The sequence below is a fragment of the Marmota monax genome, unplaced genomic scaffold (assembly GCF_021218885.2).
Source record: "Marmota monax isolate L192 unplaced genomic scaffold, Marmota_monax_Labrador192_F-V1.1 WCK01_AAM20220418_F8-fsc00807, whole genome shotgun sequence".
Lineage (NCBI taxonomy): Eukaryota > Metazoa > Chordata > Mammalia > Rodentia > Sciuridae > Marmota > Marmota monax.
Genome location: NW_026693318.1, coordinates 44470 through 116558, shown reverse-complemented (window position 1 = coordinate 116558; position 72089 = coordinate 44470). Strand labels below are relative to the sequence as shown.

At 43.9% G+C, this 72089-nt stretch overlaps 2 protein-coding genes and 2 pseudogenes across 2 annotated transcripts; 2 read left to right on the top strand and 2 right to left on the bottom strand.

The window, feature by feature from the left end:
- Positions 1-7626, top strand: part of LOC124100986 (rap guanine nucleotide exchange factor 2-like) — a 24407-nt pseudogene extending 16781 nt beyond the window's left edge.
- Positions 3258-5129, bottom strand: LOC124100987 (cAMP-responsive element modulator-like; annotated as a pseudogene).
- A 7058-nt stretch (positions 7627-14684) lies between the features above and the next one.
- On the bottom strand, positions 14685-15868 carry LOC124100988 (atypical chemokine receptor 3-like). The gene has a single exon (XM_046456653.2). The coding sequence runs from the start codon at positions 15866-15868 to the stop codon at positions 14780-14782; it is 1089 nt and encodes a 362-aa protein (XP_046312609.1). The 3' UTR covers positions 14685-14779.
- Positions 15869-28252: 12384 nt separating this feature from the next.
- On the top strand, positions 28253-56151 carry LOC124100985 (phosphatidylinositol 4,5-bisphosphate 3-kinase catalytic subunit delta isoform-like). Its single transcript, XM_046456652.1, is given in 10 exon segments — positions 28253-28335; positions 28710-28816; positions 52613-52670; positions 52769-52881; positions 53042-53120; positions 53592-53759; positions 54318-54441; positions 54613-54758; positions 55104-55236; positions 55852-56151. Coding segments are annotated over 10 exon segments (1149 nt in total). The 3' UTR covers positions 55990-56151.
- Positions 56152-72089: the final 15938 nt, after the last annotated feature.

Here is a 72089-nt window from a genome sequence, read left to right as displayed (position 1 = left end):
CTAATGCCTGAATGTTAAACAGCAAAAAACATTTCTAATTTTTCCCATTGAAAGTAACTCATCTAGGGCTGGGGTTGTGGCTCAGGGGTAGAACACTCTCCTAGCATGTGTGGGTGCTAGGTTCAATCCTGAGCACCACAAAAATAAAAAATAAAGATATTGTGTCTACCTATAACTAAAAAAAAAAATGTTAAAAAAGTAACTTATCTACTGGCTTAGGCACTTTATATGAATGTAAAACAAGTAAGTTTTATGAAATGGATTGGCTCTCTTTTTCTACATATATGTAGAAAGAAACAATGTTAATAAAACTAAAGAAATTTTAAAAGGGGGATGGATAGCAAAGAGTTTGTTTAGATAAAATTATTTGGCAGTAACGTAGTTCCTGCATGCTGTGAGTTGGACATTATTAATGTGTTGGAGCACTCACGGACTCTATCCTTGCCCTCTTCCTCTTGACCAGCAAGTGTCTTGTTGAGTTTTATGGGAATGTGAGAAAAGAACACTTTTACTTGACATCAGTCGTCTTTTAAATATTTTGTGTCATTCTTCCTATCTGAAAAAATCAAACTACACGTGTCTTGATTGCTGTTCCTCTCAACAGATATGTATTCCTAAATTCCCTGAAGGCTGACTTCTGTCTCCTGTGCTGACATTTTTATTTGGAAGATGATCAATCTTCCTTTTAGCTAAAAACAACTTTTTAGCCATATTTTATATAATGCATGTGTACCTACATATGAAGCTGTCTCCCACTTTCTATACAGAATATCTCAATATATTTTAGCTCATATTGGATTTATGAACTTAAATGTGCTTGAAATATTACTTGACATCTTATTATGTTTAGTATAATATATTTAAAGCAATGTTATATAAAATAGTAACTTAAAGGTACTAAGAGGGATTTTTCCCCATTCTAATTAATGAAATAATTTTATTTCAAAATAAAATTTGACTTCTTTATTTCTGAAAAATAATGTTGAGCCACTTTAAATACTCATGCTACTGGATCCTGCAGTGGCCCACCCCTCTGCTGAGGTCTTCTGTCATTGTCTCTCTGACACAGTGTTTTACATGGTGTCTCCTGCTCCTCTTTCATGTGCTTGTTTGAGTATCAGGGCACAGAATTCCTACAGCTCTTTCATTCATTCTTTGAGACAGTTCCTCTTAACCCTTGCCCCTTTGCTTTTCTCCATCATTCCCACTTCTCCACAGCTCACATTTCCAGCCACACCACAATGTGTTTCCATCCTAAAGCTGAAACAACTGGAGTTGAAATTGTCTGTGACATTGTCATCCTAAATTCAGATGTTTTATAATTGTATGTTTATTCTTCATTGTTGAATAAAAGTGACAACTTTCAGATTTGAAATACAAAGTAAAATACCAAAAACAATCTGTTTATAGTAGTCTTGTAGATATCAGTCAAAACTCAAACCCCAGGACTGGGGTTGTGGTTCAGAGGTAGAACACTCACCTGGTGTGCATGAGGCAATAGGTTCAATCCTCAGCACCACATGAAAATAAAATAAAGATATTGTGTACACATACAACTAAAAATACATGTTTATGAAAAAAATTCCAGGTACCTCATGCCTTGGTGATCTGTTTGTACCATGAGTAGTAACACAAAGAACATTTGGATTGTAGATAAGTTGAATCAGACTGTAAAAGTAAATCTTAATATGAAAATGTATTTAGTCATTACTATTTATTTTTGTCTTCAAAATGCATACCTAAGTTATTTTTTTTTTCTTTTATAGGCATCAGCTCTCCACAGGCTTTAAAGAAATTTCTTTCCCTGACTGAGGAAGGAACTTTGGAATGTCACAAGAATCCAGCTGATGATAAAATACCAAAGGCACCTTCGCAGCTGTCTCCTCCAACTTCCCCAGAGTTCTCCAAGGAAAGGTAGAACTAAATGAGTTGTTCTTTTCCTTTATCAAAATATATACTTTTCAGTTTTAGTAAATTTTAGAATTATTATATTGTATCATACTATAGAATTTTAACATTATAATAATTTTAATTATCTCTTTTATGATGCTCAATGGGTTTTTTGCCCTCTGTGAATAGACTTGGAATTTTTTTGTATTTCTTTTTATTGTTCTTATACTTAATAGAATTAAATTAATAAATATAAAATCATTCTAAAATTTAAGGTTTATATTGGCCCTGTGTATAAAAGATACTCTTTATGTGAAAGTTACTTATAACTAATATTGATCAAAAAACATTAATACAGAAAAAGAGCTCCTTGGAAACAAAAAAAATACTGATGTTCCTAATTTATATTTCCACTGTGTTAATATGGGTCTTGTGTTTTAAGAAATCTAAATATTCTCCTTATATGGATACTTTCTTATGTTAAAATAGATGATAATTCTCTTCCCCATAACTCTCCATGTTCCTGCCTCCTCCTGCACTTTAATTGAAAGGGTGGGTGTCAATCATTAGTAAAAGAGCTAAGAATTAGTTTTCTTTTGAGGAAGATCTAAAAGGTTAATCAATTATTAGATTTCACTCACTCAACAAATGACTGCTTTTCTTTGTATACATTTCAGGCATCTGTGCATTTTGTGTGGGTGTCAGTTCTAGGCCCTTGTTAAATGGTGGATACATCTCAATTCATTTCTCATCCAGTTGTTAGGTGGTAGTGGAAGTCAGCTAAGATGTTCTGGCTCTGGTATTAACCAGTACCTCCTCTTCTCTTGAGAGTGAAAACAGTAATTAGAAAACCAAGGCACCACTGACCCATAGGATGATTCCTTTCTTTCCCACCCCAGTTTTGCTTCATCTCAATAAATGAAGGAAATGGGAGTATTCCTCCAATGCCAGGTGCTCCATCTGAGTGATGATTTTTCTAAGCAGTGTTTTCTTTCTTTTTGTTTTTTTTTTTGTTTTGCTTTTGGTTTGGGTTTGGTTTTTTTTTTTTTACCAAAATTTCAGGGAGGGATTTAAATCTTTCTTATTAGAATTTGTAGGTTTTGTTTATAAAAAGATATTTCTTTTTTTTTTTTTTGCAACCAACATGGTTCTATTAAAACTCTCTTCAACTATAGCATTCAAGGACAGCTGTATAATATTTTCTTTACAAAGTGACTAATACAAAAATCTGCCAAAAATTCATTTCTAGGCTATTCTTCTCATATAGGCATGTCATTAGTTATACTTTCTTTCAATTCTTTCCTGAGGTATTTTTGTGGTTTAACTTTATTCTACTGCTGGATGCATTTGATCATCCTTTCCTAAAATGATTTTAAAGACCTGCAAAAAGTTTTATTACATAGGACACTATTCATGACACAGAGATTGGGAACTGCAAATATGTAGCATTGGAACAAGTCTTACAAATATTTCATTTTAAGAATTTGTTACATACATTTTTTACAGTTTGTCTCTTTTTAAAAAAATTGAAGTTATACCTAAGAGTTAACTACGTACAGGGAAGCATTTTAGGAATGTTAGAGATTAGAAAGTAAGATGAATGATACAAAGGAAAAAAGCCATAATTCTTGCCGGCTATATATTGTATTGCCTTCAAAAGCAACTGTACATGTTGTAATCAGTTCATAGTTAAATATTTCTACTAATCTGTTTTGGGAGAGCAAATGTCTTTCAAGGTTTCAAGTTCCTCTATAAGCTTCTTATTCTGCACTTCCAGCACTGCAACTCGACTCTCCAGACACTTTACATATTCTTTCTTTCGACGTCGACATTCTTTAGCAGCTTCCCTGGAAAAAGTAGAAGCAAAGGGCAAACAAAATATTTTTTGCATGCTATTGACAAACAGATTGAAGTAAGCTTGGTAAATGTGAACACAGTTGCACTCCAAATCCTGGAACAATATTCCCAATTCAATTTCAAACACTAAGCCAAACTGGATTCTTAGTTAAGGGTCACATATGTCCCTTCCACAAGTCCACATGGCAATTAGTAGAACTGGTGCAACGCCTGCCTTGATTAGAGTTTAGAGTAAACAAGGTCCAAGTCAAAGACAGTTACTCTGCTTTATGGCAATAAAGATCTTTGAGGGCCTTGAGTTCCTCAATGAGGGTCTTGTTTTGGTTTTCAAGCACAGCCACACGATTTTCAAGACATTTGACATATTCTTTCTTCTTCCTGCGACACTCCCGGGCAGCTTCCCTGTTTTTCATTAGCCTCAGCTCTCGTTACGTGTTGCTTCTTCTGCTAGTTGCTGGGGACTGTGCAAACTTCCTGGTGAGGCAGCCATCACTACGCCCTGTGGCAAAGCTGTAGTAGGAGCTCGGATCTGATAAGTGGGCATGTCACCTGTGGCAGCAGCCATGTGACTTGGGGCAAGTTCAGTTTCCTCATTGTATTGCCCCGTGCTAGTCTGATATATGCTAGTTGGTACTGCCATGGTAGCGATGTTAGGTGGCGTTCCTTCTTCCTCTGATTTTTCTTCTTCAATTTTGGGAACACCAGGCACATCAGAGGAAAGTTCATTCAGTATTTTTCTATAAGAGGGTCTTCGTGAAAGGATTTCTCTACGTTTATGAGAATCAATTACACCTTCTGTTTCTGCAGACTCATCTGTCTCTGCAATTGTTGCTACCTGAACAGTCTGTATTTGTGGTGAATGAATAACCGATGGTTGTGGTGTCTGAATTACTCCCTGGACATGTACAGTTTGGCCCGAAGGTAACTGCACTAGAGTTACAGCTGGGGAGCCTCTTCCAGTGCCTGATCCAGCTACAGAAACCTGAGCTAAAGTAGGAATTGAATTTTGGCCAGTCTGAGTATGCATATGAGCAGATTCTCTCTCTGCCACAGAATCAGTTATACTTCCATCCTGCCGAGATTCAATTGTTTCCATGGTCATTTGTCTTACATTTGTCTTAATATATTTTTTCCTGCCACATTTGCTCATTATTAAGACATTTGCAATCAATGCTTTGCTCCTTCTCCGTTTTCTTCTTTATTTATCCCGCCGCGATGGGGTTTACGTAGCGGACCTCGTCACTGATTACGGACGCGAGGAGGTGGAGACGCCGAGCCCGACCGCCGCTCAAGAGCGGCGCCGCCGCCCAGCAACCCGGCGCCGGCGCCGACCGCGGCCCCACGTCGCCCCCACGTCAGCTCTGATGAGGCAGCCGCGGCCTCCCAGCCGAGTCCGGACCAAAAGTAGCGCAGCAGCGGACGGAACCACGTCCACGAGCCCCGCCCTCCCCTCCCCCACTCTGCGACCGCCTCCCCCACTCTGCGACCGCCTCCCCGGGGACGCCCCGAGGGGGTAAAAAAAAATAAAATAAAATAAAAAATAAAAAGATATTTCATATAAGAATATCTTAAATCTTTTAAACCCAGGTGTAAACTCTAAATGAGTAAGTACCTATTTATTATATAGTTGGAAACATACTTCAGTTAGGAGCACTTACAATACATATATATATATATATATATATATATATATATATATATATTTATACATAAAAATATTATATTTAGGATATATATCTACTGTGGTGTCCTTAATACATTATAGAAAAGAAAAAAGTAAATCCTGAGAAAGTTTGCTTTTCTTTTCTATTAAACACATAAAGACAAGCCTCTTCCTTGAGATTTTCAGAATTATTTTAGTAACAAAGGAGATTTAAGGACATGGTGAACCTGGAGAATTATGTGGAAGAAAATTAACTATTTTAATATAAGAATGAATCCATAGAAGGAAAAGATTTTGATTGCCTAAAATGTAGTCTCTTTAAAAATAACAACAAAAAGATAATCAAGACTCATATTAACATAAAGAAAAAATAAATCTGGAGTATCAGTATGTTTATCATGTTTTATGTTTTCAAAGAGCTCTTCTGCATTAATGTTGTATGATCTGTTTAGGACAGGAAATGGAGATGTGTTGAGGCATTTTACAATGATGGTCTTGGGGAAAGTACACATTGTATCCTCAACAATTAGCTTTTCATGTGATTCAGCTAACACATTCTTCACTTATTTATGTATTTGTTTATTTAGTTGTGATTGGAAAGAATACATTTCTTTTATTTATTTATTTTTATTTGTGCTGAGGATTGAACCCAGGGACTCACACGTACTAGGTGAGCACTCTACCACTGAGCCACAACCCCATCCTGCTAATACATCCTTAATGTTGAAAAATGAGTAGCGAAATTCCAAAGAGACACTCTTCAGGTGTTATTTCTTATTGTTTTTGAAGACAATCTTCAGTTGAATTTTTCTTTGCTGTACTTATCACTCTAAAAATTAAAAACAAGATTAATGACTTTGAAGTTTGAAAAAAATCTCACTTTCAAGTCTACTCAGTTGTTTTTATTTTTTTCCCAATATTGGAATTCAAACCAGGCCATGGGTATATGCTAGGCAAGCACTACTGTGTTTTGTCTCCAGCCCAATTTCTATTTTTGGTAGGGAGGGTGATGTGGATTGAACTTAGGGGCTTTCAACCACTGAGTCACATCCACAGTACTATGTGGTATTTTATTTAGAGATTCACTGAGTGTCTTAGCACATCACTTTTACTGAGGCTGACTTTGAACTCATGATCCTCAAACCTCAGCCTTCAGAGCTGCTGGGATTGCAGGCGTGTGTCACTGCCCCCAGACAAAGTGTCCCTTTATGGGTTATAATAGTAGTGTAATTCAAAGCCAAGGGAGCTAAAAATACTCAAGTTATGCCATGGTTTCTGCATCACTTCATAGCTTTTATGACAGTATACATACACTTATGACAGTATACACACACACACACACACACATACAAACACAGATGTATGTGTCCCTTTTTAACATTTAATTACATGATTTAGCTCCATCAGATTAAACACTTACTTTAATGTTGTATTCACTTTGTTAATGAAACCCTACTTCAATGGTGATAATCCATGGCTACTTTCTTTGTTGCTTGTATTTGGTGGACTTCATTCTGATGTTGTGAACCCAGAATGTCTAACTTATGTCGTTTTATTTCTCATGCAGGTCATCCTTTGGCTCCCAGTGGTACTGTATATAATTTTTCAGATTCTGGTCACAGTGAAATTTCTTCATGATCCAGTCTTGTCAGCAATTCTTCTCTTGACTCTGTGCCCGTCTTGCTCCAGAGGCATCCTGTCAGCACTGTGGAAACAAACTTCGGTGTGGCAGGACAGAATGGTGGACCATGACTAAACCCCATCTACCTCTGGGGGTAGATGGATTTCCTTAGCATTCTTTCACATCCCTTCCTCCAAGATTCTGTTAAGAAGGAGTTGCATGTGGACTATTAAGTATCATTTTTTGTTGTTGTTGTTGTTAAGCCTACTGCTTGGAAGTTAAGCTTCTATACACTATGGTTTTGTTTTGGAAGCAGAGGATGACAGTATGCTAGACCTCTTCCTTGATATAAGCTGCTTTCCTTAAGTATTTTTGTATTTACATTTCATAAACAAAAGTTTAGACATTTGAGTTTTATGACATCTGCTGTCTTACCTGAAAATACCAAGACTGATTTAAATGGAAAAGAGTCCCTTTTTTCCCTGCAAATTGTTTTGCTTCAAGTTGTGATAACAATTTAAGGTTTTCAAAGTGTGCTCTTTTTTATATGAAAGATAAATGAATAATAAAACTGATTTTGGAATTGTTTTCAAAACTTCAAATTAGTGAAAATGACTACACTACTTCCCTAGAGTCTTGAAACTTTTACAAACACCCCTTCCCAAACACGCCTGAATGTGCACATATTCACACATAAACATTCACAGAATTTTTATCACTCTCAGTAAATACGTTTAATGTCTATTTGGGTAAATCTGAAAGAATTACATTAAAATATTGATTACAACTCTATTCACACTTGTACTGGAATTGAAATCTCCATTTGGGGTAATCTGAGAGGACTATGGAAGAGTGGAGAGTTGGGAATTCAAAGCAAAGTCCTCTCAGAAAACTTATGAATCTCCATTTTGCTCCTAACTGGACCCTTCCCATGCACATTTAAACATGCCCCAGAAGCTCCCATTAAGACACACCACCATGGATACCATGACTCCTCCTCGCATCTTTCCTAAATCATCTTCTTTCCAGAGCTACATATGCTGGCCCTCTCCTTTTATTCTCTCTCCCTCCCTTTTCAGGTATCTTTGAACTGGCTTCCACCCATCATTCCATCTGTAGTATTAATGTTTCAAGGCCTCTACTCCACTAGGTCCTTTGACTATTTTGGAATTCTTCCTTAATTAATTGAGCTGCATGTACAATGTTGAGTATTTCCTCCTTCTGAACACATTGTCTTCCACCACTGGTTTTTCTCCTGCTACTCTGGCCCCTCCTTCTCAGCCATATCTTCTGGCACAATCTCTAACACTTAGGCCTTGGTTTCTGGAGTTTTTGTCTTGACTTTGCTCCTTTTCACTATATACTCTTTTCCTAGGATATCACACCCAAGCCTTGTTATCATCATCATATAAAACTTAAAAATCACATCTCCACACCAGATACTATAAAGTATCAGTCAAGATATCCAGCTGCCTATTTAGCACCTATCTTAGCTTTTACCCCTGGTCCTTGTCCAACAGTCCCCACCTCAGTGAATGGTATCACAATCCTTCCAGTTGTCCACACCCAGAAGCCTTGAAATGATTCATATTATCTCTTACCTGCCACCCCATATTCACTTATAACCCAATCATGTCCATTTTGCCTACAAAACATTCCAAATAACCTTTATTTTTAACTCACCATTGCTCTCCAAACATGTGATACATTCCCAGATCCACAGTAATCTTTTCAAGGCAAAGATGACCAAGGTTGCTTAAACATTTCTGGCTTACAAGTCATGCAAATCTATCCTGTGCCTGCTTCTTATGTGTTCCATTACTTCCCCCTTCAGCTAGAAATATCCTGATCTTTATGTCCTTGGACTTTCTGTTCCCCTTCCCATAGGGCCTTTAGGTAATTTCTGACCCATAGCATATAAGCTTCACGGGGCAGGAGCCTTATGCTTTTTACTGGTCATTATAATGCCTAGCACAATGTCTGCTATTAAGTGCCTTAAAAATCTTTCCAATATATGAATATCTATGTTTGCTCTACTGGCTGAACACTTACTTGGAAATATATGCTAGGCAGTTGGAAATGCAAGACATAAAAGTTAGACATAGAAATGAGATTTGGGAACTGTCCTCATATAACTCATAATCTGAGGAATGGGAAAATGAACTTGAATCACCAGGGAAATTATGTAATATGAAAAGGAGAAATTAAAAAATGGACTCTGAGATTCTCTTTGAAAAGGTAGCTGGAAAGGCCAGAAAAGTAACTGTTATGTACTTAAAAGGCAAACTAAGGGTTGAGAATGAAATTTCTCATAAAGGAAAGTTTGACACTGGGTTACACACTATAATGAGACACAGAATATGAGCAATGCAGTATTGAACTTGGGAAGGAGACTATCATTTATTAAGGGGACTGTGGACTAAGTAAAGAATATCAATGAAAAGTACCCCATGGAAGTTCTGGTTAAAGGATATTAGAAGAATAAATAACTGATGTGTGTGTCACACAAACATGCACATATTCTGTTTAAAGTTATATGCCATCCTAGTTCTTTATTATACAGTTAAACTTCATTATTGCTCTCATTTTTTTCAGGAGAATGCTAATAAACACAACTTTCTTTTATGAATAGCATATGGAGTACATGTTTTAGGGTAAGAAGCAAGCTCTTATAGCAAGGAATCCAATAGTACAATAACTTAAAGAACAAATACATTCTTTGTATTATTGAATAATGGCCCAGTGTGATTAGGCCAGTTTGGGGTGATTCGTGGACATTCTTGGTTTTCTTTGTATTTTTTGTTCCCTAATCCCTTTGACCACTGTTGATATCTGCTCAGACAAAGCTGAATTAAGCTTCAGACTAGGTTCCAGAAAACAAGAAAGGAACCAGAAGATAAATGAGGTGCTGACCCAAAATGGTCCATGTTTCCTTGCAAGAATATTTACATGCTAAGGAAGGCTGGGGACGTGGTTCAACAGGCCAGCCATGAGCAACATCATACCTGTATTACCATCAGTCAAATATATAGAGCTAATCCTTGTCTCTGTGTTATGATCGAGCCTTTTGCACTTTCACCATTCCCTGCCTCTGGCTGATCCCATCACTCATCAAGTTTCTGTACATCCCTACGTCTAGAACAGTCACACTCCATGGCACCTGATACTGGATCAGACTCTTATCTCACACCCAATTTTGGGTGGAAATATATAAACTGTTGACAGCATTGTGATGGAAAAGCCAACCTCTGAAGTCTATACCCTAAGGGACTAGAGAGGGAAAGGCATAAGTTACAGGGAAAGAAGTTACTACCCAGTACAAAAGCAGATCAATATCTGAGGTAGCACGAGGGAAGCAAAGACAGTATATGTCAGGTATAATAGGCACAAGGAGGGAGGCTTCAAAAAACAGTGTGCATCCCAATACAAGAAATGAAGAGGAAGGAAAGTATAGGAGCATGGAGATCACTGGTAAAGGTATATGTGGGATTCCTTTTTTTTTTTTTGTATGTGTGTGTGTGAACACAAAAAATGATGTGCAGTGTTCCCTGGAAAATTACTATTACAAAATAACATAGTAAACTGTGTGAAGTTCCTTGTTTCCATTGTAATTTTAATATTCCCTTCAGCAGAAAAATTTCCATATGCATTTACCATGATAACATCTGGTGTCTGTGAAGTACTAGTTCAGTCCAATTACTCCCTAAATGACTCAATATGCCCTGGCTGAAGAGGGCCACATCTGTCTTTGCAGATCTTTGGGATGCAGAGGCAGGCTGATGTCATTTTGCCATGTAGCCAGGGAATATATAGACATCCTGTCTCCAAACATGAAAAGGCTTGGGATGTGACGTAAGTGCTGTTGTTCTTGCCAAGAACACACATGTCCCTGTGTACAACTACCAGGACCTCAAAACAATCAAAAAGTTTCAAACAACATAAATATTCACCTGCAATTAAACATAATTTAAAGGTTAATTTTGAAAATAAAATTCTATCCATAAACTCACACACACACACACACACACGTACACCTCAATAACTTTAATTGTGTATACATCTCTATATGCATTTATACATTCCAGATACAAATCCTTTATCAGGTATGACCTTTCTAAATATTTTTCCAATTCAGTTGCTCATCTTTTTTCCACTTAGCAGAGTCTTTTTCCCCAAAAATCTAATTAAATATACCATAGAACTAAATAATGCAATCAATAACTTAGAATTGAAAGATATTATATATATATATATATATATATATATATATATATAATATTTCATCCATCAATGAGCAAATATACTTTTTTTTCTCCACAGCAAGGCTCATTGTCTAAAATTGACCATATCTTACACAACAAAGGAAGTCCTAATAAATACAAAATAACAGATAATACTCTGCATTCTCTCAGATCACAATGGAATGACATTAGAAATCAATGATAAAGTAAAATATCTAACAAATTGAGACTAAATAATACACTATTGATTGATGAATGGACAGTTGAAGAAATCAAGGGTGAAATACAAAAAACTTCTTAGAGGTAAATGGGAACACTTATACAACATATCAAAATCTCTAACACTACACCTCAAAGCCCCAAAAAAGAGCAAATCAACACCCAAAGCAGTAAAGACAGGAAATAAATAAAATCAGAGCTGAAACCAATGAAATTCAAACAAAAGAAACAAGTGAAATAAATGACAAGACAAAAAGATGTTCTTTGAGAAATAAAATAGATAAACCTCTGCCCATGCTAATGAAGGGAAAATGAGAAAAAAGTCAGATTACTAAAACACATGATGAAGAAGGAAATATCACTGCCACAGTCCCAGGTGCCTCTCATGGTGTTCCAGTGACAAGTCTGCAGTGTCTTGTAAGCTCATGGTCCTGGTTTCCTGGATGAGGTTCTGATGTGCCCAGGAGTCCATGTGTATCTGATTTAATTTAGTGAATGCACGCGGAGTATTTTTTTACTAACCTGATTCACTTATGTATCCATTTGTGCCTTATGCTGCTGCTGCACAGCTGGGTCATTGCCTTCTTTCTTATTTCTTTGTGTGTGGTTCTGGGGATTGAACCTCGTAGCATGGCATGTTTCCACTGAGCTACCTGTCAGAGTTTTATTTTCTATGTTGAGACAGGAACTCACTAAGTTGCCTAGGCTGGCCTGAAACCAGTGATCCTCCTGCCTCAGCTTCCTGTGAGGCTAGGATTACAGACATGCACCATTGTGCCCAGTTGGGTTAATTCTTTCCAGTAAGTTCTGTATGCCCAGCATCTGGTGGTTATCCACTTGGTCTGTCAAGGCATGAGTCATTTTGCCTCATCACTTGCACTCAGAAGTGTGTAGCCCATGGAAATCTGCTGCTTTATAAAAGAGGGTAGCTCAGGTCTGTGCAGTGCTCTTTTGCATAGTGTGGAATGGCTTGGAGCCAGCACAGCCTGCTCTCCACAAACCTCCTAACTTCTCTGCACCTCAGAGTGGGTGTAAGCAACTGAGTGGTCACCTGGCTCTACAGAGTGGTAAGAAAGTGGTCCATGGTCCCACTCAGCAAGGGAAATAGAAGTCACTAAAGTTGGGTGGCACAGGAGACTTCTATGAATGGATAAGGAACTCCACCTGAACCCAGCACTATTCATCTACATGCCTGAACTCCTGGGCTAGGAGGGGTCCACAATGAGTGGGAGGGGCCTGAACATTCAACTTAAGTTCAGCTTTTTTGTTCTCCATTCTCCTCCTCAATTCATTGGTTGGGAGTTTTCTGTTTGAACTTGACCTCTAGAAGCCTCAGGGCAAACGTGGCCCCATTTTCATGGTAATAACTGTTTATCACATCATGATTTTCCCCAACTTTGTGTGCTCCTTATGTTATTTTTCCTTTCTCTTGCATTTTCACTTATTGATCTGCTATTATTACAGCATTCACGACAGTGTGCATGCACCTGTGGACATGTGTCAAGCGTATTGGAGTCAGCATGCCACACTGCCTGGCCTCGGAACTAAGTCTGTGCAGCTTTTTCAAGTGGTGCTATCTGTAGCCCCCAGGGACCCCCGGGCTGTGAGTCTGGGTGAGCCCACATGTTTAGGGACTTTACAAAAGGGCAGTAGCCCCTGGATCTCAAGAAGACCCACCTGTGGATGGCCTCACCTGGGCTAATGTGGGAAGGACACTTTCCGGAGCTCCCACCCAAAAGCCAGGTCTGTAGAAGTCTGTGGCTCCTGTGGCTCTGAGAGTGCTCCTCCAAAGAGTCCTCCCAATGAAGGTTCATGTGGAAATGCAGAAGCCAGAGTTTGGTTACTGTCTCAAGCACAGTCAATAGCCTTCCCTTAGTTATAGGCTTACTTTCTGCAGTTCAGTTACTTGCAGCCCAAAAAAATGCTAAATGGGATACTCTAGAAATACATAATTCCTAAGTTTTAAATAAATTTTATTACAGAAAATTATATAGTCATTTTAATTTTCATAATTGTTGATCTCTGTGTCTACTTTATAAATTAAACTGTACTATAGATGTGTATGTCTAGGAGAATGCGTAGTAAATACATAAAATATATATAATGAGTCAGGTACTTTTCAGGTTTCAGGGGATCTTGGGACAGATGACAGAGAACAAATGTAATTAGTTGGTCTATGGTAAATAGAAAATATGCATTTCCTGTGCAGCTTTTTCTTAGGTCTGCTAAGAATGTGAAAGCAGCACTGCCTTCAACCCTCAGCAGGGATTGCGTGAGGGGATGTCACACTGGTGCTGGGAGCAGAGGAGCACTGGCTGATGCAGGCTCACATTTCCTGCATTTCTGCCTCCAGACATCTCACGGCCCACCACTTCCCTCCCCAACACACCACCACGTGAAGAGCTTCTAAAACACACTCAGCACTTTGAATGCTGTGCCTTCCATGCCACTCACCCACACTAACCCTCCAGTTTGCTCTGTGGCAGTTCTCTCTTTATTCTTACTCAGCTTGACTGTGTGTGCCAGGTGTGTCCACATAGCTACATCATGAATGCTACCTCAATTCTGGGCACACTTCCACAATTTCAGGAATGAACTTTTAGGAAACAAAGTTCTTTATTAAAGAAATAACTTACAGATGAAGAGAACTCTGTTCATTGTATGCACAGGTTTGTATCCTGTAACAGTCTTCTTTTGTTTTAAATGTAACTCTGCAAAACTATTAATGTCCCAAAGAGCATTATGAAGCCATTTTTGTTCCATATCCTGTGCAAATACAACCCACCACAGAGATATAAAACTTTTATAAAGAAAACATTTCAGTTAAGAATGGTATACATTTATATACATGCATATACATGTATATAAATACATAATTTTAAATTAGTTAAAAATGACACCCTTAGTGAAAACTAAAGTCAAACTAACCTTAAAACTACGGCAATCTGAGTATGTCAGGATTATACCTCCCAATGCAATATTTAAAATACATTTAACTTTCCAATACTTTTTATGCAGTATGCCAATAGTGAGAAAATGAAGACTTAAATATACAATTCAACATATAAAAATTTCAGGAAAAACAGAAGGTTCTATTGTATAGATGTCCAGTCAATTGTTTCCTGAAGCTGACTTTGACACACAGAACTGGACAGAGAGGAAGATGCACAATGCCACGCCTTCTCCTCTTCATGTCACTTGGGCATCAAGACCCAAAGCTCCCTTGCTCTCTTATGAAGACCATAAGCCATGTTCACAAGCTCCATGACGTGGCCTCTGCACAGCAGGTCATTTGGAGTTTTGTTCCAGCACCAAGTACTCTGTCTCTGACACTCTGGTGGTGTTGGTGAGCTGGGTGAGGCCCGTTTGGGCAGAATACTGGAAGGTGAAGGCCTTCATCAGCTTGTACCTGTACTTGTGGTTGATGAAGCTGTAGAGCACAGTATTGATGCAGCAGTGCACCAGGGACAGGCACTGTGTGACATGTAGTGCTGTGAAGAGCGTGTTCTCCAGCTGGCAGGTGAAGGGGAGGTAGTGCAGGATGGAGAAGATGTCCAGCAGCACTGCCACGTGGTAGGGGAGCCAGCACACAAGGAAGACCACCACATAGGAAAAGATGATCTTCCGGATACTCTGATTCTCCTGATCACCAGAGGCTGAGATGGCCCTGGAGAGCAGGAAGTAGAAGACAGTGATGATGGAGAAGGGGACAATGAAGCCCAAGACAACAGAGACAAGCTCCATGCCAATCAGCCACTCCTTGATGCTGTGCTCAGGGTAGAATGACCAGCAGTAGGTCTCATTGTTGGAAGCAGACACCACAGTCTTCAGGTAGTAGGTGCTGGGCAGAGACATGCACAAGGCCAGCAGCCACACCAGAACGCACACGATGTGGCGCACCATCTTCTTCCTGTGGCTGGAGGTGCTGGTGAAGTAGGTGATGGAGAGGTAGCAGTCCATGCTCATGCATGTGAGGAAGAAGGTGCTGCCAAAGAGGTTGACAGAGAAGACGAGGTGCGTGACCCTGCAGGTAAGCTCGCCCATGTGCCACTGGTTGTCCTGCACCAGGCTGACCACCCAGACGGGGATGGTGATGACCACCCACAGGTCCGTGATGGCAAGGTTCAAGATGTAGCAGTGGGTGTCATAGCCTGTGGTCTTGGCCTGGATGTTCACCCAGACCACCACAGGGTTGGCAATCATGCCAATCATGAAGATGAAAATGTAAATGAAGGAAAGTGTGTAGAGCAGGATGCTTTTGTGGGGCATGGTGGGGCACTGCACTGTGTCGATCAGGATGCAGTAGCTGCTGTTGCATGGCCAGCTGATGTCAGAGAAGTTTCCTGGCTCTGTGTAGTCAAAGAGATGCAAATCCATAGTAGGGGGAGTGAGAAGGACCTACAGCAACCCTGAGAGATGGGAGAGAGAAATCACTCATCAGGGAACCTCGACTTCCAGTCAAAACACTTTTCTGGGGTCCTAATAAGGCCCAGCAGTTTTGCCCAAATTCTGAGGTGTCTCACAAAGAAAGGAGAAAAGAAATCAATCACACGAGAACTGTGTCACATAAACAAACAGCCAGAGTCTCGTTGACACAGTGTCCAAAGACAGACACAATGTTGGTTTTCTATCTGTCATTGGCTGTCTTCTCCAGACACCATCAGCCTGGCTGTGCCCAGAGTGTGAAATCAACATGGTACAGGGCCAAAGAAACATCAGGCTGCTGAGCCTGGCCACAGCAGTGCTGGAGGCCTGCTCCTTCTCAACAGGGAATCGTGATTCCCCCAAGAATGGCAGGTTGGTCTACCCCTGGAATGCTGAATTATAAGCATGCTACTTCAGTGTCTGGATGAGAGTATTTAAAATCCTCAACACAATTTGCATTTAAAACATGACTTAGCACTTATAACCTTTCTGGAAACCTCATGTGCAAACCTAGATCATTAGCAACTTCACTTAACCCATGAGGCCACTTGGAGCTTGGCCAGCATGTGTTCGATGCCCCATAGCCCAAATGCACTCCAAAACCACAGGCTGGGGGCTGGCTGTGCCATATCAGCTTGGGGCAACCAACCAGCTGCCTCAGGCCCTGGCCTTTGCATAGTTTTCCATTTCTTTCTTTATTCAACTGCTTCAGGAACAATGTGTGCCTAGACCCAAAGCACAGAGGTCACTGCCTACTGCCTTTCTGGAGGGATGATGGTCTGCCAGCTTCTACCTGCTAACCCTACCTTAGGCCAGCAAGCTCCATGGTCAGCTCCTCACAGCCAGCAAGCTCCAGGTCAGCTTCTCATAGCCAGTAAGGGTTCGGCCAAAGGTAGCCTCGCTTCTAGAGTGACTTTCCTCAGATTCTGTGAGAGCTGTCAGGAGCTGTCCTCGAGTGTCCTTGTGTACCTTGACAGCCCTAAAGTCCTTCCAGGATGTGGTACCCCCTCAAACCTCACTGCATGCTGTGGGGAGTGATAGACAGGGACACCAGTCTTGACTTGTCCCATCTATGTAGGTGGCAGTTCTGTCACTTGCCACAGGTGGTGACTAGCCAAGATTTAGGCTACCATGGGTTACTCAAAGTGACTCCATGTTACACATAGCAACTTCTGCAGGATCCAGGACAAGATTCAGTGTGTGCCAGGTGGCCTTGCCAACTGTTTCAGAAACCAAAGCAGGAACATTCCAAGGTTGGAATTATGGCTCCTCCACCCAATAGTGTCCAACATAAGATGTATTGGTTATCCTGACTGTGTCTGCTGCTCTAGGACCGCTTCACCCACCTCAGCATTACCATAGGGACAAAGGGCCTATCCCTAAATATGTAGGGGGATACATATTACTCAATGACCTGTCACCTGCAACTGTCCAGGAGAAGCAATCAGCTTCTCCTCTTTAGCAGAAATGCAAAACCTCATCTTGGCTCTTCTCCACTTGGGAAACTGGCTTTTACTGTTGCGAGGGCCCAGGAGCCCACAGAGGACATGCAGCTGAATCAGGCCCTCCTTAGGAAAGCATGGAACAGAGTCCCTAACTATGGAGGACCTCTGCTGCCTACCTCCACAGCCTCAAAACTTAATAGGTGGCCCACTCCTGAATCCCAACCAGGGAGATTATGGGAGGCCTGGCAGCTCCCTCTGTGGGAGGTAGGGGATGGAGGTGGTTGTAGGATCCCCTCCTGGTGGTCCAACCCAGGCTCCATGTGCAGATAGAAGGCCTGAGCATCCCAGGGTAGTATACCCTCTGCTCTGCAACCGCGTCACTGGCCCAGCAGCCAGGAAGTCCCCACAGCCCAATGAACCCCAGTGTTTGGAAGCTGACATTCAGGCACAGGAGGCCACTCACAGGGGGCAACACGGAATCAGGACAAACAAACCCTCATCAGCAGATGTCCTGTCCTAAGACAGCTTCAAGGATTCCAAAACAATATCTGCCTAACAAGGCTGTGGAGGGTGATGCCAGAAGATGGGCTCCTGGCCTCCCAGACTGGCCTCGGTTTATCCAGCCAGCCCCAAGCTGCCTTGAAGATACTCCTGCCACCTCCCCTAGGACACAAAGTGTCTGCACAGACCCTCACCCTGCACCTGTGAACCCAGATGGATGCTGCCCCTGCTCTTTCACAGGGCTCCAGTACAGAGGCCCCTGGCAGCAGCCCTGCTTCTTCCTTCCCATTTCCTTAAAATGAAACACATTTGCAGTTTGACTTAGTTTAAGGCACTATTTCTCCCCCAAATCTCATCTGCTCTCATAGTCACTGGAAGTAGAGGAGCCCCACAGGCATGGAAACCCAAGAATGCTGTTGGAGGTGGCTGTGGCATTTCTCTGCCCTACTGGCACAGCCTGGGTACTTGGCAGGGACAGCATTAAATCCTAGAGCCCAAAGAAACGAAGGACCCTGAGCCTTCGATAGCCTGCACTAGGATTTTAACCCATGTGCCACTCTCTCACACCTGGGATGCTTTTCTGGACTGCCCTACCTTTCCCTCCAGGGCATGCACACTGTGGCCCTGGTGCAGTCCAATGAGAATGGTCCCAGACAAGGGTAAGAGCACAGAATAAGAGAAATCTCCACCTGGGGCTGAGCAGTGTCCTGCTAGGCCCCTCCAGTCTCCCCCAAATCAATTCTGACACATCCCTTGCACCCGGCAGCGGCCAACCTCCAGTATCCTCCAGGCCAGAGTGGACTTGGACAATTGGAAGACTCAGGGACTCTGATCCAGCCCTGTTGCTTCTGCCTCTGCCCTCTGGGTCTGGAGTCTCACAGTATTTCTGGGACAGGTGTGCCACCCTGCAGTCACACCCTTTTCTCCCCTCAGGGGTTGGGAGTGGCACCACCATGGGAGGTGTGGAGCAGAGACATAGCTGTTACTACCCAAGGTTGAAGCAAGCAATGTGTGAGTATGTGTGTGCACAGGGAGAGAGAGAGTGGAGGAGAGAGCACGAGAGAGAGCAAGCACACATGCTATGTATGTCCTCATCAAATCTGAATGTAAAAGACTCTTATTTAATTTTTTTAAAGAGAGAGAGAGAAAGAGAAAGAGAAATTTTTAATATTTATCTTTTAGTTTTTGGTGTACACAACATCTTTGATTTATTTGTATGTGGTGCTGAGGATCGAACCCAGTGCCCCGTGCATGCCAGGCCAGCGTGCTACCGCTTGAGCCACATCCCCAGCCCTAAAAGACTCTTTATTCATGCTATATTGTAGCCGAAACCCCAGAATGTCAAAAATATTATTACAGAGGAAAAATGGGGAATTAAAAATTTATTTGATTAGCTTTTCTATTCCTTTACCTTCACCCCTCTCCTAGTTCTGAAGTGACTCTTTAGAATCTATGTTTTTTTTTTTTCCCCCGAGATGGTTAGGCAGGAAGAGTTTCCTCTTTTTTTATTTTATTTTATTTATTTTTTATTTTTTTATTGGTTGTTCAAAACATGACATAGCTCTTGACATATCATATTTCATACTTTAGATTCAAGTGGGTTATGAACTCCCATTTTTACCCCGTATACACATTGCAGAATCACATCGGTTACACATCCACATTTATACATAATGCCATATTAGTAACTGTTGTATTCTGCTACCTTTCCTATCCTCTACTATCCCCCCTCCCCTCCCCTCCCATCTTCTCTCTCTACCCCATCTGCTGTAATTTAATTCTCTCCCTTGTTTTTTTTTCCCTTTCCCCTCACAACCTCTTACATGTAATTTTGTATAACAATGAGGGTCTCCTTCCATTTCCATGCAATTTCCCTTTTCTCTCCTTTTCCCTCCCACCTCATGTCTCTGTTCAATGTTAATCTTTTCCTCCTGCTCTTCCTCCCTGCTCTGTTCTTAGTTGCTCTCATTTTATCAAAGAAGACATTTGGCATTAATCAGATTTTCTGAGAAAATCACCTTAAAAGGAGGAAAGATTTGTTTCAGCTTGGTTTCAGCCCATGGTGGCTTGGATCTGTTGTTTGGGGCTTGTGGCAAGACAGAATATCATGGCAAAGAGAATGTAGTAGAACAAAACTGCTCACTTCATGGCTTTCAGGAAAGAGAGAGAAAGGGAAGGGTTGGAGTTGGGTCCAAGTATAACCTTCAAGGGCACAAACCCAATGACTTCACTTCCTTCAACTAGGCCCTACCTACTACAGGGTCCACCTCCTGGAAGTAGTGCCATCAGCTGGGACCAAGCCTTCAGTATATGACACCTTTTAAGGACAATGGAGATCAAACCATAATAAAATCCTGTAAGGATTACAGCCTAAAAATCATTTGAAAACTCAATTCCACAATATTTTTATAGCATCCTACAATATGTTCATATTCTGCTTTAAATTATTATAGAGCAAGAAGGGGCTGGGCATATAGCTCTGTAATAGAGTACTTGCCTAGCATGCTCAAGGTCCTGGGTTCCATCCCTAGTGCTACAAAAAGAAACAAGGAAAGGTCAGTGCTTCATGAAGTAGTTGTCTAAAAATTAATGATCCTAATACTACCCAATGAAGTAAAGAGAACAAGAGTCTTTCATGTGGAAACCCTTCAAATGCTTGAAGTCAACTATGTTATCTCATTTCAGCCTTCTTGAAGTTGATATTTTAACTCATTCAAAAATCATTTTGGGACACCTACCATACACACTATGTAATATTAGTGTCTGATCTGATTTTTATAATGCAATCCTGGCAGGATTTATAATCACTGTAATATCTGTTTTGAAAAAAAAATGGATGGTTTCCTTCTTTTTAAATACTCTTTAAAAACTTAAAAATTACTGGAATTATCTGTTTCTTAAATACTTGTTAGGTTTCTTCATGAAACTATTTTTTTAAAATGCTATTAGACATTTTTCTACTCTTATTTTATGGAAAGTTGTACATTTAGATTATACACACATACTCACACATCATATAAGTCATAGAACCAACTGTATTCATGAAGAGGGTTCAGTCATAATCCTGCTAGTTTGTCTTTAATTTTCCTCTTCTGGCAATACCAGGAATCTCCTAATGGCCAAAAAGTTATGTTAATTCTTTGTGCATAATTCTCAGTACCTTCCAGTTTCATCTTTTAACACTGCCTATCTTAATCTCTGTACTGCAACAATCAACTGCCTATAATTCCTGTCACTCTTTGTCTCGTTTTATGCTTTTGTGCCTTTTATTCACATTGTTTTATTTGCCAGAATTGCCTTGTATCTATATATCATCACATTGTGCTATGTTGTCCTTTTTCAATATTAGGAGCATCTTTTCCAGAACACCTTATTTGATTTGGATTAGTTATCCCTCCTCTTCTCTTAGAATAATAATTTATAGCAAGTGACTTCTAATGCAGGGTCCTCAAAATCATGCCTTCCTGCTGACAAAAAAAAAATCATTCTCTCCAATTTCCTACTATCATGAAAGCTACAAACTGTTTTGGTTGATTTGAACTTTTATCCCTTTCAGTGCCTAGGGGACTGGATGAGGTATTCCTCATGTCTAGCACATTGTATTATTTATTTTCTTGGTTTTTGTTTCTTTGAACCACATCCCCATTTATTTTATGTTAGACTGGGTTACACTAAGTTGCTGGGGTTGGCCTTGAACTTGTCTCAGTCTCCAGAGAGTCTGGGATTGCAGGCATTCAGTACTTCACCCACTTTTTTATTATTTATTTGACGCTGAAACTTGGTTACCAAATCTGGCTAAGTTAAGGGGTAACCTTGATAAATTTTCCCTTCTTCATGCTCATTCAGAGGCATTGAATGTCACCTATTCCCAGGGAACAGAATCCCATCTTCCTCATGCTTCCCAAGTTGTTGCCTGTCCCCTAGCATGATGGAATGTCATATAACTAGTTACTTCATTTTGATTATTTTTATCATGTTTATCTTCATCACCAAAAATATATAAGCCACCAGTGTTTTCTATATGAACACAGCAGCAGTAGATCTATTTTATTAATATATTAGAACAGAATGGCAACCTTCCTTGCTGCAAACATAGCTGACAATCTATCACAACCATCTGCATGCCTCTATTTGAATTCATGGCATAGATCACAAAATAGGAACTCGTAAGGAAAATATTTTTCAGTTTGAGATTTCCGTGGATAAGAGCTTCACCGAGCATCCTTACATACCACACCGATGGCCAAGTTCTGATTCATCCTGCACAGCCTGGCTTCAAATGAACCATAAATATCTGCGTGTACTTACACACGAGATTAATCGGCGTCCACATTGTATGCCAGTGATATTATGCAACATCCAACAATAACAATCCACATAGGAATTCCAACATTCTATTCAAGCAAAATATTTGGCATTAAATTTAGAGCACTTTTACAGTTTCTAGATAACGATATGGCTCATATGTGTTTTACTCTGAGAATATAACATCCATGGCTTACAGTTTTCATTTCTCTTCACCTTTAATAGAAGAGTTTATCAATTTCACATTGAAAAGCAGTACGTTTTATTTATTTTGTGAAATTCTCCATACTTACCAAAGTGCTGCTTTGACAATTTCCAAAAGCCTACAGTGGTTTGGGACAAAGTCAGTGACCCAGAAATTCATGCTCATAAAGTTCAAGATGCCAGTTCTCTGCCCACAAGCGTGAGCTCAGAGTCCGCCCAGGCTGCACCCATCCTAGGCCACCTGGTGGGGACCCTGGTCTGTGCACACCTAAGCCCACCAAGGAGGCACTCCAGGCCTGCGCCCACCCGGCCCCCACAGTACCTGTGTCCATGCCCATGCCCATTCCCACATACTTTGCCTTGGAACAGGTACAGCTGGAACACCAGGAGCAGGGGTCCTGGGTGCCCACGTGGGCAGGGACCCAGCAGCTGCCCCTTGGTGGGAAAGATCTCAGCCAGGCAGTCACGCGGGTTGAGGTTCAGCGGCCTGGGCCTCAGAAAAGGCCTAGAGAAGTCGGGGAAAATGCCTAGCTCAGCCCATGCCACCTGCACTGGTAGCCGCTCTCACCCTAGGCTGAAAAGAAAGATCCTGCTCACAAGCCTGCCTTCAGGTGAAGCCTCCTCGCCCGCCTGAGGAGGATTAGCAGAGAGAAGCGGCTTAGCGCTGGACCCGCCCCCTCGTGCAAGGCTATTTTCAAACTCACCAGGCCCGCCCGCCTGCAATTTCGTGGTCTCCAGCGCTGGCTGCGACCCCTGTGGACCTGCGACGGATACTGCAGCCCGCTTGGTCTGGGTACTCGCTCTGTGGATAGGCTCCAGCGTGTTGAATCCCTGGTACAAAAACAAAACAAAACAAAAGGCTACCATGTGAAAGAGATAGCAGATGAGTCCCCCTTGTGATTTACTGTTACATTATAATTTTTTATTTTGTGATATGGCCTCACTATGCTGTTCACGTTGACTCTGAACCTAGCTCAGCCTTCTCAGTCACTGGGATTACAGATGTACGGCACCACGAAAAGGATGTAGGTTCAGTTCAGGATATGTTGGTTAATGTTAGACTCTGTAAAGTCAATTATGTGTGCTAAATATTTGAGAGTGACCACTCCAAGAACAGAAATATTTGCATACATTTAAACTTAGCCAAATGGCATTCCATTGTGTAGAATCTCAGGAATGAGAATATGCACTAGAATATACAAAACATGGAAGAGAAGGAGCAGCTCCAATGTCGGATAAGCTCTGAAACAGAGAAAGAAAAATGGGCTGAAAGAACATCAGGCTGTGGGAAAAACTATAGTTGTTTAAATGTTCATAATTGTTTAACTTGGTGTCATGTCATGCATGCCTACATGTATGAAATATCTGGTGCTTAGAAGTTTTTAAAAATAATTAATTTGAATAGTTTAAAATGTATGTGGTTATCAGAATGTGAACAAAGGATCCACAACCCAAGAAAGGACTAAAATTTACTAGGACAATTCCTGCAGCACTGACCCACAGGAAGCCTGGGGATTAAGGGCAAGGAGGACCTCATTTTGCCTGGGGTGGTAAGGACAGAGAATATACCCTGGAGGAATATGACCTGCACCAAGACTGGAAGATGTTTGATAGAAGTGCTCACCCTGTGCCTGGAGACAGGCAGTGACCTGCACATGCATTCTCTCTCTTATTTTCCCAGCAGTCCTTTGACATAGTCACTGTCACTCCTATCTCACAAGCAAGAACACTAAAGCTGTGAGAAAATGAGTGTTATAAGTCCCACAGCACCCAACAAACAATAACAGGCACAGATCTTATGTAGGAGTCTCAGAGAACACTACTTTCACAAACAGTAACCTGCAGGTGATGTGCAGAAATGAAACAGGAGAGCCACAGGCAGAGTTGTCACACACAAAGCCCTGTGCAAGCCTTATTGCTGAGTATTTCTGCAAGGAAAGGAAGGAGATACACTTCAAAATCAAGAGTAGCACAGAGGTTGCTGGACACCAGACCAAAAAGGGTGGATGTCTTTACTTTTTTCAAAGGCAATACTTGTTTTATATCACGTAAAGCTTAGAGGTAAGACTGGCAGAATTATAGGAAATATATGTAAATAAACTTGTCCTGATTAAAATTTCAACAGAAGAAACCTAGACTACTGACATAGCATTAAATGAGGTCCGTTATGGACTGTTTTACTTAACTATATAGCCCTCATAGCAATTAAACAAGTTAGTCTCAAAGTTCCTAGTTTGTTGTTCTCAAGTGATAATCCAACCAGGTGACAATTTTTTTAAAATATGAAGAGATGTGATATAAAGTATGCAATAAAAATGAGAAGAATCAGTATGAACAAGAGAATGTACTGCATTAAAAGACAGCTTTTCCAGGTGAGCATTAGCACATTTTTCACTTCATGGCAACATGTCTATTGCAATTAAGTTCTGCTGAGAAGAATCACAGATACATAACACATCCGAGGTTTGCAACAGGATCTCTGAACAGACAAATGTCACATATTACTCAATATTAGAATTTTCAATTAGCAAAACATATGAATTGTAAATGGGAAGAAAAGTCAAAGGATAAGTCCAGGCTCCAAATTTTATTACTAATTCAATTAAAAGTATTATGAGAAGTAAAGCATTTTAAGAAAGTTTCCAATTCCTTATAATTAAACTTAAACTGATTGCTTTTCACTCCAAAGGTAAATAAATTTCATCTTCTAAGACTAAAAAGTGATTTTGACTGCCTTCTAGGCCTCACACTCCTTGACCTCCATGCAGTACTTAACAGTGTGAACCAACATTTTGTTTTTGCAGTACTGGGGATTTAATTCAGGATTTTGCACATGCGAGGTAGGCACTTTATCACTCACACACATAACTAGACACAACAGATACTTTTAAAATCTCCTTTTTCCCTAAATTCAGAAATGACATAATTATTTATCTTGCCTTCTAGTTCAGACTTTATTTTGCCCTGTACTGATGCTGTACCTCTTCCTCTGTATCCTAAATGTTAAACCTCATTCTTATCTTCTGTAAAGATTCACTCTTATACTGATTGTCATTTGAAAGTCCTCCTTACATGTTTGGAAAGGGCATTGTCAATTTAATACTCAAAACACCCCTCTGCATGTCAGGTGTTTTGCCCTGTGTCTCCCCTCTCTAGTAGACAGTCTTCCCTCTATAGGACACATCCTCTGCTGAAGAGATTATTTTCACAAAGGGAGATTTTTTTCCACATTGAAACAATGGGGCCAGCAACGGATCAGACAAGTCTTTCAAAAGGGTCTGAGTAACATCACCTTAAAAGTAAGATAAAAATATAGATGAAAAACTCTTCAAACATTTATGTACTTACTCCAAAACCAAAAACTACTAGTCCAAGGCTAGGCACAGTGGCACACACCTGTAATTCCAGTAGCCTAGGAAGCTGAGTCAGGCAGATTGCAAGCTCAAAACGAGCCTCAGCAACTTAGTGAGACCCTGTCTCTGAAAAAAAAATGTAAAAAGGGCTGGTGAGGTGGTTCAGTGTATAATCAACTCTGGGTTCAATCCCTAGCACCAAAAAAAACAGTCACAAAAGCATTTCCCTAGGTCAGATGCAGATCTAGATAATGTAATGATAACTTTAGTTGTGGAGTATTGCATTTGAGTTATGGTAGGTTGAATCAGACCCAAGGTTAAATATGGGAATACTGGTGAATCCATTTGTTTAGTAATGATAGCGCCAAAGAACTGATGAAATTACAAGGTAGAAAAAAGGTCACAGGTGGAACCTGGAGAACATCTACACATATGTGGCAGAAAAGAAAAGGAAAAATCAAACTTGGCTAGATAATGTCATCTTACACATTAATTCGCTCGAAAAGCTCAGCTCTAACTGGTTGAGCATGCAATGTCCTGAAGTCTCTAAGAAAGACAATCTGTGGTATGAAGGAGTTTATTTATGTTTAACACTAGTCAGAAGCTTCCAAGTACGACAACAAAGATTTAGAAAAATGCTATAAGACATTAGAGGTTATTCTAGCTGGATGAAATAGTGAAAACTTGTGAAGGAGAAAACATCTTCTTGATCCTTCAAAGGGAGAAAAGTTGTAAACAAAGGAAAGATGATAACAGAATAAGAGTAAACAATAACCAGTAACAGTGTGATGGGGTTTTTAAATTATTTAAGCCAATCCTTGCAACTATACTCATTTAAAAAAAAAGGAAGGAAAGGGATAATTTAGAAGGCCATGTGCAGGTGTGCAGACCAGCAAGTGGTTGTGGAAGGCAGGAAGGCACTCTTCCTTAACCAGCTGCGGACCTCTTTTCCCTTATGTGAAAATCTAAACACATTGACTACTCACATAAATGTTAAGATTTTCAATTGAAGATAAAAGATCATTTGGAATGGGCACATACCTCTTGTATTTAGAGTTTCCCATTATGGAATTTAATTGTTAAATACAGTGTTAAACACTGTAAAATATTCAATTGCCAGTTATCAGGGACAGTAAATGTTCTGGGTGAGCATGAAGTCTGCACTCTATAGCAATTCTTACAAGAAGAATAAAGGTAAATTGTATTGGAAGTGGTAAAAGAAAAACCAAGGATAAATGATTTTGTCTCAGGGATTTCATATTGAAAAGACTGCAGACCTTTGCTGCAACAATTGTACTTCCAGAAAGGTGGACAAAAATGAAACTATCCCTATGTACAACTGTTCAAAGACAAGTGGAACAGCACAATACTGTGAACAACTTATCACTCAGGGATATCCACAGAATGAGGCACTGCAGAAAGGGCAAGAGAACTCTACCTGCTAATGCCTGGGGACCAGAATCTCATGCAATTAAAGCTCACCATGTGGGCCCTCCCTGCTCCGCAGAGTATCTGAGCCTGCACCCACCATAGGCCACCCCGGCAGCACCTGGACCTGCGACCACCCTAGGCCAGGCCAGCAGAACTCCAACCTGTGCCCACCGTAGGCCACCCAGGCAGCACCCTGACCAGTGCCCACCCTAGCCCACCCTGGCAGCACCCCTTCTGTGCCCATCCAAGCACAATGAGGAGGCGCCCCATGCCTGTTCCCAGCTGAGATCGCCCTATCTGGGCCCAGAGCAGGCCCGCACCCCCCCAGCGGTGCCATCTCCAAGGCCACCTACCTTGCCCTGGAAGAGGTGGTGCTGGAGTGCCAGCCTTGCCCAACATCTGCAGCCACCAACGAGGGTCTTGGCTGCCACACAGGGCCCCATGGGTCGGCACCAGGGTCGCAGCCAGCCCACCAGCTCAGGGGTCGCCACTCTGCCACTGACCACGGAGAGAAGAGCTCATCCCTAGTGGTCCTTTCATCCTGTCCACTGCATGTGAACATGATCCTTGCCGCCAATCCTGTGGAACATGCCAGCCACATGGCTGCCCAAGCACAGTTTCTTCACCCTAAGCAATGCTTTTTTGTTTACCTGTCAGGCCACAAGCTGCTCAGTCCTCAACCATTTGCAGGAATGTCACGGGAGGCATCTAAGTGGAAACACCACAGGTCTTAGGCAGATGTCCCTGTCCCACCTGGCTAGGAGCATAGCAGCACAGTTCCCATGCCCCATCACATGTGAGGAAATGATTGCCTGCCCACAGCCACAGTGACCCAGCAAGTTTCAGGCCACGCAAAGTTGTTCCTGGTGCTTTCTACTCTCTGTAGTTCAGGTGTATGTAGTATGCCAACCTAGGATAGCCAAGGACAGGTGGGAAGCCTCAATCTGGGTGACCTCTCTGCAGCCCTGTTTGTACTTTTTTCTCCCTTGACAGTCATCCTGAATCCTGCCACCATGGTGATTGTTGTTTGCATTTACTTCCTGGTGTTTATGATCATCCTGGGGGTGTTTCAGATCTGGGCTGCACATCAGTGAATCATGTGGGACCAGGACACGGGGAAGGAGAATGAGATGGATGGCAATGACTCTGCCTTGATCATCACCATGAACTCCAAAAGGAGGTAGGAGCAGACATGGCCCCAGGCTGCAGAGCACTGTAGGCCAGGCTCCTCCATGTCCATGTGCCTGCACCTTATAACCACACAACTTGGTGAGCTAGGAACTTCAAATCCAGGGTGGTGATTTGAGGCTCAGTGAGGCCTTACTGAAGTTCATACAACCTAGTAAGTGTAAGTGCAGAGATGAGCTGGCTTCAGGCTGGTGCTCCTCCCAATCTATGCAGAGACAATTCTCCAAGGAGGGAACTGATCATCCCCATCCAGGAGCTCTCTGCATGCCTGGAGTCCGTGGAGAGGCCACTCCCAGTGAGGCCTAGGCCCCTATCCTGGGCAGTCTCCCTCACTGGGGAGCATCTCCCTTCTGCTGCTGCTCCTAGGAGGTGGACACTGGATGACTTGGCCATGAGCTGGACTCGCACATCCCTCTCTTTGCAGACCTACCAGGACCAGCACAGTGGTAAGGAGGAGGAAGAGGAAGAACAGCGTGAGTTTTGAGAGGAGGAGGAGGAGGAAGACATCACTACTGACCATTGGGAGAGCTTCAAGGAGAAGGAGGTTGGCCCTGGGGACAGTCAGAACTCCAACCAGCATCAGCAGCTGAAGTGGGAAAACTCCACACTCAGCTACTGAGTGCAATCTGGACTCTTGCATCTCCACCTCAGAATGTCTGCTACCCATCTCCCAGCCAGTATGTCCTCCATGTAGAAAATATCTTCAACCAGCAGGTCTGTGGACTCCCATTGCTAATTATCCTCCCATGCCCAATGTGTGGGACTGTAGGCTCCCACCATTTGCCCACCCCTGCTGGATCTCTTTTCCCCAAAGCCAGGAGCTGGCTCATCCTCCCTGCCACCTCCTGCCAGCTCAGGGTCTGCATCACTCCAGGCTCCTGCCATCCAGTGAGTTGCCCACCTCTTGCACCTCCAGAAAAGTTGGAATGACTAGACTAGCTGACAAAGAGTAAAAATTGGTAATCATTTTTTCTTTCTTGAAGGTCTTCATTTTTTTTCCAAACTAGTGCTTTTATAAGTGGTTAGAAGGGGGTTAATATGTATATAATCAACTGACTTTTTACTACTTTTTAAATACATTGGAATTGTCTGTGTCCTTTGTGCTAGTGTACTCAGGACTAGGATGTGAAGTTCAGGGACAATGCTCCTGTTCCCTCCCCCTTGGGAAACCAGGAGGGGAGGACTTCCCACTCTGGTCCAGGCATGAGGCCATGTCACATTTGGTGTTCTTTTTGGGACCAGAACAGTGTTTTGTGTTTGAAGTCTGGAAATGGGTCTTGTCTTTGGGATTCTTCCCACTTCTAGCGTTGTGTTTGGCATGGGAGCTGTGGGGTCCCTGGCCTCTCAGGACCATCAGTTTCCTTTGATATCACCCAGGTCTTGTGTTCCTATACTGAGGCTTCATAAATGTACATGTTCCTGCTGGGGACATTCTCTGTGGATCATGGAAACCGACAGCTGTTGTGCACATCACTTGACCACTTTGTTTTGGAGATAACAGTGGTTTCCTAAAGGATCTGCACTCATAATGGAGAAAGACAGAGTGCTAGAATATTCCAAAACAGTCTGCATCTACCCCACCCCAGAACCTGTGGGATGTCTTGCAGGATGCTCCTGCATTGAGGTCAAATCCTCACTCCAGTAGCCAGGAGTCCTGCTGCTCTGATCCATGGGAAGGTGAAAGAGAAAAAGAAGTTGGGGCTAGAGCCACACAGAACTTTGCTCTTTATGTACATGTCAGATGCTAGACTGTAAACCTGGGGGTCATCCTGCACACTGCCCCTGTGACCTCACTGCTAGTATTAAGGATGGCTGTATGTTGTGTGGCTGCCCATCCACATGCAGTCTGTGTAGATGCTGTCTAGACAGTGGTAGAAGGTAACACAGTGAGGGTTACACTATTTACTGAATCCTTTATTATGCAAAATCCATTAAAAATTAATAGAGCAGGCCTTCCCATCAAGAAATTTGTAATCTAATAGAGTATTTGTAAATTAATATGCATATTAATTTTATATGGATATATATATAAACAGCACTATGATATATATATATATAAAACAGTGCTATGACAATGAAGCATAGAAGTATTTTTAGATAACTAGTTTTTTTATCTTGTAAAAGAAAAAAAAATTAAATTTAAAATGAACAGCATATATCCACAGATGTCCTCATATGGTCTGTAGTGCCTTGGTGTTCCTTCCCAGACCTCATATGGTCTGTAGTCTCTTAGTGTTCCCCTTCATGATGTACCACCCACCGCTCCTTGTTTGAACTCTACCCCATGAATAAAGCACCAGTTATTCTAAGATCTTCTCAGCTGTTTTCACTGATAGTGATTGTCTCAATAGTTCTGTAGCTTGTTTCACCCTAAGAGGAATTAATATACTATGTTACCTAGTTAGTTGTCATGATTGTTCTGACAGTCTAACCTGCAGTCTTGTGTGGGAGAGGGGCCATAGCCTACATTATTTTTTCCCCATTCCTGTGATCAAACCCAGAGTCTTGATGCATGCCAACCAAGCGATTTTATCAGTTAGAGTTAACAAGAGTTAAAAATAAGAATAATTTATTTTAAATTTAAAAATGCTTAGGGAGGACTGATGCCTTTCACAAAAGTTTTATTTACCTTTTCTTCACCAGTGAACTTTTTATAATTTTCCTGTTATTGATCTTTCTCTTGTTTCCTAAAATACAGACATCCTTGGAGATTGCTCTGTCATGGTTGGTCAGGAGTGAGCCCTCCAATATACCTGTATGAAAATCAATTAGAGTGCTTATTAAAGTGCATACTTTAATACTCTTTTACCTGAACTATTTACATTTTCCATTCATATCTTTTTGTTCCTTTTGTTCTTTTGTCACACTGCTGGTCCATTCTTTTACCAACTTTGAAACCCTTCCTATTTTCTCTTAATTTTTGCATACAATTCTTAATTCATCTTTATACCACCATTTATTATATCTCTGTTTGTATATAAGGTATGTTAACACCAAATTCACATCTTCATACAAGTATTTTGTATAATAATGAACCTCTCCTTCCTGTTTTCTAAAGCTATACTTAGTTGCAGATAGAGCAATTTTAGGGTGCTGGTTAGGAATATAGGCTGTGGATATATGCTGTTCATTTTAAAATTTTTTAAATGTTTTTTTTTTTCTTTTACAAGATAAAAAATCTAGTTACCTAAAAATACTTCTGTGCTTCATTGTCATAGTAATGTTATATATATATATATATATATATATATATATATATATAATATATATATATGTGTGTGTGTGTGTGTGTATGTATATATATCTCATAGTGCTGTTTTTATATATATCCATATAAAATTAATATGCATATTAATTTACAAATCCTCTATTAGATTAAAATTTCTTGAAGGGATGGCCTGATCTATTAATTTTTAATGGATTTTACATAATAAAGGGTTCGGTAAATAGTGTATCAAGTAATAGGATGGTGGCAAAATTCCGTGACCATTCTGTCCAAAGTAGCAGGTTTCGGCAAGGGGAAAAGGAGGATAAGAAAAATAAAAACTCACACACAGACTAATGTTTTTGAAGATAAAGCTGGGGTCAGGTGGAATGCTGCTCTCTGATGGAGAAGCAGGTCTAAAGAAATCTTCCAGCAATCTTTATTTATATATGCCTCATCAGCATCTTTCTTTGTACACATATATATTTATATGGCTATCAACATCATGCAACTATTCACAGTTGCATTCCACAATTGCAGTGTGCAATGTTAGGAGCTTTGTGTAGTTCTCAAGAAAGTCCATTGTCTGATGGTACTGTTAGGTGCACAGGTTCAGGTGCAGCAGACTGGTGGACAATTGTGGTTTTCTAGCAAGAGAGTTCCTCTGTTCCCAGTAGCTGTGTGTCTGAGATCAAGATTGAGGCTGGTAAGTCTCTAGGACAGAGTCTCCTCATGCAGTGTATAGCCACTGGGACTCTGGCACCTTTTCACAGAAACATTCCCAGGTAACAGGTATGCCACAGCCATGAGGTCATCAGAGACCCCAGTCTCAGACACAGCTCTCCCATTCTCTGTCACTGCTCTCCACAGCAACCTTCACTTTAAGATTGTTTTTCTGAGGCTATTTACTTAATGTAACTTTTAACAGAAGGTAATTTAACAGCCCTAATATCCAGAATATACAAAGAACTCAAAAAATTAAACAATAAGAAAACGAATAACCCAATCAACAAATGGGCCAAGGACCTGAACAGACACTTCTCGGAGGAGGACATACAATCAATCAACAAGTACATGAAAAAATGCTCACCATCTCTAGCAGTCAGAGAAATGCAAATTAAAACCACCCTAAGATACCATCCCACTCCAGTAAGATTGGCAGCCATTATGAAGTCAAACAACAACAAGTGCTGGCGAGGATGTGGGGAAAAGGGTACACTTGTACACTGCTGGTGGGACTGCAAATTGGTGAGGCCAATTTGGAAAGCCATATGGAGATTCCTGGGAAAGCTGGGAATGGAACCACCATTTGACCCAGCTATTGCCCTTCTCAGACTATTCCCTGAAGACCTTAAAAGAGCATACTACAGGGATACTGCCACATCGATGTTCATAGAAGCACAATTCACAATAGCTAGACTGTGGAATCAACCCAAATGCCCTTCAATAGATGAATGGATAAAAAAAATGTGGCATCTATACACAATGGAGTATTACACAGCACTAAAAAATGACAAAATCATAGAATTTGCAGGGAAATGGATGGCATTAGAACAGATTATGCTAAGCGAAGCTAGCCAATCTTTAAAAAACAAATCCCAAATGTCTCCTTTGATTTAAAGAGAGCAACTAAGAACAGAACAGGGAGGAAGAGCATGAGGAAAAGATTAACATTAAACAGAGACGAGTGGGGGGAGAGAAAGGTAGAGAGAAGGGAAAACATATGGAAATGGTAGGAGACCCTCAATGTAACACAAAATTACATATAAGATGTTGTGAGGGGAAAGGGGGGGAACAAGGGAGAGAATTGAACAACAGCAGATGAGGTAGAGAGGGAAGATGGGAGGGGAGGGGGGATAGTAGGGGATAGGAAAGGCAGCAGAATACAACAGTCACTAATATGGCATTATGTAAAAATTGTGAATGTGTAACTGATGTGATTCTGCAATTTGTATTTGGGGTAAAAATGGGAGTTCATAACTCACTTGAATCAAATGTATGATAGATGATATGTCATGAGCTTTGTAATGTTTTGAACAACCAATAAAAAATATTCTCTATTATATTTCAGAAATTCTAATATATCATTGATCAACCAGCACCATTTTACCAGTTGGAATGAGTTGTCAGAAATGGTAATAGTGCTTTTAGATCCAACATGTGACAGACAGGTGTTGTGTAAGGTGTCTGTTCATCTTTGAATTTGACTGCTAACAAATAATGTAAAAGTTTGTGGGTTTTTTCCAAGTTTAAGTCACCATGAGTTAGTAGTTTAGGGAAATAAAACACTCTAAAAAGAAAGAGCCCAAAGTACCTTCAGTCAAGGAAAGAGAAAAGGTGGCAAAGGCCTTTGGAGATATGGGGACAGAAAGCCATGAAAAAGAATCTAAAACCAAAGGGAAAGATGACAAAGACAGACAAAAAGTCTCCAGTGTTGCCCAACCAGGGATGGCTTTTTCAATTGACAATACGATCAAGTGGCCAAGTCCTGCACATGGGACTAGGAAAAAAATCCAGTAATGCAGAAGTGACTAAAGAGCAATATATGCCTGGAAGAGAATTCAGTGTGTTTGGACTTATCCAAGAGGTCTATGCACATATTGCCAGCATCAATCAAACACTTGACTCAATTAACAGAACTTTACATATACAGTAACAAACTGCAGTCCCTCCCAGCAGCAGTGGGCTGTCTAGTAAATCTCATGATACTGTCTCTAAGTGAAAATTAACTTACCAGTCTGCCTGACTCTCTTGATAACATGAAGAAGCTGCAGTTGCTTGATTTACAGCATAATAAACTGAGAGAAATTCCTTCAGTGGTGTATAGGTTAGATTCTCTCACCACTCTCTACCTTTGCTTTAATCATGTAACTAATGTAGACAAGGACATAAGAAACCTGTCAAGACTCAGAAAACTTAGCATTTGAGGGAACAAAATCAGACCTCTGAAATTGCTAAGAGTATTTGAATTATTGCTTTTGATTTTAGTATGTGTTATGATTAATAATTTTTGAGTGCTTTTCCATATCAGAAAATTCCTAATATGGGTTGGGGGTTACGGCTCAGTGATAGAATGCTTGCCTAGTATACATGAGGCCCTGGGTTCAAAACTCAGTGCCATATATAAATAAATTAATTAAAGTTATGGTGTAAAAAAAATCTTAAACAAAAATTCTTTATACTTTTTTATAAGTTCTATTTTCCCTGTGATTTACTTAATGCTACATTACTTGAGATTATTTTATAGGCTTAAAAATAAGATAGAAAGTAGATGTAATTAGACATTTATCACAAACTGAATCTGCTCTGATTTTCATTGGAGAAAATGAATTTGAAAATGTTTGACTAATTTTTAAGTTGTCATTTGTTTTTAAAGCATCTACCTATTTATACTAGATATATTACAGCTCTACTTGACCATTTTCTGACTTTCTTTTTTTATCTGAAGACTTTAAATTCATATCACTTTCTACTTAGTGTATCACTAAAGGTTGTCATATTAGAGCTTTGTGAAACAGCAATGCCATAGGAAAATACATATTTTTTTATTTTGAAAGTTCTTACATTTTCATGCAAAAGTCTAATATTAATATAGTACAGTGTATATCCACAATAATACAGTGTATATCCATATGTGTATCCACAAGACAGTGATTAAGAAAAATAAATGTAAGTAAGTAGCAGAAAAATCATTAAAGGAAAAGGAGCAGGAAGAGGAGAGGATGAGGGTAAGAATTTAGTACAGAACTGGAGCAAATCATACCCCATGCATTTGTAATCATGTCAAAAGGAATTCTAATGTATCACTAATATCTTTAATTGATTTTTCATTTTGAGTGAATTTTAGATTTACAGCAAAACTGTAAAACCAGTAGAAGGTTCTCATATATCTTGCACTGAACTTGCCCTAATATTAACAAATAATGGTAAAAATCAAGAAATTAATATTGTTACAATCATTTTAACTTAATGATTTGTTTTATTGCACTTGTTTTTTTTATCTAATGTCCAATTTATGTTTCAGAATTCCACATGACATTTAATAGTCATGTGTCTGTAGCCTCCTCCAATCTGTGAAAATTTGAAACAATGAAAGTCTTTTAGTTGAAGGACTAAAAGTCTTTCCTTTTTTTAAAAGATTTTTTAGTTGAAGATGGACACAATATTCTTATTTTGTTTGTTTATATTTTTTATGTGGTGCTAGGGATCAAACCCAGTGCCTCATGCATACTAGTCAAGCATTCTACAACTGAGCCACAACCACGGCTCCTTTCCTTTTCTTTTATGACCTTGCTATATTAAAAAGTCCTGCTCAGATATTTTGGACTGTGTCACTCATTTTTGATTTCAATGGTATTTTTGTGACTACTTTGAGTATATTTGTTTCTGCTGAAAATAACATAATAGTGATTATGGTGTCCTTCTCAATGAATTATATCAGAGGATATATAATGTTGATAAGTCATATACTGGTGATTTCTTTCTTTTGGGTACTGAGATTGAAATCAGGAGCACTTTACCACTGAGGTACATCCTCAGTCCTGTTTATTATTTGAGGCTGGGTCTTGCTTACTTGCTGAGATTCTCACTAATTTACTGAAGCTGGTCTCATACTTGTGATCCTCCTGATTCAAACTCTCAAGTTATAAGTGTGCACCACCATGCCTGGTTTATTGGTTATTCCTCTGATTCTCCACTTTAAAGTTAATAATTTTCTTTTTTTAATTAATAATTTTCTTGGTTGATGTTCATTTTAGTCCATGCAAATATATTTGTTTTCCTTAATCTTTTTTTTTGTAATTTTTATTGTTGGTTGTTCAAAACATTACATAGTTCTTGATATATCATATTTCACATTTTGATTCAAGTGGGTTATGAACTCCCATTTTTACCCTGTATACAGATTGCAGAATCACATCGGTTACACATCCATTGATTTACATATTGCAATACTAGTGTCTGTTGTGTTCTGCTGCCTTTCCTATCCTCTACTATCCTCCCTCCCCTCCCCTCCCCTCCCCTCGTCTCTCTCTACCCCCGCTACTGTCATTCATTTCTCCCCCTTGTATTATTTTTCCCTTTCCCCTCACTTCCTCTTGTATGTACTTTTGTATCACCCTGAGGGTCTCCTTCCATTTCCATGCAATTTCCCTTCTCTCTCCCTTTCCCTCCCACCTCTCATCCCTGTTTAATGTTAATCTTCTTCTCATGCTCTTCGTCCCTACTCTGTTCTTAGTTACTCTCCTTATATCAAAGAGGACATTTGACATTTGTTTTTTAGGGATTGGCTAGCTTCACTTAGCATAATCTGCTCTAATGCCACCATTTCCCAGCAAATTCTATGATTTTGTCATTTTTAATGCAGAGTAATACTCCATTGTGTATAAATGCCACATTTTTTTTAATCCATTCATCTTTGAAGGGCATCTAGGTTGGTTCCACAGTCTTGCTATTGTGCTGCTATGAATTGTGCTGCTATGAACATCGATGTAGCAGTGTCCCTGTAGTATGCTCTTTTTAGGTCTTTAGGGAATAGACCGAGAAGGGGAATAGCTGGGTCAAATTGTGGTTCCATTCCCAGCTTTCCAAGAAATCTCCATACTGCTTTCCAAATTGGCTGCACCAATTTGCAGTCCCACCAGCAATGTACAAGTGTACACTTTTCCCCACATCCTCACCAGCACTTGTTGTTGTTTGACTTCACAATGGCTGCCAATCTTACTGGAGTGAGATGGTATCTTATGGTGGTTTTGATTTGCATTTCTCTGACAGCTAGAGATGGTGAGCATTTTTTCATGTACTTGTTGATTGATTGTATGTCCTCCTCTGTGAAGTGTCTGTTCAGGTCCTTGGCCCAATTGTTGATTGGGTTATTTATTATCTTATTGTCTAATTTTTTGAGTTCTTTGTATACTTTGGATATTAGGGCTCTATCTGAAGTGTGAGGAGTAAAGATTTGTTCCCAGGATGTAGGCTCCCTATTTACCTCTCTTATTGTTTCTTTTGCTGAGAAAAAAAAAATTTAGTTTGAGTAAGTCCCATTTGTTGATTCTAGTTATTAACTTTTGTGCTATGGGTGTCCTATTGAGGAATTTGGAGCCCGACCCCACCGACTGTAGATCATAGCCAACTTTTTCTTCTATCAGACGCCGTGTCTCTGATTTAATATCAAGCTCCTTGATCCATTTTGAGTTAACTTTTGTGCATGGCGAGATAAAGGGATTCGGTTTCATTTTGTTGCATATGGATTTCCAGATTTCCCAGCACCATTTGTTGAAGATGCTATTCTTCCTCCATTGCACGCTTTTAGCCCCTTTATCAAATATAAGATAGTTGTAATTTTGTGGATTGGTTTCTGTGTCCTCTATTCTGTACCATTGGTCCACCCTCCTGTTTTGGTACCAGTACCATGCTGTTTTTGTTACTATTGCTCTGTAGTATAGTTTGAAGTCTGGTATCACTATACCGCCTGATTCACACTTCCTGCTTAGCATTGTTTTTGCTATTCTGGGTCTTTTATTTTTCCATATGAATTTCATGATTGCTTTATCTATTTCTACAAGAAATGCCGTTGGGATTTTGATTGGCATTGCATTAAACCTATAGAGAACTTTTGGTAATATCGCCATTTTGATGATGTTAGTTCTGCCTATCCATGAACAGGGTATATTTTTCCATCTTCTAAGATCTTCTTCTATTTCTCTCTTTAGGGTTCTGTAGTTTTCATTGTATAAATCTTTCACCTCTTTTGTTAGGTTGATTCCCAAGTATTTTTTTTTGAGGGTATTGTGAATGTAGTGATTGTCCTCATTTGCATTTCAGAGGATTTGTTGCTGATATACAGGAATGCCTTTGATTTATGTGTGTTGATTTTATATCCTGCCACTTTGCTGAATTCATTTATTAGCTCTAATAGTTTTTTGTAGACCCTTTTGGGTCTGCTAGGTATAGAATCATGTCACCAGCAAATAGTGATAATTTAAGTTTTCTTTTCCTATTTTTATGCCTTTAATTTCTTTCATCTGTCTAATTGCTCTGGCCAGTGTTTCGAGAACTATGTTGAACAGAAGTGGTGAGAGAGGGCATCCCTGTCTTGTTCCAGAATTTAGAGGGAATGCCTTCAATTTTTCTCCATTCAGAATGATGCTAGCCTGAGGCTTAGCATAGATTGCTTTTACAATATTGAGGTATGTTCCTGTTATCCCTAGTTTTTCTGGAGTTTTGAACATAAAGGGATGCTGTACTTTGTCGAATGCTTTTTCTGCATCTATGGAGATGATCATATGGTTCTTATCTTTAAGTCTACTGATGTGGTGAATAACATTTATTGATTTCCGTATATTGAACCAGCCTTGCATCCCAGGGATGAATCCTACTTGATCATGGTGCACAATTTTTTTTATATGTTTTTGTATCCAATTCGCCAGAATTTTATTGAGGATTTTTGCATCTAGATTCATTAGAGGTATTGGTCTGTAGTTTTCTTTCTTTGAAGTATCTTTGTCTGGTTTAGGAATAACGGTGATGTTGGCCTCGTAGAATGAAGTTGGAAGTTCTCCCTCTTTTTCTGTTTCCTGGAATAGCTTGAAAAATATTGGTATTAGTTCTTCTTTAAAGGTTTTGTAAAACTCTGCTGTATACCCATCCAGTCCTGGGCTTTTCTTAATTGGTAGTCTTTTGATGGCTTCTTCTTTTTCCTCAATTGATATTGGTCTGTTTAGGTTGTCTATATCGTCCTGACTCAATCTGGGTAGATAATATGACTTAAGAAATTTATCGATGCCTTCACTATCTTCTATTTTATTGGAGTATAAGGATTCAAAATAATTTCTAATTATCTTCTGTATTTCTGAAGTGTCTGTTGTGATACTGCTTTTTCATCCCGTATGCTAGTAATTTGAGTTCTCTCTCTTTTTCTCTTCGTTAGCATGGCTAAGGGTCTGTCGATTTTATTTATTTTTTCAAAGAACCTACTTTTAGTTTTGTCAATTTTTTAAATTGTTTCTTTTGTTTCAATTTCATTAATTTCAGCTCTGATCTTAATTATTTCTTGCCTTCTACTTCTTTTGCTGTCGTTTTGCTCTTCTTTTTCTAGGATTTTGAGATGAAGTGTGAGATCATTTATTTGTTGGTTTTTCCTTTTTTTAAGGAATGAACTCCAGGCAATGAATTTTCCTTTTAGTACTGCTTTCATTGTGTCCCGTAGATTCCGATACGTTGTGTCTGTGTTTTCATTTATCTCTAAGAATTTTTTAATTTCCTCCTGATGTCTTCTATAACCCATTGATCATTCAGTATCCTATTATTCATTCTCCAAGTGATGCATGATTTTTCTTTCCATCTTTTGTTGTTGATTTCCAGTTTCATTCCATTATGATCAGATAAGATGCATGGTATTATCTCTACTCCTTTATAATGTCTAAGAGTTGCCCTGTGACATAATATATGATCTATTTTTGAGAAGGATCCATGTGCTACTGAGAAAAAAGTGTAACCGATTGTTGTTGGGTGGTATATTCTATATATGTCAATTAAGTCTAGGTTATTAATTATATTATTGAGTTCTATAGTTTCTTTATTCAACTTTTGTTTGGAAGATCTGTCCAGTGGTGAGAGAGGTGTGTTGAAGTCTCCCATAATTATTGTATGGTGGTCTATTAGACTCTGGAACTTGAGAAGACTTTGTTTGATGAACATAGCTGCACCATTGTTTGGAGCATATATATTTATGATTGTTATGTCTTTTGGTGTATGGTTCCCTTGAGCGGTATGTAGTGTCCCTCTTTATCCCTTTTGATTAACTTTGGCTTGAAATCTATTTTATTTGATATGAGTATGGACACTCCTGCTTGTTTCCGAAGTCGATATGTGTGATATGATTTTTCCCAACCTTTCACCTTCAGTCTATGTATGTCTTTTCCTATCAAATGTGTCTCCTGTAGGCAGCATATTGTTGGATCTTTTTTTTTTTTTTTTGATCCACTCTACTAGCCTGTGTCTCTTAATTGGTGAGTTTAAGCCATTGACATTTAGGGTTATTATTGAGATAAGGATTGTTCTTCCAGCCGTATTTGTTTATTTCTGTTACTTAACATGGTTTGTTTTTCCTCTTTGATTATTTTTCCCCTTTACTGTCCTACCTCCCACTGTTGGTTTTCATTGCTATTTTCCATTTCCTCTTCCTGTAATGTTTTGCCGAGGATGTTTTGAAGAGATGGTTTTCTAGCTGCAAATTCTTTTAGCTTTTGTTTATCATGGAAGGTTTTAATATCATCTTCCATCATGAAGCTTAATTTTGCTGGAAACACAATTCTTGGTTGGAACCCATTTTCTTTCAGCATTTGAAATATGTTGTTCCAGGATCTTCTAGCTTTCAGAGTCCGTGTTGAATGATCAGCGGTTGGCCCATTTGTTGATTGGGTTGTTTGTTATCTTATTGTCTAATTTTTTTGAGTTTTTTGTATACTCTGGATATTAGGGCTCTATCTGTATTGTGAGGAGTAGGGATTTGTTCCCAGGATGTAGGCTCCCTATTTACCTCTCTTATTGTTTCTTTTGCTGAGAAAAAAAAAATTTAGTTTGAGTAAGTCCCATTTATTGATTCCAGTTATTAAGTTTTGTGCTATGGGTGTCCTATTGAGGAATTTGGAGCCCGACCCCACCGTATGTAGATCGTAGCCAACTTTTTCTTCTATTAGACGGCGTGTCTCTGATTTGATATCAAGCTCCTTGATCCATTTTGAATTAACTTTTGTGCATGGCAAGAGAAAGGGATTCAGTTTCATTTTGTTGCATATGGATTTCCAGTTTTCCCAGCACCATTTGTTGAAGATGCTATCCTTCCTTCATTGCATGCTTTTAGCCCCTTTATCAAATATAAGGTAGTTGTAGTTTTGTGGATTGGTTTCTGTGTCCTCTATTCTGTACCATTGGTCCACTCGCCTGTTTTGGTACCAGTACCATGCTGTTTTTGTTACTATTGCTCTGTAGTATAGTTTGAAGTCTGGTATCGCTATACCGCCTGATTCACACTTCCTGCTTAGCATTGTTTTTGCTATTCTGGGTCTTTTATTTTTCCATATGAATTTCATTATTGCTTTCTCTATTTCTACAAGAAATTCCGTTGGGATTTTGATTGGCATTGCATTAAACCTATAGAGAACTTTTGATAATATCGCCATTTTGATGATGTTAGTTCTGCCTATCCATGAACAGGGTATATTTTTTCCATCTTCTAAGATCTTATTCTATTTCTCTCTTTAGGGTTCTGTAGTTTTCATTGTATAAGTCTTTCACCTCTTTTGTTAGGTTGATTCCCAAGTATTTTTTTTAAGATATTGTGAATGGAGTGGTTGTCCTCATTTCCATTTCAGAGGATTTGTCGCTGATATACAGGAATGCCTTTGATTTATGTGTGTTGATTTTATATCCTGCCACTTTGCTGAATTCATTTATTAGCTCTAATAGTTTCTTTGTAGAGCCTTTTGGGTCTGCTAGGTATAGAATCATGTCACCTGCAAATAGTGATAATTTAAGTTCTTCTTTTCCTATTTTGATGCCTTTAATTTCTTTCGTCTGTCTAATTGCTCTGGCCAGTGTTTCGAGAACTATTTTGAACAGAAGTGGAGAGAGAGGGCATCCCTGTCTTGTTCCAGATTTTAGAGGGAATGCCTTCAATTTTTCTCCATTCAGTATGATGCTAGCCTGAGGCTAAGCATAGATTGCTTTTACAATATTGAGGTATGATCCTGTTATCCCTAGTTTTTCTGGAGTTTTGAACATAAAGGGATGCTCAGAGGAGGACATACAGTCAATCAACAAGTACATGAAAAAATACTCACCATCTCTAGCAGTCAGAGAAATGCAAATCAAAACCACCCTAAGAAACCATCTCACTCCAGTAAGATTGGCAGCCATTATGAAGTCAAACAACAACAAGTGCTGGAGAGGATGTGGGGAAAATGTACACTTTTACATTGCTCGTGGGACTGCAAATTGGTGCAGCCAATTTGGAAAGCAGTATGGAGATTTCATGGAAAGCTGGGAATGGAGCCACCATTTGACCCAGCTATTCCCCTTCTCATTCTATTCCCTAAAGACCTAAAAAGAGCATGCTACAGGGACACTGCTACATCGATGTTCATAGCAGCACAATTCACAATAGCAAGACTGTGGAACCAACCTAGATGCCCTTCAATAGATGAATGTATAAAAAATGTGGCATTTATACAATGGAGTATTACTCTGCATTAAAATATGACAAAATCATAGAATTTGCAGGGAAATGGATGGCATTAGAGCAGATTATGCTAAGTGAAGCTAGCCAATCCCTAAAAAACAAATGTCAAATGTCCTCTTTGATATAAGGAGAGTAACTAAGAACAGATTAGGGATGAAGAGCATGAGAAGAAGATTAACATTAAACAGGGATGAGAGGTGGGAGGGAAAGGGAGAGAGAAGGGAAATTGCATGGAAATGGAAGGAGACCCTCAGGGTGATACAAAAGTACATATAAGAGGAAGTGAGGGGAAAGGGAAAAATAATACAAGGGGGAGAAATGAATGACAGTAGCGGGGGTAGAGAGAGACAAGGGGAGGGAAGGGGAGGGGGGGAGGATAGTAGAGGATAGGAAAGGCAGCAGAACACAACAGACACTAGTATGGCAACATGTAAATCAATGGATGTGTAACTGATGTGATTCTCCAATCTGTATATGGGGTAAAAATGGGAGTTCATAACCCACTTGAATCAAAGTGTGAAATATGATATATCAAGAACTATGTAATATTTTGAACAATCAACAATAAAAAATTTAAAAAAAAGAAAGATCAGCTGTTATCCTGATTGGTTTACCCCTAAATGTAATCTGCTTCCTTTCTCTTGAAGCTTTTAAAATTCTCTCCTTATTCTGTATGTTGGGCATCTTCATTATAATGTGTCTAGGTGTGGATCTCTTATGATTTTGCATGTTCGGTGTCCTGTAGGTTTCTAGGATTTGGGATTCTGTCTCATTCTTCAAGTCTGGGAAGTTTTCTCGTATTATTTCATTGAACATTTTGCTCATTCCTTTGGTTTCGACCTCTATACCTTCCTGTATCCCAATGACTATTAAGTTTGGTATCTTTATGTTATCCCATATTTCTTGGATGTTCTGCTCATGGTTTCTTAAGAGTCTCGCTGAGCTGTCTATGTTTTTTTCAGGTTGAAATACTTTGTCTTCATTGTCTGATGTTCTATCTTCTAAGTGTTCTACTCTGCTGGTAGTATTCTCAATTGAGTTTTTAAGTTGGTTTATTGCTTCCTGCATTTCTAGGATTTCTGTTTGTTTGTTTGTTTTTTTATAACCTCTATCTCCCTGTATAGTTGATCCTTTGCTTCTTGGATTTGTTTATGTAATTCATTGTTGAAGTGATCTTTCATTGTCTGATTTTGCTGTCTAATGTCTTCCTTGAGACTCCAGATCATCTGAAGCATGTAAATCCTGAATTCTTTATCTGAAATTCCATCTGCTGCAACTATTACCTCTTCTAAAGTTGAGTTGACCTGCATTGCTTGTGGTCCTTTCTTTCCTTGTCTTTTCATACTTTTCGCGTTTCTTTCTGCTTGGTGCAACTGTTTTTTATTGAATTTTCCCCCTATATATTTATATTGCTCTTGTATAGTTGCAAAGTCTCCCTTGCAGGGGCGGGCAGCGGCTGTGCTCCTCCTCCAGTTGGGGTGATCTGTCTATCACGCCGGCAGACCGCTGGGCCCCTTCTCCAGGTTGCGTGGTCTGCCTACCTTGCGGGCAACGGCTAGGCCCCTCCTCCAATAGGGGTAATCTGTCTACCACACTGGTGGGCCACTGGGCCTGTTCTCCAGGTTGCATGTCTGCCTACCTTGCAGGCGCGGGTGGTGGGGTGGCAGCTCTGCTCTGCCCCTCCTCCAATTGTGGTGACGTGTCTACCATGCCAGTGGGCCGCTGGGCCTGTTCTGCCTGTTGGTGGCAGGTCTGCCTACCTTGCAGGCACGGGCAGCGGGGAGGCGGCTCTGCTCCACCCCTCCTCCAATTGGAGTGACTTGTCTACCACGCCAGCGGGCCGCTCTTTTCCTTAACCTTTTGTCCACTATTTTTAGTAACCATTGTGGTCATTTCCTGCAACAATTATTACAGTATTGTAATGGTGATTTTTTAAAGAATTGCCTTATTTCATTCATTAATGTGAATTCTGTAAGGAAGAACTCTCCTATAGCAGTTAATATATCAGTTTATACTCATTTTTTTCCATTCTGTGAATTATAATTCGCTATTTATATACATTTTATCATTCAAGCTATTCTGTCTTTTGTTACTGTAAACTCTTATGAGTCCATTCATGTGATTTTCGATGTATTATCATTTTTCAGTTGAGTTTTTTTTACTATTTGACTTACATTTATCTATTTCAATTTTAATGAGTTTTTTATTTATTTTAATTATATGTGACATTAGAATGCAGTTATGTACTTTGCTATGTCATACAGAGATGTGATATAATTTCTCACTTTTCTGAGTATACATGTTGCAGAGTTATATTGGTCATGTAATCACAGTAATAATGTCTGTTTCATTCTACTATCTTTCCTAGCCTCACATGCCCTCCCCTCCCCTCCTCTCCCATCACTTCCCTCTATCTAATCTAAGGTAATACAATTCTTCCCTAGTGCCACCACCTTATTGTGAAATAACATCCACATATTAGAGAAAACATTCAGCCTTTTGTTATGTGGGTTTGTCTTATTTCGCTTAGCATGATATTCTCCAACTCCAGTCATTACTACTAAATGCCATAATCTCACTCTTCTTTAAACCTAAGTAATATTCCATTGAAACACACACACACACACACACACACACACACACACACACATATATATATATATATATATATATATATATATATATATATATATATATATATATATTACATTTTATTTATCCATTCATCTATTCAGGAACTATAGTATGCTGATTTTAAGTTCTTTAGATATAAACTAAGGAGTGGGATGGCTGGGTCAAATGCTGTTTCCATTCCCAGTTTTCTGAGGACTCTCCATATTGCTTTACATAGTGGTTGCACCAATTTTCAGTTTCTCCAGCAATGTATGAGTGTGGCTTTTTCACCACATCCTCACAAACATTAATTGTTGCCTGTATTCTTGATGATTTCAATTCTGACAGGAGTGAGAGGAAATCTTAGAGTAGTTTTCATTTGTATTTCTCGAATTGCTAGAGGTGTTGAAACACTTTTTCATGTATTTGTTGATCAATTGTATTTCTTTTTCTATGAAGTATCTGTTCAGTTCCTTAGCCCATTTATTCGTTGGTTTATTTGTTTTTATGGTTCTAAGTTTATTGAGTTCTTAATGTATCTTAGAGATGAGGGCTTTATCAGAGGTGCATGTGGTAAAGATTTTCTCCCAGTCTGCAGGTGCTCTCCTCTCTTTACTGTTTCCTTTGCTGAGAAGAAGCTTTTTAATTGCAATCCATCCCATTTATTTATTCTTGATTTTACTTCTTACACTTTATGAGTCTTGTTAAGGGAGTCAGATCCTAGGCTGAAGTGGTGAAGATTTGGGCTTATTTTTTTTTCTATTAGGTGCAGGGTCTCTGTTCTAGTGCCTAAAACTTTGATCCTCTTTGATTTCGTTTTTGTGCAGGGTGAGAGATGGAGGTTTAATTTCATTTGGCTACATGTGGATTTCCAGTTTTGCCAGCACCATCTGTTGAAAGAATAGGCTATCTTTTTTTCCAGTGAATGTTTTGTCTAGTATGAGATAACCATATTTAAATTATGTGGGTTTGTCTCTGTGTCCTCTATTCTATACCATTGATCTACATGTCTATTTTGGTGCCAATACCATGCCATTTTTGTTACTATAGCTCTGTAGTATAGTTTAAGGTCTGGTATTATGATGCCTCCTGTTTCAGTCTTCTCGCTAAAGATTGCTTTTACTATTCTGGGTCTCTTATTTTACCAAAAAATATATCATAATTGCCTTTTCTATTTCTATGAAGACTGTCATAAGGATTTTAATAGAAATTGCATTATTTCTCTATGATGTTTTTGGTAGTATGGCCATTTAAACAATATTAATTCTGCCTATTGAGGAGCATCTTTCCATCTTCAGAGGTTTTCTTCAATATCTTTATTTAGGTTCTGTACTTTTTATTGTAGAGCTTTTCTACCTTTTTTGATAGATTTTTTCCAGATATTTAATTTTTGAGGCTATTGTGAATGGAATCGTTTACATAATTTCTTTTTTAGTGGATTCATCGCTGATATATAGGAATGCATTTGATTTATGGGTGTTGATTTTGTATCCTGATACTTTGTTGAATTCATTTATTAGTTCTAGAAGTTTTCTGGTGGAATTTTTTTCGGTCTTATGAATGTCATCAGCAAATAGTGATAGTTTGAATTCTTATTTTCCTATGTGTGTCCATTTAATTTCTTTTGCTTACCTGATTTCTCTGGCTACAATTTCAATGATTATGTTGAATAGAAGTGGTGAAAGAGGGCATTCCTGACTAGTTACAGTTTTTAGAGGAATGCTTCCAATTTTCTCCATTTATAGTGATGCTGGCATTGGGCTTAGTGTAGACAGCTTTTACAATGTTGAAGTATGATCCTAGTATTCCTAGTTTTTCTATTGTTTTGAAAATGAAATGATTCTATATTTTTCAGCATCTATAGAGAAAATTGTATGATTCTTGTCTTTAAGTCTATTGATGTGATGTATTAGATTTATTGATTTCCATATGTTGAACCAAACTTTCATCCCTGGGATGAACCCCACGTGGTCATGGTGCACTGTATTTTGGTGTGTTTTTTGTATACAATTTGTCAGGAATTTATTGAGAATTTTTGTGTCTATGTTCATCAGGGGTATTGGTCTTAAGTTTTTTCCTTGATGTGTCTTTGTCTGCAATTGGTGTCAGAGTGATAACAGCCTCATAGAATGAGTTCAGAAGGGTTCCCTCCTTTTCTATTTCATAGAATAATTTGAGGAATATTGGTATTAGTTCTTTTTGCAAGGTCTGGTGGAACTCAGATGAGAATCTATCTGCTTTTGGGCTTTTCTTGGTTGATAGGCTTTGGATGGCATCTTCTATTTCCTTGCCTAAAATTGATCTATTTAAAGGCTGAGGTTCAGTGGTACAGTGCTCACCTGCACGTGTGAGGCACTGGGTTTGATGCTTAGCATCACATAAGTAAATAAATAAAATAAAGGCATTGTGTCCATCTACAAAAAAATCTTAAAAATTGATATATTTTAATTGTATATGTCCACCTGATTCAGTTATGTTTGTAGAAATCATGGTTTGTAGAAATTTGTTGATGCTTGAATCAAATTTATGAAATATGATATGTCAAGAGCTTTGTAATGTTTTGAACAACTAATAATAAAAAAAATAAAAAAACAAAAAAAGTTTTTCTCTTTTATTTGAAACTAAAATATATATAAATATATAAAACATTGAATTATATTACATTGAATGATTACCAAATATTAAGCCATGTTGTGTATCTGGAATAAGTCTCACTTGATCAGGAGAGAGAGCTCTATAATTTCCATTTTGCTATTGCCTCTTTAATATCAAGGTAATAGTGCTCTCATGAGTTTGGAAATACCCTGGGTGTGCTGGGGAGCTCCCCCTGACACCCAGGTTAGAGACGCCACTTCCCTGGAGGGGGGAGTGCCCCTCTGCCCTGGGTGCACTGGGGAGCTCCCCCCAACACCCAGGTTAGAGGGGCCTCCCCCCTGGAGAAGGGAGTACCCCTCTTCGCTGGGTGTGCTGGGGAGCTCCCCCCATCACTCAGGTTAGAGGGGCCTCCCCCCTGGAGGGGGCAGTGCCCCTCTGCACTGGATGCCCTGGGGAGCTCCCCCGACACCCAGGTTGGAGGGGCCTCACCCCTGGAAGAGGGAGTGTCATCTATCCTGGGTGCGGAGAGGGGATCTCCCCCACACACACACACATTCAGGTTAGAGGGCCCTTGCCCCTGGAGGGGGGAGTGCCCTCTCCCCTGGGTGCGGAGGGATGAGATCCCCCCAAAACCAAGGTTAGAGGGGCCTCCCCCCTGGAGGGGGGAGAGCCCTGTACCCTGGGTGCAGAGGGGGGTTAGCTCCCCCCCCAACACCCAGGTTAGAGGGGCCTTCCCCTTGGAGTCAGGACAGCCCTCTCCAGTGGGTGCAGAGGGGGAGCTCCCACTCACACACCCAGGTTAGTGGGGCATCCCCTCCGGAGGCGGGAATGCCCTCTACTTGGGTGTGGAGGTGAAGCTCCCACCCCCAGGACACCCAGGTCAGAGGGGCCTCCCTCCCGGAAGGGGAAGTGCCCTCTACCCTAGGTGCTGGGTGGGTGGCGGGAGCTACCATCAACCTGGACACCCAGCTTGGAGGGGCCTCCCCCACAGGGGGGAGTGCCCTCTCCCCTGGGTGTGGAGGTGGGGATCTCCCCCCAACACCCAGGTTAGAGGGGCCTCGAATCTGGAAGGGGGCGTGCCCTCTCCACTGGGTGTGGAGGGGGGGAGCTCACCCCCCATACCCAGGTTAGAGGAGCCTACCCCCTGGAGGGGGGAGAGCCCTCTCCCCTGGGTGCAGAGGGGGAAAGCTCACCCCCACACACCCAGGTTAGAGGGGCCTCACCCCTTGAGTCCGGAGAGCCCTCTCCCCTGGGTGTGGGGGGAGCTCCCCCCCCAAACCGAGGTTAGAGGGGCCTCCGCCCAGGAGGGAATGACCTCTCTCCTGGGTGCTGAGGTGGAGCTCCCACTCCCCTCACACCCAGGTCCGAGGGGCCCTCCCCCCCTAGAGGGGAGTGCCCTCTCCCCTAGGTGCACAGTGGGGGCAGGAGCTCCCCCCCACCCCTACACCCAGGTTGGTGAAGCCTCCCCCGCGGAGGAGGTAGTGCCCTCTCCCCTGGGTGCAGGGTGGGGGGGGAGCTCACCCCCCAACTCTGACACCCAGGTTCCAGGGGCCTCCCCCCAGAGGGTAAAGGTTAGGGTTAGAGTGGGGAGTGCCCCTCTGCTCTCGGTGCACTGGGGAACTCCCCCGGCACCCAGGTTAGAGGGTCCTCTCCACTGGAGGTGGGTGTGCCCCTCACCCTTTGGTATGCTGGAGAGCTCTTCCTGACACCCAGGTTAGAGAGGCCGCATCCTTGGAGGGGGCAGTGCTCTCCATGCTGGGTGCGCTGGGGAGCTCCCCTGGACACCCAGGTTAGAGGGGCCTTGCCCCTGGAGGGGGGAGTGCCCTCTATCCTGGGTGCAGAGGGGGGATCTCTCCCCCACACCCAGGTTAGATGGGCCTTGCCCCTGGAGGGGAGAGTGCCCTCTCCCCTGGATGTGGAGGTGGGGATCTCCCCCCCAAACACCCAGGTTAGAGGGGCCTCGAATCTGGAGGGGGGAGTGCCCTCTCCCCTGGGTGCGGAGGGGTGGATCTCCCTCCCCCACGCCCAGGTTAGAGGGGCCTAGCCTCTGGAGGGTGGAATGCCCTCTCCCCTGGGTGCGGAGGGGGGAAATCCCCCCCACACACCCAGGTTAGAGGGGCCTCCCCCCCTGGAGTCCAGAGAGCCCTCTTCCCAGGGTGTGGAGGGGGAGCCCCTCCACACACACCCAGGTTAGTGGGGCATCCCCCTGAGGGGGGAATGCCCTCTCCCCTAGGTGCGGAGATGGAGCTCCCACCCACCCACACACCCAGGTCAGAGGGGCCTCCCCCCTAGAGGGGGGAGTGCCCTCTCCCCTAGGTGCGGGATGGGAGGGTGGGAGCTCCCCCCCCACCCTGACACCTAGGTTCCAGGGCGCCGCGGAGGAATTAGGTCCTGGAAGGCAGTCAACCACGACGGGCTGTCCTCTCAGGTACTGCGCTGTCCCTGGGCCTGAGGATGGCAGGCTGGGCGTGGCAGCAGGGAGTTTCAAGGGAGCCATAGTAGCCACAGCACAAAAGAGCCTGCAGGGCGCTGGGAGCCATCCTGGCCCCTGTTTCTCTGCTCCCGCGGGAGGGAAGGGAAGGCGCTGGGTTGTTGCTGGTCCGAGCCTCCAATGCCCACTGGGCTTTCCTGTTCCTCCTGCAGGCAGTGCTGCAGGCTGAGGCTCCTTGCTGGGAAGCTGCGCCCTTCATGCTTGGTATCCAGAATCTTGGCAACTCAGGCCGGGCCTGTGGGACGGGCCCTGAGCTGAGAGGGAGGCCCCTCCTCAGCCTTGTTCTGAAGTCCTGAGACAGACACTGGGGCAGATCTCCAGCTCCTCCCAACAGTTGGAGGTGGCCCCGGAGGAAACATCTAAAGGTGAGGCTTTTGGCCCTATGTGGGCTGCAGAGTCCATGGATGTGAGGAATCCACTCTGCTGGACAGACACAGGTTCCAGAGGGCAGGAAACTTTTCTTCCCCCTTTAGTTTCTAAAGATGTGTTTGTTGAAATATCGTTGACGTATAATAGACCTCACATATTTAGGAGTGTGCAGTTTGGTAAATTTGATATATGTATATACCCAGATTTATTTTGCCACAATCATAGTGAACCCCTCTCTTATTATTCCAAACATTTCTCCAGACCTTTCCTAATGCCTTGCTAACCCCCCACTCCCCTGCCACCCACCCCAAAGCAACAACTGGTCCCTTCTCTGTTGCCATACATTATTTTGTATTTTCTAGTGCTTTACCTAAATAAAAGCCTACAGCATGCAGACATTGTGTGTAACTTCTGTAACTTCACATGATAATTATGATATTTTTCCAAGTTGGCCAGCACCACACTCCACATGGTGTGTGGGGTGGAGCTCTGCTGATAGCTGTGTTTCGAGGAGGGGCCACAATCTTCTGTCCCAAGGTAGTGAGAACCTGTGTGGCCCCCCTCCACCATCATTTGCACCTGTGAGTTCCCAGGTGGTTTTCAGAGCCCTGATAGCCTCATTCTAGGTGGCAGGTGTTTTAATAAGGGGCCCTGCATTGCAGTCCCCCTAGTCCAAAGCTACATCATGGTTTTGTAGCTGGAAGAACTCAGGATCAACCTGAGTGGAATCCACTGCTTTGCCTGAACTGCTTCTAAATTTCAGAGCTCTTAGGGTTTTCCTGTTCCCTGAGCTTGGAATCATCAGCACAATCACATGAGAAGTGTAGCTCCTGGGGGATGAATCTGAAGACCCCAGGGTAATAGCCGCTCTGCTTGGGGAGGCCTCCTTCCCTTACCAGACACTCCTTACTGCTGCTGATGTACCCACCTTCTTTCCCTCTGAGGTTTTGGGAGATCCTGTTCCTGAGAGGGCTTCTTACTTGCCTGGTGTCATCATGCTCTTTGGAAACCAATTCAGGGTCTTTCCACCTTTCCCTGACTGATCTGTGGCTCTGCCCAGGGATGCTGGGGAGCTCCCCTGACACCTAGGTAATGGGGCCTCGCCCCTGGAGAGGGGAATGCCCTCTCCACTGGATGCAGGGTGGGGGTGGAAGCTGCCCCCTACCCGGAAACCCAGGTCCAAGGGGCCTCCCCTGGAGGGGGGAGTGCCCTCTCCCCTTGGTGCGAGGGTAGGGGTGAGCTCTTCTTCCCCCCACACATCCAGGTTTGAGGGGCCTCCCCCCACAGGGAGAAGTGCCCTCTCCCCTGGGTGCGGGGGGTGGTGGAGCTCGCCCCCCCACCAAAACCCAGGTCCGAGGGGCCTCCACTATGGAGAGGTGAGTGCCCTCTACGATGGGTGCACCAGGGAGCTCCCCCCGACACCCATGTAAGAGGGGCCTCCTCTCTGGATGGGGTAGTGTCCCTCTGCCCTGGGTGCGGTAGGGAGCTCGCACAGACACCCAGGTTAGAGGGCCCTCCCCCCTGGAGGCAGGAGCCCCTCTGCCGTGTGTGCTGGGGAGCTCCCCCCCTACACCCAGGTTAGAGGGGACTCCCCCCTGGAGAGGGGAGTGTCCCTCTGCCCTGGGTGCGCTGGGGAGCTCCTCTGACACCCAGGTTAGAGGGGCCTCCACTCTGGAGGGGGGAGTGGCCCTCTTCCCTGGGTGTGCTGGGGAGCTCCTCAGGACACCCAGGTTAGAGGGGCCTCCCTACCAACCTAGAGTCCCTTTCACACTTGCAGTCTCCATTGGACCCCAGCAGGATGCTTGCAGAAGTCCGGTGAGCCCCATCCTAGCCCCGTGTGGAGCCAGGCCCTAAGCCCCCTCCCCCACCCTAAGCCCCCAACTGCCCAGGCCAACACTGCCCTCTGCCTGCAGTGTGGAAAGGTGCACCTTCATGGACTCCAAGATGAAACCCCTGTGGATCATGTACAGCAGTAAGGAGGCAGGCAGTGCTGACAGTGTTGGCATCATCTTTAAGATTGAGGATGGTGAGCCATGCTGGGCACGGACATGCTGAGGCCTTGGCCTTCTCACCTAGGCCCATACTGCTCTATTGTAGAGCCCCAGGGAGTTCCCTGAGAAGACAGAGCTCAGATACTCTGAGCCTTGCATGGGTGTATAACCCAATAGAAACTCCTGCCCTTCCAGATCTCCACCAGGACATGCTGACTCTGCAGATGATCCAGCTCATGGACGCCCTGTGGAAGCAGGAGGGCCTGGACCTAAGGTGGGGCCTCTGTCCATCACCTGTTTGTTTGGATCTGTAACAGGCCTCAGAGCCTGAGCCTCTGGAGGAGTTCCTGGTCTAAACTGACACCTCCATGTTGGCTGTGAGAGGGGCTCTTCTTAAAAGAGGGGTAGGGCAGCTGGAGGGGTTTGGATAAGGCCATTCCTGGTGCTTAGCTCCTATTTCCTGGCTTCCTATCCCTTGGGGAGCTGTGCCACCTTCTTCCAAGCCCGCTGACTCATTCTCTTCAGAGCAAACATGAGCCCTGCCAAGGTGTGCTCTGCAACTTGGGTGCCAGTTGTGTGTCTCTGAGGCACCTTCCCCAGGGCACCACACCCCCTCTCGCATCCTCAGGAACTTGAGCAGTGTCCCCTCTGGTTTTGTTGGGCGCCTCAATTTCTTGGGGGTTCCAGTAGCCCCAGAGAATGTCCTTAACCACAGTGTCTGCCTGTGCCTCCTCTCATGTGCTAGGATGACCCCCTATGGCTGCCTTCCCACTGGTGACTGCATGGGCCTCATTGAGGTGGTGCAGCACTCGGACACCATTGCCAACATCCAGCTGAACCAGAGCAACCTGGCTGCCATAGCTGCCTTCAACAAGGATGCCCTGCTCAACTGGCTCAAGTCCAAGAACCCTGGGTAGGCTTTCTTATTCCTGGGAGAGGCTTGATAGAGTGAAAGGTGAGGGAAGGCCTGTGACAGTTTCCATGGCTGCTTGGCTCAGCTGAGCACTGGCCCACATCTGATTTGGGGCAGGACAGAGAAGGTCACTGTTCCGTGTGTCCATTTTTCATGACTGTGTTATGCTACTCAACTCTTTGGGCGTTAAAACCACCACCGTGTTTAGTCACAAATATGTAGCTTGAGTGGGTTCTGCTGAGTGTTTCTGCTGTGGTTTGAAATAGCTGGTGCTATGGCTAGCATCTGTGATATTGCCTGAGCCCAGAGCATCTACCAAGGGCTCAGTCACACACCTAGGGACTTGGCTGTCAGTTGTGCCTCTTTATGCAGCCTCTCTTCATCTAACACATAGACCTTGGCTTCTCTGCATGGTATTGTGTGGAAGAAGCGGGCAATTTCAAGGTGGGCATGGTGACCTATGCTCCAGAATAATGCCCTCCTTGTTGATTAACACATGGCCAGATTCAAGAGGAGGGAAAATATAAGGAGCCCTGGTTTTCAATCTTCCCCACCCAGAGAAGCCCTGGATCGAGCCATTGAAGACTTCACCCTCTCTTGTGCAGGCTACTGTGTGGCCACATATGTGCTGGGCATCGGTGACCGGCACAGTGACAACATCATGATCCGTGAGAATGGGCAGGTAAGGGGCACTGTGTTCAGCTGCCCAGTGAGCTTGTCCTACATGCCTGGCCCAGGGGCCTCTCTGCCCTGCCCACAGCTCCCAGAAGAGTGCCCCAAGTCCTGCTGACTTCCTCTAAACAGAATCTCTCTTTGTGAAGCCTGTTCAGTAGCTGCCCTTCATTCCCCTCAGCTATTTCATATTGACTTTGGCCACTTTCTGGGGAATTTCAAGACCAAGTTTGGAATCAACCGTGAGCGAGTCCCATTCATCCTCACCCATGACTTTGTCCACGTGATTCAGCAGGGCAAGACTAGTAATAATGAGAAGTTTGAAAGGTGAGGTTGCCCAGGGCCCCGGTGAGGGGACAGTGTCCAGCCAGGGGCAGGGATGGGGACATAGCCCTCAGACTAACTCCTGCCTCCATCCTGGGGGTGCTGCCTTCTCTGCAGGTGCACCCCAATCCCAGAGTACCCTGTTGGGCAGTGCAAACAGGAGGTCCATGGGAGGTGTAGGAGGCAGGCCCAGGCAGGGGCATTGGTTAGAGGATCTGGGTACACCCATAACCCAACCAGGGGCTGACACTCAGGAGCAGGTGCTGGCTGCATGCAGAACCCTTGCTTGTTTGGGGCTGGGGTGGCAGGGAGGACCCAGGGCTTTATCTATGTCCTCCACCTCTGCAGGTTTTGAGGCTACTGTGAACAGGCCTACTGCATTCTGCGGCGCCATGGGCTCCTCTTCCTCCAACTCTTTGGTCTGATGCGGGCAGCAGGCCTGCCTGAGCTCAGCTCCTCCAAAGACATCCAGTACTTGAAGGTATGCCAGCACAGGGCCACACCAGACTGGAGGACAGGGTCCACCACAAACTTCCCAAGGCCTGCCTGAACCTCTACAGCTGTGGAGGAGCCTGCCTCCCCTATGTATAGTATAAAAAATGAGCTTGGCAGAGCTCATCTTGGTCAGAGTGCATCTTGCCTGAACAGCTCAGGGACCTAGGAGATTCACCTCACAGATGGGGGCCCTCATGCCGTCCCAGGCCCAGCAGTGCAGTATGGTGGGAAGTGGCCAGAATGGTGTGCTCCCTGGGCCTAGTCCTGCCCAGTTGAAGGTGAACTGTGATCTTGTTTGGTCATCCCATGTGTCCTCAGTGTCTTTAATGCATGAGATATAGTGTCTTGTAGGTTTGCAAGACACTTTCCATTCCTGTCTTTTCAGTTGGTGAGAGGCAGAGTGGGAGGGGGTGCATTCCCTAAATCTTCTCCTGCCCTTCTCTCAGCTAAGGTGAGGCCACCTGACCATCTGCTTGCAGTTCTTTTAGGAAGGAATGTCAACAACCTGAGGGGGCAGGAGTACAGGGAGGCAGAAGGGATTGCAGATGCAGCAGGGTCAGGACCCCTGAATGTTGACGCAGTTGTGATGATTCTGTCCCAGGACACTCTGGCACTGGGGAAGACGGAGGAGGAGGGGCTGAAGCACTTCCAGCTTAAGTTCAATGAAGCCCTGAGGGAGAGCTGGAAGACCAAAGTGAACTGGCTGGCCCACAACCTGACCAAAGACAACCGGCAATAGTGGCCACCTCTGAGCCACCACAGGCTGGCAAACCTGTTCTGAGGACAGCTACCCTTGGTTGTCCTAGATGGGGCCTCACACCTGAACTGCACCTCATGGTAAAGAACAACACAATTGCCTTTTGTTTACACTAGTTATTTAGACAGACAGGAAATGTTTAAAGATGATGGGGGAACGTGATGGACATTATTATCCAAAGTAGATGTACAAAGACACAAATTGGTGTAAATATATTTTGTATACAACAAGAGATATGAAAAATTGTGCTCTATTTGTGTAATAAGAATTGTAATATATTCTGCTGTCATATAAAAAAAAAAAACTATAATAAAGAACCAAACAGCCAGGGATGGGGTTGTAAGCTCAGTAGTAGAGTGCTTGCCTCGCACGTGTGAGGCGCTGGTTTCAATCTTCAGCACCACATAAAAATAGATTAAAAATAAAGGTATTTGTCCATCTACAAGTGAAAAATAACAAAAGAACAAAACACCATAAATGCAAATGCACCCTGGTGCAGAGGAGGGGTGCTGCACTGTGTCCAAGCACTGTGAGTTGGGCACCTTGAGGTTGTACCTTGCTCTTGTCTTAGGATGGGCATTCCAGGTCTTCCAGTTGGTGGATCTTGCCCAGCAAAGACTGACCTCCTCTTGGGGAAGCCTTGTTTCCCAGGCTCCCCACCTAGCAGTTACTTGGCCTACTGTCCACTTAGGACACCTCAATTCCCAGATCACCTTCTGCCACCTGTGTGGCCCGCACTTCATGTTCTCCATTGACCAAGTCCTGGGCAGCTCCCAGAGAAGCCAGGGTACCCTCTAGACACAGGGATGCTTTCTCTTCACTGCTAAAGTGACTCTGAGGTAGAGGATGCCCTCTCCTTTTTCACCTTCAGGTAAGAAAATAATACCACTCTATTTACTGAACCTCTACAGCTGCAGAGGAGCCTGTCTCCCCTATGTATAGTATAAAAAATGAGCTTGGCAGAGCTCCTCCTGGTCAGGGTGAAAGGTCAGAGGGGGTCTGTGTGGTGATGTGTGAATAGGCTGCCTGCTCTGGCAGGTTTAAGGGAGGGATGGGGCTTGATGTCCCCCCAGGGCTCACCTTTGAGGAACCATCTGGGAATAATCTTGGGCCATGTGAGGCTGGGTCTTTCTCTCTGAGGGCACTTACTCTGAGATAGTCCAAGCTTAGCCTCAGTAATCCCAAAGGACTAGACAAGAGAAACGGTCCCTACTGCAGGTTCCTGTGCCTCTTTCAGCTTTCTGAAGCCCGAAGTAGTGAAGCATCCAGGACTTGGGCTTTTAGAATCCCACAGTGGGCTGGGGCCAGAGCCCAGTCTTAGACCATGTGCTGAGTAGGCATGAGGCCCTGGGTTTGATCTCTAGCAGTGTAAACAAAAAATATGAAGAAGCCCCTGGTAATCCTGATGCACAGTTAGCTCACTCAGGACCTTCTGGGCTAACTGATGATCTCTCAGGTGACTCCCAAGACTTGGCAGAGCCAGCAGACTCTGGCCCTTAGCAGCAGAGGTGCACAGCTTAAAAGGTATTCCAGATGCCAGCTCTCTGCATTTTCAATAGCTGTTGTGTCACCAGATCACCTGTCTCATCTGCGGTAGCCAGAGATGACACTTTTGTTCCCAAATAAATGCTGAATTTAATCAGGCCACCTGCCTCCTTTATAATAGGAAAAACCACACACATGTCTATGTATTACGCTTCAAGGCATGGGCTATAGACCTTGCACAACCTCAGCGATTTCTGGGTGTATGGTCTGTTGCCCAGAGAGAACAGCTTCTATTTGTTTTCAATCATTTCATGTTGCAAGTTAAATATCACTGATGTGGGTTGAGTCTGCAGTCTTTTGTCACAAGGCAGAAAGGCAAGTGGAAATAAATTAAAGCCTTTCTATGGTCTTATGTTCTTGGCTCAAAAGTGAATCAAGGGAAAACAAAGTTTAAAGAAGGCAGTAAACAGGCATCACTCCAGCTGGAGTTAGAACCAGAACTTTACTCTAGTGTACACACTTTCCCACCTAGCATCAATACATGCATTTGGGCAGGAACACCAAGGCACTACAAACCATATGAGGACATCCCTCTCTGTTAGCTTCTACCACTGTCTAGAAGGCATCTACACAGACTGCATGTGGATGGGCAGCCACACAACAGCACAGCCATCCTTAAGACTGGCAGTGATGACACAGGGGCAGTGTGCAGGATGACCCCCAGCTTCACAGTCTAGCATCTGACATGTACATGAAGAGCAAAGTTCTTTGTGGCTCTAGCTCCAAATTCTTTCGCTCCTTGACCTTCCCATGGATCAGAGCAGCAGGACTCCTGGCTACTGGAGTGAGCATCGGACCCCAATGCAGGGGCATTCTGCAGGAGCAACCCACAGGGGCTGGGGTGGGGTAGATGCAGACTGTTTTGGAACATTGTAGCACTCTGCCTTCCTCCATTATGAGTGCAGATCCCTCAGGAAACCACTGCTATCTCCAAAACCAAGTGGTCAAGGGATCTGCACCACAGCTTTCAATTTCAATGAACTGTAGAGAACTTCACCAGCAGGAAAATGGACATTTATGAAGCCTCAGTACAGGAACACAAAGCCTGGGTGACAGAAAAGGAAACTTCTGGTCCTGAGAGGAGTGCATGAGAAGCCAGGGACCCCACAGCTCCCATCCCAGACATGACGCTAGAAGTGTGCAGAACCCCAAAGACGAAGACCCATTTCCAGACTTCAAACACAAACCACTACTCTGGTCCCAAACAGCACACCAAATCCCACATAGCCTCATGCCTAGACCAGAGTGAGTAGGCCTCCCCTCCTAGTTTCCCGAGGGAGAGGGAACAGAAGCAGAGTCACTGCACTTGGCATCCTAGTCCTGAGTACACCTGCACAAAGGACACAGAGAATTACAATGTATTTACAAAGCATTAAAAAGTCAGTTGATCATCTACATATTAACCCCATTCTTCCACTTGTAAAAGCACTAGTTTGGAAAAAATAAATAAAGACCTTCAAAAAGAAAAAGAAAAAATGTTTACCAAGTTTTACTCTTTGTCAGCTAGTCTAGTCACTGCAACTTTTCTGGAGGTGCAAGAGGTGGGCAACTCACTGGATGGCAGGAGCCTGGAGTGCTGCAGCTCCTGAGCTGGCAGGATGTGGCAGGGAGGAAGAGTCAGCTTCTGGCTTTTGGGAAAAAGAGATCCAGCAGGGGTGGGCAGATGGTGGGAGCCTACAGTCTCACACATTGGGCATGGGAGGATAATCAGCAATGGGGGTCTTCAGACCTGCTGGCTGAAGAGATTTTGTACATGGAGGACCCGCTGGCTGGGAGATGGGTAGCAAACATTCTGAGGTGGGGATGCACGAGTCCAGATTGCACTTAGTAGCTGAGTGTGGAGCTTTCCCACTCCAGCTGCTGATGCTGGTTGAAATTCTGGCTCTCCCCAGGGCCACCCTCCTTCTCCTCACAACTCTCCCACTGGTCGATAGTGATGTCTTCCTCCTCCTCCTCTCCAGCCTCACACTGCTCTTCCTCTTCCTCCTCCTCCTCCTCCTTACCACTGTGCTGGTCCTGGTAGATCTGCAAAGAGATGGAGGAGAGAGTCCAGGTCATGGCCAAGTCACCCTGTGTCCACCATCCAGGAGCAGCAGGAGAAGGGAGATGTCTACCTATGAGGGAGACTGTCCAGGGACAGTGGCCTAGGCCTCGCTGGAAGTGGCCTCTTCATGGAGTCCAAGCATGCAGAGAGCTCCTGGATGGGGATGCTCAGTTCCCTCCTTGGAGCACTGTCACTGCATAGAGTGGGAGGAGCACCAGCCTGAAGCCAGCTCATCTCTGCACTTACACTCACTAGGTTGTATGAACTTCAGTAAGGCCTCACTGAGCCTCAGATTACCCCCTTGGATTTGGGGATCCTAGCTCACCAAGTTGTGTGGTTATAAGGTGCAGGCACATGGACATGGAGGAGCCTGGCCTACAGTACTCTGCAGCCTGGGGCCTTGTCTGCTCCTACCTCCTTTTGGAGTTCATGGTGATGATCAAGGCAGAGTCATTGCCATCCACCTCATTCTCCATCCCCATGTCCTGGTCCCATGAGGTTCACTGATGTGCAGCCCAGATATGAAACACCCCCAGGATGATCATAAACACCAGGAAGTAGATGCAAACAACAATCACCATGGTGGCAGGATTCAGGATGACTGTCAAGGGAGAAAAAAGTACAAACAGGGCTGCAGAGAGGTCACCCAGATTGAGGCATCCCACCTGTCATTGGCTATCCTTGGTTGGCACACTCCACCTGAACCTCAGAGACTAGAAAGCGCCAGGAAGAGCTTTGCGTGGTCACAAATTGCTCCGTCACTGTGGCTGTGGGCAGGCAATCATTTCCTTGTGTGTGATGGGGAGTGGGAACGGTGCTTCCGTGCTCCCAGCCAGGTGCGGCAGGGATATCTGCCTAAGCTCTGTGTGATGCTTAGTGTTTGCACCTAGGTGCCTCCCAAGTCCTTCCTGTAAATGATTGAGGACTGAGCAGCTTGTGGCCTGACAGGTAAACAAAAAAGCATTGCTTAGGGTGAAGAAACTGTGCTTGGGCAGCCATGTGGCTGGCATGTTCCACAGGATTGGCAGCATGGATCATGTTCACCTGCAGTGGACAGGATGAAAGGATCACTAGGGATAAGCATCCTGACTGTTTCCAAGAGGAGAAATGGGCAGCAGCAGCTGTGAACAATGCTAGTCTGAGTAGCCCCTGGACCCTGCTGTAAGAAAATGGTGCATGTGTCAGTGACCAGAGAAAAACAAACAAACAAAAACAAAACAAAAAAACACTTGTAAGAAGTTAGAAACCATTGTAAATCTGATGTTGTTCCATGTCCAAGAAACAGCACTTTTCTATATTTTTATTTTTTATATTTTTAAAGAGAGAGAGAGAGAGAGAGAGAGAGAGAGAGAGAGAGAGAGAATTTTTTTAATATTTACTTTTTAGTTCTCAGCGGACACAACATCATTGTTTGTATGTAGTGCTGAGGATCGAACCCGGGCCGCACGCATGCCAGGCGAGCACGCTACCACTTGAGCCACATCCCCAGTTCAGCACTTTTCTAATAACAACAAACAAACAAACAAAAACAAAACAAATAAAACCACTTGTAAGCACTTAGAAACCACTGTAAATCTGATGTTGTTCCATGTCCAAGAAATAGCACTTTTCTCATAATTCCTTTATAATTAATTTTATAAAATAATCTATCCATGAGAGCAGAGTGGCAAAGCAACCTTAGGTCCTAGTCACTTGGGAAGTGGATGGTTTAGACGTTTCCCCTTCCTTACCGCAAAACCTAGAAACTGGAAAGATTACACAATTCAAAATCTTTTATTTCCTTTTATTGTACAGATGGTCAGTTGCTAATAACAACCCTGGATCCAATTCCCCAGACCACAGAGCCCTTGAGCAATGACAAAGCCACAGAAGATGCTGATGAAGGCTTCAGAGCAGGGTGCTGCTCTCTCTACTGTGGTCTGACAGTGACCACTGCCAGCTGGGGCAGTGTTAGCCCTGTGTGCGGTGGGTCAATGAATCAGTCCAAGGACCCAACTTCACTGCCAACAGAGCCAGTGACCTGACACCACTACAAGGATCCTTTAGTTAACCAGCTGCTGTTCTTTATAGAAGAGCGTCCTTGTGTCTCATGTGTGAAAACTTTAGTAACAACCTTGTCCCTTCCTGTGGCATTCCCTGACACTTGTTCTCTATCACCTCCCTCCAGGGTTCCTCAGGCTCTCACTCAGAACGCAGCAGATGGTGGAATGGAGCAGCAGCCCAACCTGTCAGTACAGACTGCACAGGTCTAACCAGAGCAGGCCAGGCTGAAGAAGGCCACCACTCCTGGGGTAAGCCTCATTTGCCATGATGAGTGTGCTAATGTGTGTCTACAAACATCAGGGCCAAGAGACAGGGCCCTCTGTCACCACCACAGCTGGCTCTTCTGGGTAGGAGCCCTATGCACACCTCCTCCTTAAGTTCATTGCTGAGGTAGCAGCCATTTAGCTCAGAACAGATGAGAATGAACTACCAGTTGGTCAGTTGAACTACCAGTTGGTCAATGAACTGCCAGGTATGTCAGTTCCAGTAGCACAGGAGTTACAAAAGCTTTTGGTAGCTGGCCATGGTGCCACACCTGGAGGGTTAAGAAGAGTACCAGGTGGCTCAAGTTAGGAAGCTGGGTGGGGCCAGAGCCAGGGCCCCAGTGGCTAAAGATAGGCACCTGGGTTGCTGAGCCAGCAGGCCAAATGCATGTGGTTTTCCAATTGAGGAAACAGCATGCTTGGTGTTGTAGGGGCATATGCTAGTCCTTTGTAAGTTAGTGCCACATGTCCTCTTCTTGTTCAGAAGGGGGACATTGTGCAACAATGCTGACTCTCCACAAGTTTGCAGATGTTGGGAGCCACGTGGCCTCCAGCTGGCTCTGGCCTCTCACCTGTGAAAAACATGCTCAGGTCAGAGGGGTTCACTTCAATGTCCATCTGCTGCAGGTGAGCTGTGTCCACCTCCAGGTTCTCCTACTCTGGGTTTGGTTCCTCTCACTCCTCCATATGCAACCGCCTCAGATAGCAGGGACTCTTGAACTGCAGAAATGGCCCAACCAGATGTCACTGAGCCTGTGGGGCCCACCAAAGCTGGTCATACCTAATGGACACCCAACTGAGGCTCAGGCTCACAAACCCCTTTTCAGGAAAGCAAGAGAGTTAAGGGAGAGTCAAATTCAAGAACTGGGTGCTACTGAGAGTGTGGCTCAGTGGTAGAGCATGTCCTTAGCACACACACGGCCCTGGGTTTGATCCCAGTGTGAAATATACAAAGCAAACAAACAAATGAGAGCACTGCACAAATCCTGGGCAACAACAGCAGGAACACTGTCCCCCTATGGAGTGAGCCGAAAGACATATCTCAGAGCCACAGATCAGTCAGGGAAAGATGGAAAGACCCTGAATTGGTTTCCAATGATCATGATGACACCAGGCAAGTAAGAAGCCCTCTCAGGAACAGGATCTCCCAAAACGTCAGAGGGAAAGAAGGTGGGTACATCAGCGGCAGTAAGGAGTGTCCAGGAAGGGAAGGAGGCCTCCCCAAGCAGAGCGGCTGTTACCCTGAGGTCTTCAGATTCATCCCCCAGGAGCTACACTTCTCATGTGATTGTGCTGATGATTCCAAGCTCAGGGAACAGGAAAACCCCTAAGAGCTCTGAAATTTAGAAGCAGTTCAGGCAAAGCAGTGGACTCCACTCAGGTTGATCCTGGGCTTTTCCAGCTACAAAACCATGATGTAGCTTTCGACTAGGGGGACTGCAATGCAGGGCACCTTATTAAAACACCTGCCACCAAGAATGAGGCTATCAGGGCTCTGAAAACCACCTGGGAACCCACAGGTGCAAATGATGGTGGAGGGGCCACACAGGTTCTCACTACCTTGGGACAGAAGACTGTGGCCCCTCCAGGAAACATAGCCATCAGCACAGCTCCCCCCCCCACCATGTGGAGTGTGGTGCTGGCCAACTTGGAAAAATATCATAATTATCATGCAAAGTTACAGAAGTTACACACAATGTCTGCATACTGTAGGCTTTTATTTAGGTAAAGCACTAGAAAATACAAAATAATGTATGGCAACAGAGAAGAGATCAGTGGTTGCTTTGGGGTGGGTGGCTGGGGAGTGGGGGGTTAGCAAGGCATTAGGAAAGGTCTGGAGAAATGTTTGGGATAATAAGAGAGGGGATCACTATGATTGTGGCAAAATAAATCATGGGTATATACATATATCAAATTTACCAAACTGCACACTCCTAAATATGTGAGGTCTATTATATGTCAATTATATTTCAACAAACACATCTTTAGAAAATACAGGGGGAAGAAAAGTTTCCTGCCCTCTGGAACCTGTGTCTGTCCAGCAGAGTGGATTCCTCACATCCATGGACTCTGCAGCCCACATAGGGCCAAAAGCCTCACCTGTAGAGGTCCCCTCAGGGGCCACTGCCAACCATGGGGAGGAGCTGGAGATCTGCCCCAGAGTCTGCCTCAGGACTTCAGAAGAAGGCTGAGGAGGGGCCCCCCTCTCAGGTCAGGGCCCGTCCCACCTGCCCAGCCTGAGTCACCCTGACTCCTGCTACTAAGCATGAAGGGTGCCTCTTCCCAGCAAGGAGCCTCAGCCTGAAGCTCTGCCTGCAGGAGGAACAAGGGATAGCCGGTGGGCCTCGCAGGCTCCAACCAGCAGCAACCCAGCGCCTTCCCGTCCCTCCCGTGGGAGCTGAGGAACATGGGCCAGGAAGGCTCCCAGCGCCCTGCAGCCTCTTTTGTGCTGTGGCTACTATGGCTCCCCTGACACTTGCTGCTGCCACTCCCAGCCTGCCATCCTTAGGCCCAGGGACAGCACAGTACCTGAGAGGATGGCCCATCTTGGTTGACTGCCTTCCAGGCCCTAATTCCTCTGCAGCGCCCTGGGACCTGGGTGTCTGGGTGAAGGGGGAAGCTCCCCGCAGCACCCAGGGGAGAGGGCACTCTCCCCTCCGGAGGAGGCCCTTGGGACCTGGGTGTCGGGGTGGAGGCGAGAACTCCACCACCCCTCCCACCCAGGGGAGAGGGCACTCCCCCTTTCCGGGGGGAGGCCCCTGGGACCTGGGTGTCGGGGTGGGGGGGGAGCTCCACCCCCCACCCCATACCCAAGGGAGAGGGCACTCCCCCTTCCAGGGGGGAGGCCCCTGGGACCTGGATTTTGGGGTGGGGGGAGCACCCTCCTCATCCTCCCGGCACCCAGGGGAGAGGGCCCTCCCCCCTACAGGGGGGAGGCCCCTCTAGCCTGGGTGTCAGCGGGTGGGAAGCTCTCCCCTCCGCACCCAGGGGAGAGGGCACTACCCCCTCCACGGAGGAGGCCCCTCTTAACTGGGTTTGTGGAGGGAGCTCACCCCTGCACCCAGGGGAGAGGGCACTCTCGACTCCAGGGGGGAGGCCCCTCTAACCTGGGTGTGTGTGGGGGGGAGCTCCCCCACTACGCACCCAGGGGAGAGGGCACTTCCCCCTTCAGGGGGGAGGCCCCTCTAACCTGGGTGACAGGGGGCAGGAGCTCCCTGGCTCTGCGCCCAGGGGAGAGGGCACTCCACCGTCCAGGAGGGAGGCCCCTCTAACCTGGCTGTCAGGGGTAGCTCCCCAGCGCACCCAGGGCAGAGGGGCACTCCCTTCTCCAGGGGGAAGGCCCCTCTAAGCTGGGGTTCCAGGGGAGCTCCCCAGTGCACCCAGGGCAGAGGGGTACTCCCCCCTCTAACCCTAAACCTAACCCTCCTGGGGGAGGCCCCTGGAAACTGGATGTCAGAGTGGGGAGGTGAGCTCCCCCCCACCTCGCACCCAGGGCAGAGAGCACTCACCCCTCCGCAGGGGAGGCCCCACCAACCTAGGTGTCAGGGTGGGGGGGGAGCTCCCACCCTCCCATCCCGCACCTAGGGGAGAGGGCACTCCCCCCTCTAGGGGGGAGGCCCCTCTGACCTGGGTGTGTGGGTGGGTGGGAGCTCCATCTCCGCACCTAGGGGAGAGGGCATTCCCCCCTCTGGCTCGGAGGCCCCTCTAACTTGGGTTTGGGGTGGGGAGCTGCCCCCACACCCAGGGGAGAGGGCACTCACCCCTCCGGAGGGGAGGCCCCTCGGACCTGGGTGTTGGGTTGGGTGTGGGGGGAGCTCCTTAGCGCACCCAGGGCAGAGGGGCACTCCCCCCTCTGGGGGGGAGGCCCCTCTGACCTGGATGTCCAGGGAGCTCCCCAGCGCACCCAGGGCATTTCCAAACTCATGAGAGTAGCATTACCTTGATATTAAAGAGGCAATACCAAAATGGAAATTATAGAGCTCTCTCTCCTGATCAAATGAGATTTATTCCAGATACACAGCATGGCTTAATATTTGTGAAATGGAGTGGAGTTCGATCCCAGAAAGAACTCCAAAGCCAATAGAACCAAATTGACAAAGTTTATTGTACAGATTTGAATCCGGTCCCAATCCTGCACTGACGCAGCAGTGCTTGGAAATGAGCCCCGATTTTAGTTTCTTACTCCCTTTTATTCCTCCTGATCCCCTCCCTCCTCCCTTGTTTCCACTACCTCCCGCCTTGTCCCCACACACACCTTATTTGTTTAAATGACCTATTAGATTTCTAAAAACAGCATGTCACATATGGTTATATTTGTACCCTAAAGGGGGGCTGCTTTTTGGTTGCTAAAAAGCTGCATAACAGGCTGCATAACAGGATGCGGTAAAATGTTCCAGGATGCATGATTTCGGCTGCACATTTTGCACCTGGGGCTCAGCTGCTAACCTGAGAAAAACAAAACTTATGGGCTATGTCCTATCTTTCATTCCCTACTGGTCTTCTAAGGGGATTCAAATCATTGAATCTTTCACCTGTGAGATCTCTTCATCTTCTAATCCTAGGCTGCTATATTAGGAGTGTACCATGAGGACTTTTAAGCTTTGGACCCAGCTCTGAATCAGGTCCCTCAGGCACCTAAGGATGCAGGGTCTGACCATAAGGGCCAGGAATAGGAGCATGAGAGGCCCTGCTACTTCACTGATCAAAGTGGTCAACCAGAGTGACCAGGAAAACAGATTTTGATACCAATTGCCTTGTTGTTGTCTCTTTTTCCCTGTCTTCTAGCCTACGTAGTAACTGGCTTAGGCTTTCTCTTATAACTCCAGAATAATTAGTATAGAAACAGCATGCTTCTCCCAGGGTGAGACATAATCCCCCTTGTTTGAGAAACAATAAGTCTAAACCCCGCCGGTTTTGGAGGACAACCTCTGCGAGGGAATCGAGGGACCTCTCAAGCTGGTGAATTGTCCCCTCAAGAGTTTTTAGATCAACATCTACTTGGGCAGTTAATTCCTTGAGATCAAAATCCTCTTTTATGAGGGCAGCTGTTCCCATGGCAGTGGATCCAGCGATTCCTAAACCTAGGAGAAGGGGAATAAGGATTGGGGCACGGGCCACCCGATGGTGTCTGGGAGACAGGCCAAGGTGTTCACGTCACCCCTCACCTGAATAACAATAAACCTGTGGGAGAATAACATTTAGAACACAAAACTCTATTTGCCTATAAGCAAAACCTGTGGAGGAGATACATTTAGTTAGCCCTGATATACATGCCCACCAAGTTCCTGCCGGTGCTACCAAGAACCATGTGAAGTCATCATTGCTGGGAACCTGTGTTTTTTCCAGGCAAAGTCTGCATAGGGAGATCTTTATAGAGAATATCCTTCTGAATAGAAACAAGTCCCTTGTCCCTGGAGGTCATCCAGAGTTAGAACAGGTTCTCCTGATGAGCGGTGGAGCTGAGATAGGTGGGTGATGTTTTTAATCTGTCCAAAGAGGATCCAATGGTGCGGTTGACAGCAATAGCCTGTATAATATGGTGGCTCAGGGTTTAAACAAAGCCAACAGTCATCAGTCATATCGGGTGAAGTCCGATTAAGAAACCTAAACATGGCGTCCAGGGTCCCTAATAAAGTAGGGTGATGTTGCGGGGTTGGTGGTACAGAGGCAGGAGAGTGAATGGGAGCATAAGTGGGAATCAAATCAGAGGGTACAAGAGGAGGGGAGGAGGGACATCAGTAGCATCTGGAGCATAGGTAGTACCTGGATGAGTATCCGAAGCCGTTGGGAGTGGTGGCTCAGTAGCTAGCGCAGAGAACTGTAGAATGGGTGCAAGCAGGCCGATGGGTCTGGGATTGTGTAGGATTTTATATTTCTGAATAGTAAACAGGACTCCTGGGTCATGTCCTGTCACATAGAATCTGAGCCCCCAAGTTTTCCCACCTATCCATTGTTCTTGAGTCCATTGTTTTACAGTGACCTTTACGGGGTTGCATCGCCCCAGTTGTGAGCACCCAGACGTGGTAGGTCGCTCAAAATCAAGCAAACTGTCTGTCTTTTTCCACCCTGCTACAGTTTCAAATCTCCAAGAGGCACAAAAGAAATCATTCTTTCCTCTACATTTAGGAGGGCCCTCTCTGGGGCATATATAGAACTCAGTTACTTGTAGTCCTTTTTCTAAATTTAAAGTGCCACATCCATATCCTTTTACTCCTGCTCATCCTCCCCGAGCTGTGGTTGGGTTAGGAGTGTTCCAACGGCTACCCATAAGGCAACATAAATCAAAATGAAACAATGGCTGACTGAAGGTGGTTAGATTGCCAATCTGAATACCGTCTTCCGTACGGCTTAACTTCCATTGAGAAGGGACAGGTTGATGGGGGTTATGGTGAGTCAGGAGTACAGATTGAGTCAGGAGTATAGAGTCTAGGAGGATGATGCGGGTGAGGGCTGTCAGGTAAGCTTTACCTTGAGTGGATCCAAAGTCTTTTGTACCTTCCATACCTGCTGTTGGTCTGTTGCCTTCTTAAGTCTGCAATGGTGAATCCAGTGTTGTTTAACAGCCACTCGCGCAGTGGTTGGTGTGCTCAGGATCACCATGAATGGTCCAGTCCACTTGGGTTCCAGTTGTCCCCGATTGCACCTGGGTTTGCAATCGGGGGATTATCAGATGGGTTGATCTTGTGATGTTCCCAGACTATCCCGTGGATGTACTGCTGTATAGCTTTCAGGGCCTGTAATGACTCAAGGAGGTTTTGACTATTAATGGCCTCTAATATTTCATCCCCAAGTCGGGGGATGAGGGGAGGTGGCCTTCCAAACACAATCTCATAGGGAGTGAAAGAATTCACGTAAGGAGTACACCTAGTTCTGAGAAGAGCAAAAGGGAGCAGGTTTACCCAGCTACTGCCAGTTTCTAATTTTAATTTAGTGAGGCAACTTTTGAAAGTCTGATTCATCCTCTCTACCTGTCCAGAGCTTTGCAGCCAATAGATACAGTGTAATTTCCAACCTACCTTAAGGAATGAGGCCAGATTTCGGGTAACCTGGGTGATGAACACCAGACCATTGTCAGACCCCAAGATTACTGGTAGGCCAAACTGAGGGAGAATTTCAGACACCAAGCATTTAGCTACTTCTGATGCGGTCTCTTGTCTGGTTGCATAGGCTTCCAGCCAACCTGAGAAGGTATCAACAAACACTAACAAATATTTATATCCCCCCTTGGTGAGGGGCAATTCAGTAAAATCAACTTCCCAATGTTCTCCAGGAGCAGCTCCTCAGAACTGGATTCCTGTTTCTGTCACCTTAATAGGGTTAGGGTTGACTTGAGCACAAGTTTGGCACCGCCGGGCTGTATCCTGGGCCAACAAGTGTAGGTTGTGGATATGTTAGTTCCTTTTCAGCAGATCAGCAAGTTTGTTTCCGCTCAGATGAGTCTCCTGGTGAGTTTGTGATATCATTTGTCTTCCTAACGTCTGGGGAAGAAAAGTCCGACGATCGGGAAATTTTATCCATCCTTGCTCATCCAATTTTCCCTCCAGTTTGTGACTGAGATTAAGGTCCTCCTGAGTGTAATGAGGGACAGGGGTTGGTTCAGTGGCTGTCTCCTTGCAGAGGGACAAAACTTGGAGTGACCCTACTGGTCTTCTTGCTGCTTCCCTCGCTGTTTGGTCAGGGAATTTATTTCCTCGGGCCACATCAGAATTGTCCCTTTGATGACCTCTACAGTGAATGATGCCTACAGCCTTAAGGTCCCAGATTGAGGCCAGCAGATCTAAAATTTCTGTGGCATTTTTTATGTCCTTTCCACCGGCCATTAAGAGACCTCTTTCTTTGTATAGGGCCCCATGTACATGGGCAGTGGCAAAGGCATACTGGCTGTCAGTGTAAATGTTTACTGTCTTTCCTTTGCTCCAGCGGAGGGCCTGGGTCAGGGCAATCAACTCGGCTTTTTGTGCTGAGGTCCAGTGGCTGAGGGATTGAGCCCATATGACTGAGTCCAGAGTAACAACAGCTGCCCCTGCATACCTGACACCTTGGTCCATGAAACTGCTCCCATCTGTAAACAGGGTGGCATCTACCACCTGGAGGGGCTGGTCAGTCAGATCTGCTCTGAGAGATGTCAGTGCTGTTAGTATCTCTTCACAATGATGGAAAATGGGGTCTTCTGATGGGTCAGGCATTAAAGTGGCAAGGTTTAAGGCAGTAGTCTGATGGAAAGTAATCCTTGGAGGGTCTAGCAAGAGAACCTGATAGTGGGTAATGAGAGCATTGGATAACCATCTCTCAGGGGGAGATTGGAGAAGCCCTTCAATGTTGTGGGGGGCGGTGACAGTAAGAGTCTGCCCAAAAGTCAGCTTTGAAGCTTCTTTTATCAACAGGGCGGTTGCAGCTATGGCTCTCAAGCATTTGGGCCAACCGGCTGCTACCAGATCCAGTTGGTTAGACAGATATGCAACTGGAGGTTTCCAAGGCCCAAGCATCTGCGTGAGCACACCTTTGGCTATACCTCTGGCCTCGTCCACAAACAGGTGGAATGACTTATCCAGGTCTGGGAGTGCCAGCGCGGGGGTACTCACCAGTGCCTTTTTAAGAGCCTGGAAAGCTGATTCTTCTGTATCAGTCCAGACAAGTTTTTCTTCTTTTCCTCTAGTAGCTGCATATAAGGGCTGGGCGAGCTCTGCGAATCCTAGAATCCACAACCTGCAATACCTAATTGTTCCAAGAAACTCCTGTACTTGTCTCTTAGTACTTGGAGTAGGGATCTATAGAATTGCCTGAACCTGGTTGGTGGATAGGGTCCTGTTTCCCTCTTTGATCTGGTAGCCCAAGTATGAGACCTCTGTTTGGCATAATTGGGCCTTCTTAGCTGACACCCAATAGCACAAAGTTCCCAGAGTTTTTAAGAGACTCTGGGAGGCCTGATAGCAATCCTCCCAGGACTCTGCAGCTAGCAGTAGATCATCCACATATTGGAGCAAAGTAACCTGTGGGTTTTGAATTCGAAAGTCTCTCAAATCTGAGTTTAGGGCCTCATCGAATAGGGTAGGAGAGTTTTTGAATCCTTGGGGTAAACAGGTCCAAGTCAATTGGCCATATTCACCTTTTACTGGGTCCACCCACTCAAAGGCAAAAATGGGTTGGCTCTGAGGAGCCAGTGGAAGGCAAAAAAAGGCATCTTTCAAATCTAAGACCGTATAGAACCTCTGAGTAGGTTTGAGCCAACTAAGGAGGGTGTACAGTTTTGGAATCATTGGATGGATGGTTTCCACCTATTTGTTGACCTCCCAGAGGTCCTCAACTGGCCTATAATCAGTCATTCCTGGCTTCTTAATGGGGAGAAGAGGGGTATTCCATGGGGATTGGCAAGGGACTAATATTCCGGCATCCCTTAATCTTTGGTTGTGTTTGGTTATCCCTATTCTAGCCTTGGAGGGAATCGGATATTGTCAGATGCAGACCGGTTGGGCAGTGGCAGTCAGTTGGACCACAATTGGGGTTTGGTGTTTTGCCAATCCGGGTGGAATATTTTCAGCCCAAACCTCAGGAATCTCCTTTGCCCATTTGGCCAGGAGGTTGGTACCTCCAGACAGGTCCATGATGGGATGATCCTCTAGTAACCTGTATTTCTCCTCCTGTGGGAAGGTAATTGTCAAATTTTGCTTTCCCCAGTACTCACTGTGGGAGGGTTGTCGGTGAAAGTGATGGTGGCCTTCAGCTTCCGTAGAAGATCCCATCTGATTAGCAGGTCTGGACATTCAGGAATGATCAGGAAGGAATGGGTTACAGTCTTTTGCCCCAGATTAGATATTCAAGCCTTAGACCAGGGGTACGCTTTAATCTTTCCTGTGGCCCCCACTTATAAGGATCCTGTCTCGAGAGAGTGGCCCCTCTGGCTGTTGTAAGATCAAATGAGTGGCTCCAGTGTCAACTAAAAAGTCAACAGGTTTACCCCCCACAGTTAAAGTTAGCCAGGGCTCTTTGGGGGCTTCAGAGCCCTGACCCCCTCAGTCTTCTTCCTCCACTAGAATTGGTGCAGTCTTGAAGTTCTTTCCTTGGTTTTTGAGTCTTTCTGGGCATTCATTTTTCCAATGTCCACTCTGCTTACAATAGGCACATTGGTCTCGCTCAAGGGGAACTCTCCTGTGTGGGGGTGCCCGGTTCATCCAGTTAGGTTGATCCCC

Bases quoted from the DNA above. Each gene is read 5' to 3' on its own strand.
- LOC124100988 (XM_046456653.2), bottom strand. From the start codon at position 15,868: ATGGATTTGCATCTCTTTGACTACACAGAGCCAGGAAACTTCTCTGAC.